Source organism: Dendrobates tinctorius, unplaced genomic scaffold (genome assembly GCF_039654945.1).
Source record: "Dendrobates tinctorius isolate UK_male_01 unplaced genomic scaffold, ASM3965494v1 ptg000046l, whole genome shotgun sequence".
Lineage (NCBI taxonomy): Eukaryota > Metazoa > Chordata > Amphibia > Anura > Dendrobatidae > Dendrobates > Dendrobates tinctorius.
Genome location: NW_027361714.1, coordinates 47,744,344 through 47,816,432, shown reverse-complemented (window position 1 = coordinate 47,816,432; position 72,089 = coordinate 47,744,344). Strand labels below are relative to the sequence as shown.

The window sequence follows — 72,089 nt, the reverse complement described above, 5'->3', positions numbered from 1 at the left end:
GACCGGCTTACTTTTCTGAAAATGAACAAGGCCTGGATCTCGCAGGAATTTGCCAGTCCTCTTCCAGATTAAATAATTGGTTGGCAACAGTATCCAGGTCTCCTGTTGTGTTCATGTTTCTACCACCTGAACTATAATCCCTGGGCTCCAACACCGCCAGTTGCTGCTCAGAAGTGTCGTCTGCACAGTCAACACTTGCTCCTGTGTTATTGGGGTTCAGTAACGTCAGCTGATCCCCTGCTGTGTGTCCGGCAATTTCTCCTGCTCCAACCACACTCACACTACTACAGATATTAAACTTGCTCCAATTAGGCCTCTGGCTACACTCTGTTTCTCCTGTAATCCCTGGGCTCCAACACCGCCAGTTGCTGCTCAGAAGTGCCATCTGCACAGTCAACACATGCTCCAGTGTAATTGGGGTTCAGTAACGTCAGCTGATCCCCTGCTGCGTGTCCGGCAATTTTGCCTGTTCTGTCCACATTCACACTACTACAGATATTAAACTTGCTCCAATTAGGCCTCTGGCAACACTCTGTTTCTACTGTAATCCCTGGGCTCCAACTCCGCCAGCTGCTGCTCAGAAGTGTCTTTGGCACGGGTACTCCCTCCTGCCCAGCCTGGTTCCAGCACGCCAGCTGTTTCCGGGTAGTGTCAACATCACTTTGCCTCCAATAAGTTGTCCTGTTGTGTTGCGGTCGTGTCAGCTGACTCTATGGTGCCTGCAGTTTAGATGCTTCCTATGTGGGCTGCGGGATCTGGCAATGAAGGCTGGTTCCGTAGTGCCAATAGGACAAGCTCCCCCTGTAGGATTGTGGGTTTCGGTAACTCCGGCCGGCTCGTGGCCTTGCAACTTTTTTTTTCATGTGTACCTTCTGCTGCCTATCTGAGTTCCAGAAACATTAGCTGGTTCTTTGGAAGTCAATATTGAATATGTCCCCCTGGGTTCCAGTAACGTCAGCTGGTTCCAGGCAGAGCCTTTGGCTTAGGTGCCTCCTTCTTGGTATCCGAGTTCCACCAACGTCTGCTGGTCCTTGGTAGTGCTTTCTGGCCTGCATAGTAACCGGGTTCCAGTACCATCAGCTGGTCCTCGGTAGTTCCATTGGCTCTTGTACCTTCGGCTACCCATCCAGGTTCCAGTACCGTCAGCTGGTTCTCAGCAGTTCCTCAGCCTTCTTGTACCTTCTGCTACATTTCTAAGTTCAAGCTTTCTGAAATGGTTTTTGGTAATCACTCTGGATCTCCCTGACGACGACCCTGAAGACCACCCCGAAGTAGACGACGACCCCGAAAAGACGACCCTGGAGACGACGACCCTGAAGACCACCCCGAAGAAGACCAAGAAGATGACCCTGAAGAAGATGACCAGGAGGATAAAGAACAAGAAGACAACCACCAAGATACAGAAGAACAAGAGACAGAAGACCAAGAAGCAGAAGAACAAGAAGCTGCAGAAAAAAAAGCAGAAGAACATTAAGCATAAGACTAAAAATCAGAGCAAAAGATATTATCTAAATTATAAGCAGAAGAAGACTAAGCAGTGTATGGGAGTGAGTCCGTTCCTCCTCGTGGTGCCCCTGGAAAATACCTGCTGCTGCAGGAAAAACTGAACGTGGACAAATCCTGTTGTAAATCTTTGGTAACAGGCAGAACGGAAGGTGTAATCTTCAAACTTTTATAGATAACAACTACAGGAATGCCTGCCACAAATAAGAATATGATGAAGAAGAAGAGTATGAAGAAGATGAAGAAGTAGAATATGAAGAAGAATAATAGTTGAATAAGAAGAATATGAAGAATGTAAAAAAAAAGAATAATAGGAAGAAGGTGAAGAAGAAGAAGATGAATAAGGTGAAGAAGAAGTTGATGAAAAATATGCTGCTGCTGAGGATGATGAAGGAGAAAGTGTGGGAGAAGTAAAAATGAAGGTGAAGAGCAAAGTAGTGAAACATAAATATCTGACAAAATATAAAAAAGCTTAACATAGTCAATATCTTTGTAACTCCGAACATCTTTAAAAAAATAATAATTCCTGCTATTCAATTTGATTGGGCTAAACCTCTATGCCTTTTATGTCTCTCCACCTCCCCCAATACATTCTACATTATTCTTAGTTGTTTTCCTTCATGTAGAATTAACCTACAAGGAAAGAAAGGGTTTATTTTCATTCCGATATTTGTGTCCCATTGACTTGCATTAGTTTCCGGTATCGGAATCGGCGATATCCGATATTTTTGGGGTATCGGTCCGATCCAATCCGATCTGATATTTCCCAATATCGGAAGGTATCGCTCAAGACTAACAGGTAGTTGATGCCTGGCTGAGAATGGATCGTGATGGCACTGATGGCAGAAGGATGATGTAGAACACAATGAACAGTTAATAATGAAAGAACTTGGCACTCAAAATAGTGAAAAAAATTGATTGGTAAATTGATTGCAGGTAAAACGGATGACGCACTCCTCATACGGCGCTTCATCTCTTAATAGTGGTCACGTTCAGTATTGCTCATTTTTCAAATTTTTATTTGTAGTGCAATTCTACAAGCGACTTAGGTCGCCATACCGAGGCGCTTTATTTCCTCATGCTCTGAAACACAGCATCCAGGTACAACATGGTTCCCCTCTGTTTTAACCCCCTCATTGCTTTCTTCTAGGCATTTCATACATAAGGATAACCGCTATCAATACAGCTATGTTTGTATGTGGCTTATAAGTTATACTTTCTTTTTTGTTTCCTCCTAGGAGGACCAGCAATCTAATATTATATATAGTACGAGCACTACTATATATTTCACTGGCACGATCTGCACCTAATATTGGAGACCTTCATAGCCTGTGCTTGATAGAAGCTCTCTTTCCTTTCAGTTATCACCTAGGATTAACGACTGGTTACTTTTTTCTTAACACCGATTTATATAAACATGTGAGTCTTTTCTCACAGAAGTTGCTCACAGATCATCCTTAGACCACGTGCACCTACGGATCAATCTCAAGGTCCAAGTCACATGACACGCTGATTCGACAGATGATGTTAGTTTATTTATGTATTTTATCTTCTATGTGCGTCATATGATATCGAATTCTCTTTGATAAGTAATGAAATCCCTATAACACTGAGATTAATTTATATTCTCTTTTACTATGTGTTCTTACAGCAAACCTATAGAGAATCTCTGATGAAGGTCCATATAGGACCGAAAACGTTTAGTAAATATCTTTCTGGATGCCAAATAAACAAAGAATCAATTTTTTTCACTATTTTGAGTGACAAGTTCTTTCATTATTTACTATTTGGGCTGGAAACTCTACTTGTGCACCTCTCACGGACTTATTGATAATTGAGTGCCTTGCTGTTTTATACTACAATGAACAGTTAGGCAGACAGATGGTGTGGCCGCTTTAATCATTGACATCAGCTGTAGATTAATTCCTGATTCATTTAAGCAAACATTAGATTTTTCCACACTTGTCTTGGATAACCTTGTTTACTTGAGTTTGACAAAGCCACCATTTCTGGAGGCTGGACATGACAGTATGCCCAGGCTCGGACTGGCCCATAGGGGAACAGGGGAATCCCCCAGTTGGCCCCTGTGCAGATTTGGGCCCCTAACCCCACATCAGGCCCGGCGTTAGCAGCACGCAGACCAGGCAGCTGCCTAGGGCCCCCGCTACCCCAGGGGCCCCCAGCCAGTGGTGTGCCACTAATAGCGGCACATTACACAGCTGCTGTGGGGCCCATGAGTCAGGGGGGCCCGCCTGCCGCCAGCGCCGACTCCCTCGCCGCTGCATTGAACTAAGTTCAAAGCAATGATGGGGGAGAGAGCGTCAGATAACGCTCCCTCTCCCATCATTCCCCTCTGCCTCTGACACAGCGGGTGCGCGATGACATCACTTCATCGTGCACCCGCTGTGCAGCATCTGCACAGGTGACGGCGGCCGCCATATTGGCGGAGCCTGTGGCGGCAGCATGGAGCGGGAACAGGCGGCTCCGGAGGGGGATATTCTCACCACTCCAATCCCCTTTAGGAGCTTTCCGGGGGTGCATGGACAGTGCCGCCCAAGAGGGAGATGCCGCAACGGCTCAGCCATCTGAAGGATCTGGGGATGAACATGGAGATGTACGGAACCGGCGGCAGTGAGGTGTGTCTGCTGCCCGTGTGTCGCCGTACTTGGCCCCCAGCGTCCCCTCCCCCTGTGACACCAGCCCCGTTTCCCTCATGCTCTGCCTTTGCTCCCTGCTCTCCCGTGCCCCATGTCCTCGTAGGTCCCCAGGTCATTGTGCTCCTCTGCCTTGTCCCTCCTCTACTGGTCCCCCAATTCTCCCCATCTCCCATGCCCTGAGTCCTCCTGCACCCCCATGCATTCCCTGCCCCTTGTCGCTGGGTGACCCGTCTGCCCTGCTCTCAAGTCTCCCCTGCATCCCCTTGTTCCCCCTTCTCTCTTGTCCCCTTGCGACCCTTTCTCACCATGTGTCCCCATCTACCCTGTCCTCGTAATCCCTGTGCTCCCTTCTCCCCTGCTCGCAAGTCTCCCCCCATCTTTCCCTGTCCCCTTACAGCCCTTTCTTCCCATACGTACCTATAGTTGTGGCCAAAAGTATTGACACCCCTGCAATTCTGTCAGATAATACTCAGTTTCTTCCTGAAAATGATTGCAAACACAAATTCTTTGGTATTATTATCTTCATTTAATTTGTCTTAAATGAAAAAACACAAAAGAAAATGAAGCAAAAAGCAAAACATTGATCATTTCACACAAAATTCCAAAAATGGGCCAGACAAAAGTATTGGCACCCTCAGCCTTATACTTGGTTGCACAACCTTTAGCCAAAATAACTGCGACCGACCGCTTCCAGTAACCATCAATGAGTTTCTTACAATGCTCTGCTGGAATTTTAGACCATTTTTCTTTGGCAAACTGCTCCAGGTCCCTGATATTTGAAGGGTGCCTTCTCCAAACTGCCATTTTTAGATCTCTCCACAGGTGTTCTATGGGATTCAGGTCTGGACTCATTGCTGGCCACCTTAGAAGTCTCCAGTGCTTTCTCTCAAACCATTTTCTAGTGCTTTTTGAAGTGTGTTTTGGGTCATTGTCCTGCTGGAAGACCCATGACCTCTGAGGGAGACCCAGCTTTCTCACACTGGGCCCTACATTATGCTGCAAAATTTGTTGGTAGTCTTCGGACTTCATAATGCCATGCACACGGTCAAGGAGTCCAGTGCCAGAGGTAGCAAGGCAACCGCAAAACATAAGGGAACCTCCACCATGTTTGACTGTAGGGACCGTGTTCTTTTCTTTGAATGCCTCTTTTTTTCTCCTGTAAACTCTATGTTGATGCCTTTGCCCAAAAAGCTCTACTTTTGTCTCATCTGACCAGAGAACATTCTTCCAAAACATTTTAGGCTTTTTCAGGTAAGTTTTGGCAAACTCCAGCCTGGCTTTTTTATGTCTCGGAGTAAGAAGTGGGGTCTTCCTGGGTCTCCTACCATACAGTCCCTTTTCATTCAGACGTCAACGGGTAGTACGGGTTGACACTGTTGGTCCCTCGGACTGCAGGGCAGCTTGAACTTGTTTGGATGTTAGTCGATGTTCTTTATCCAACATCCGCACAATCTTTGCGTTGAAATCTCTTGTCAATTTTTCTTTTCCGTCCACATCTAGGGAGGTTAGCCACAGTGCCATGGGCTTTAAACTTCTTGATGACACTGCGCACGGTAGACACAGGAACATTCAGGTCTTTGGAGATGGACTTGTAGCCTTGAGATTGCTCATGCTTCCTCACAATTTGGTTTCTCAAGTCCTCAGACAGTTCTTTGGTTTTCTTTCTTTTCTCCATGCTCAATGTGGTATACACAAGGACACAGGACAGAGGTTGAGTCAACTTTAATCCATGTCAACTGGCTGCAAGTGTGATATAGTTATTGCAAACATCTGTTAGGTGCCACAGGTAAGTTACAGGTGCTGTTAATTACACAAATTAGAGAAGCATCACATGATTTTTCGAACAGTGCCAATACTTTTGTCCACTCTCTTTTTTATGTTTGGTGTGGAATTATATCCAATTTGGCTTTAGGACAATTCTTTTTGTGTTTTTTCATTTAAGACAAACTAAATGAAGATAATAATACCAAAGAATTTGTGTTTGCAGTCATTTTCAGGAAGAAACTGAGTGTTATCTGACAGAATTGTAGGGGTGTCAATACTTTTGGCCACAACTGTATGTACTCTGCCCTCAGAGTCCCCTTGTGTCCTCTTGTGCTGTCTCCCTTGGACCCTAGTCCCCGTGTGTCCCCTTATGCCCTTCTCCCCTTCCTCCTAGTCCCCATGAGTCCCCTAGTGCCTGTCTCCCTTGTTCCCTTGTGCTTGTGTCCCTTGTCCCCGTGTGTCCCCTTGTGTCAGTCTCCCCTTTCTCCTAGTCCCCGTGTGTCCCCTTGTGCCTGTCTCCCTTGTCCCCTTGTGCTTGTGTCACTTGTCTCCGTGTGTCCTCTTGTCAGTCTCCCTTGCCAACTAGTCCCCGTGTGTCCCCTTGTGCCCTTCTACCCTGCCTCCTATCCCCCGTGTGTCCCCTTGTACCTGTCTCCCTTGCTCCCTAGACCCCTGTCACCCTTGTGCCTGTCTCCCCTAGCCCCCTTGTGTCCTTATCCCTGCCCCCCTAGTCACCGTTTGCTTGTGTCTTTCTAAATGCCACTGTGTGGCCCTCTACCTTACAAGGGTCTCTTATTTGCCCCATCACTTGTGCTAATGTAATGTCACTTGGTTGTGAATAATTTTTTTGTCTTATCATTTGTTGAGGTTGTCCCACTAAAGGTATTCTTTGGGAGGTGGACTGCATTATATTCTATGAGGAGCTACATTATATTCTATGGGGAGGTGAGCTGTATTATATTCTTTGGTGGGCTACATTATATTCTATGGGGAGATGGGCTGTATTATATTCTATGGGGGGGCTACATTATATTCTATGGGGGGCTGTATTATATTTATTATATTCTATGGGGTCATTGCATCATACTCTATGAGGGGGCTACATTATACTATATGAGGGGGCTACATTGTATTCTATGGAGGGCTGCATTATATTCTATGGGGGCTAGATTATACTGTATGGGGGGCTTTATTATACTCTATGAGGGGGCTGCATTATATTCTATGGGGTTACATTATATTGAATGGCAGGTCTGCATTATACTCTGAAGGGTCTGCATTATACTCTGTGGGGTGACTGCATTGTACTCTGTGGGGTGGCTGCATTATTATATATATGGGCTGCATTATACTGTCTTGAGGACTACGGGGAATACATTATACTGCATGAAGAACTATGGGGTGCATTATACTATGGGAAATAAATTGTACTACATGGATGACTATGGCGGTGCATTATACTATATGGAGGACTATGGGAAGTGTATAATACTATATAGAGGACTGAGGAGTGTATTTTAATATATGGAGGACAATAGGGAGTGTATTATACTATTGTGACGTGGACCTGTCCTGTGTGAGGCGACCAGCAGGCCGGAAACTAAAACAACAGGATGCAGCACGTGATACTGTCCTGTGTGACACGGCTCACAGGCCGCTAACTAAAACAACAAGACAAGGGGTAGGGAAACAGTTACAACGGTGGGCCCTGCGATAGGGAAAGGGGACGTTGAGACCTCCTGCACTCCCCTGAGTCAGTGTCCCTACCGCTCCTAACGTTCCCTATGCCGGTTCCGCACCGGGAGCCGATCACAAACCTGTCGCCCTAGCACACCCTACACCTATCCCTTGCTAGGGAGCTGGGTGGTGCAGGCACTGGCCCCACCGCTGTACTAATACACACTAAGGAGAAAACACAAACGGGGAAACACAACTTAGCTTTACTCTGTTGCACTTGCTCCTGGCAACAGAGTCCACCACCAGCATGCAGCTCTCCTCCTGAATTGCTGCCACCAAGCTCTGTCAGAGCTAAGGAAATCCCCTATGACTCCTTTCACACTAGGGTCTGTCAGAGCTGCTCTCCAGCTCCTTCATCCACCAAGGATAGTTGAAATGAACACTATCACCAACACTGATTGCAACACCTGTTACTCTTTAATAGCAGAGCCAGCAATCACACCTGAATAATAATCATGTGCACTTAACTAGAAACTAGAGTGCAATGACGCTCACCACCACCGGGGGTAAAACTTAGAACAAACGACACACAGTGCAATAATCCTAATGGCCACCGGGGGCAAAAAACCCTTAAGCACAGCTTAGGAAAAAATAAAAGGTTACCTGTGCTTTATATCAGTCCTGATCCAGCATGGATCATGACAACTATATGGAGGACTATGGGGAGTTTATTATACTATATGGAGGACTATGGGGAGTGTATTATACTATATGGAGGACTATAGAGCACATTTTATTATATGGAGGACTGTGTATTATTATTGTTATACTAAACAAGCAAAATGCTGCATATTCATTGATTGAGTGGATTGTTTAGCAGCCTGAACACAGCGCACATAAATGCAGCAGAAATGCTTCTGTGTGATGTGCAATATGTTAGCATTTGGGCCTCCATTTTAAATTTTTGCCTAGGGCCCCATTTTGCCTAAAACTGGCCCTTACCCCACTGTATGTGCAGTACCTTTCATAATTCACTTGATTCACTCTGTACAGCAAAAAGCAGCATCTCATTCATTAACCAACTGCATAGTTTATTATTATACAGAGATATAGGTAAATTTGTGAACAAGGGTCATGTAATATTTGTATGCAGGTAAAAAGTGCCCCCCCCCAAAGTCAATGTTACTGGTGGACCCTTAGCACCCCAGTCAAACACTGAGTATGCCTATGGGAAGCTCGGCAAGTTCTTGCCTCGGGTCTATTCTGTTGACCCATCAAGTCCATGGGATTGGAGTTCAGGATATCTGCTACAGAAAGTACACAGTGCAGGTATAAATGAATTTGGTTATTTAGGCAGTATAAATGCGCATCAGTTTGCTGCACTGGCAGATAAAGCATCTTGTCAGTCATGTCATGTATATTGTAATTGGTGCTGCTTCTGCTGCCTTAGTTATTTGAAAAATTGTTAGTTTTGCAAATTAAATTTGCACTTATGGCATTAAAGAATTTGGTTTTGATAATATTAAACAATTTAGCCCTTTCTGAAAATGTTAATGTTTTTAACACAAACTATGCATGTGAGGAAGAGGTTGTACTGCATGGAGTGCATAGTGGTCACCAGGTCATACATGCAATCGGGAAACATCTTCTGTTCAAAAGCTTCACTTAGAGAGCACAGATTTTCCTGGTTATATACCAATATTATGCTATTTTTTTAACAATTAGAAAAGGATACTTATGGAAAAAAGAATTGCAGTCAGGGAACTAAAAAAAATTGAACTGATTATTTTCAACAACTTTGCCCTTTCTCAAAATGTTGATCAAAATGTTACTGAGCCAACTCACCCAATATGTAGTCACAAAAAAATGGAATTTTACCCAAAATTAGATAAGTGACATTGTTGTGTCTAACAAGTGGTGCTGAAAAACTTTGATGTTAAAAACATTTTGCATTTTGAGCCCAGACCTTGCAGAGACAACTTTTTAGTGCAATAAATAATTTCAGCTAGGTATCCACCATTGAGCCTGACCACATTATATTCTTGCACAAAAAGCAGTACAATCTAGGTAGTCTGGCATCAATTGTGGGAAAGTTGGACATGTGGGAGAACAATTTCTATAAAATTTCATGACTAAACCCAAGTTTCTTTGGCACACAAAAAGAGAACTGAAAATGGAATGGAGGTAGAGGAAGTAAGTGAAGATTAATGATGAAAGAATTGGTTTTGAAAATGATCGCCAAACATAAAATGGCAATTTCGGATTCGTGATTGGAAACAGGAGCAAAAAGTGCGGGAAAATATTTGCGTTGCCACAAAAGTATTTTCAGCACTTTTGCACGATAATGGTGGTGCATCATGAGTGTGGGGAACGTGTTTGATGAGGAGAGGGGGTTTGCAGAGCTCAAAGGTGCAGCATGCTTTTAAACAGTAGGGTGCAGGAAACACTCACAATGTCCTGACACAACGGCTTGTGTCATTGGCTGCTGAAATCACATGTCCCTCTCCATATCTTGCTTTAGCGCCATTTTAACATAATAACAGCTTAGAAAGGCTGCTACTGATGCTGGCAGTATTAGCAGCTAGATTTTATCTAGTTAGTTAGGCAGTTGTTTCTTACTCAGATAGTTTAGCTAGGAAGTGACCTGGGTGGTTGCTAGTGATGAGCGAGTATACTCGTTGCTCAGGTTTTCCCGAGCATGCTCGGGTGTCCTCAGAGTATTTTGGCATGCTCAGAGATTTAGTTTTCGTCATCTCAGCTGCATGATTTGTGGCTGCTGGACAGGCTGATTACATAGTAACATAGTAACATAGTTATTAAGGTTGAAGGGAGACTTTAAGTCCATCTAGTTCAACCCATATCCTATCCTAACTTGCCCTAACATGTTGATCCAGAGGAAGGCAAAAAAAACCCATGTGGCAACAGTAAGCTTCACATTGGGGAAAAAAATTCCTTCCCGACTCCACATACGGCAATCAGACTAGCTCCCTGGATCAACGCAATATTAAGGAAACTAGTGTATATACCCTGTAATATTATACTTTTCAAGAAAGGCATCCAGTCCCTTCTTAAATTTTAGTAGTGAATCACTCATTACAACATCATATGGCAGAGAGTTCCATAGTCTCACTGCTCTTACAGTAAAGAATCCGCGTCTGTGAGTATGCTTAAACCTTCTTTCCTCCAGACGTAGAGGATGCCCCCTTGTCCCCGTCACAGGTCTAAGAGTAAAAAGATCATTAGAAAGGTCTTTGTATTGTCCCCACATATATTTATACATTGTAATAAGATCACCCCTAAGCCTTCGATTCTCCAAACTAAATAACCCCAAGTGTAATAACCTGTCTTGGTATTGCAGACCCCCTAGTTCCCTAATAACCTTGGTCGCTCTTCTCTGCACCCGCTCCAGTTCAGCTATGTCTTTCTTATACACAGGAGACCAGAACTGTACACAGTATTCTAAGTGTGGTCGCACTAGTGACTTATATAGAGGTAAAATTATGTTCTCCTCATGAGCATCTATGCCTCTTTTAATGCATCCCATTATTTTATTTGCCTTTGCAGCAGCTGCTTGACTCTGGCCACTAAATGTGAGTTTGTCGTCCACCCATACACCCAGGTCTTTTTCAGTGACTGTTTTGCCCAGTGTTTTACAATTAAGCACATAATTATACAACTTGTTCATTCTACCCAAGTGCATGACCTTACATTTTTCCCAATTAAAGCTCATTTGCCATTTATCAGCCCAAGCTTCTAGTCTACATAAATCCTCCTGTAATATAAAATTGTCCTCCTCTGTATTAATTACCCTGCAGAGTTTAGTGTCATCTGCAAATATTGAAATTCTACTCTCTATGCCCCCTACAAGGTCATTAATAAATATGTTAAAAAGAAGCGGGCCCAAAACTGACCCCTGTGGTACCCCACTGCTAACCGTGACCCAGTCCGAGTGTGCTCCATTAATAACCACCCTTTGTTTCCTATCCCTGAGCCAGCTCTTAACCCACCTACACATATTTTCCCCTATCCCCATTGTTCGCATTTTATGTATCAACCTTTTGTGTGGCACCGTATCAAAAGCTTTTGAAAAGTCCATGTACACCACGTCCACTGCATTCCCTTGGTCCAGTCCGGAACTTACCTCTTCATAAAAGCTTATCAGATTAGTCTGACAGGAACATGTGGAGATTCCCTAACAAACAGACATTCTTCACATGTATTCAGCTTGTCCAGCAGCCGCAAATAATACAGCTGAGATGACAAAAACTAAATCTCCTAGCACGCCAAAATACTCGGAGGACACCTGAGCATGCTCGGGTTTTCCCGAGCAACGAGTATACTCGCTCATCACTAGTGGCTGCGAAATTGACCTTCCAGCATTTTTTTTGCCGTTACTGAGGTCCACAGGCAAAGAAAGCAGGCACATGTCATACAAGTGTGTTGTGCACTGCTTTTATTGTGCTCCATGCATGAGTATAGCTTTCTAAATATTTTTATTTTTTCACTAGCTAAATGTGAAACAGCCTGCCATATCCCACCTTGTCATTTAGTGCTGTGGTGACATTGTTCTGTGATTTTAGCTGTTGTGCATGAAGAAATATTTTTCAGGAGCAATTGCTACCGTGATTCACTATGCCATTATCTCAACTTGTTATTTACTGGTGGTGAAATTCCACAGTGGGCATAACTCATGCACATTAAAAAAAAAAAAAAAAAAATGTTGTTGCTAAATGTGATACAGCGCGCCGTGTTCCACGTTGTCATTTTGTGGTGGTGATATGAAGTTGTCTGCAGACTTAACACACATTAAAAAAAATATATAATTTTTTTCTGTTGCAAAATGTGATACAGCCCGCTATATACCATGTTGTCATTTTGTTGGGTTGATATTGAGCTCGCTACAGACTTCACGCACATAACAAAAAAACCCATTCTCTTGCTAAACATGATACAGACCGTCATATTCCACATTGTCATAACCCATGTTGTAATATTGTGGCGGTGAAATTGTTGTGTGTGCAGAGCTGTTGCACATAGAAAAAATAACATTCTTTTGCTTTTACAAATGTGATACAGCAGGCTAAATCCAAATTTGAAATTATTTGGAGCATATCTTCTAGGTTATACAGGCGTCACCCACACTAAAAAAAATTATTCTGTTACTAACGTCGTACAGTAAGGGACATCTCACTTTTAAATTGTTTGTAGCATCTAGGATCAGGCCTCAAAATTTTTCTGTTACTAATGTCATACAGTAGGGGATATCTCACTTTCAAATAGTTTGCAGTTTCTAGTCTGTTATAGAGACCTAATCCACAGGCACCAAAAAAAATTCTTCTGTTACTAACGTTGTACAGTAGAGAACATCTCACTTTCAAATTGTTTGTAGTATCTAGTCTGTCACAGAGGACTAGTTGGATGTCCATCTGCTGGGTTGGGTGTAGTGGAAGACCTGTAGGTCCCTATTATACTATTTATACTGTGGTGAAATTGATGCCACTTTGGTGGTGTCTGCCAATAATTTTTGGAAATGTGAATACTCCTGGTTGGGTATCAATCTGCTGAGTTGGGTGTAGTGGAAGACCTGTTGGTCCCTATTATATTATTTCTACTCTCATGAAATTTATGCCGCTTCGGTAGTGTCAGGCCCTCATTATTTGAAAATTGAAAATTTATGATTGAGACTAGATCTGCTGGGTTGGGTGTAGTGGAATACCTGTTGGTCCCTGTTATATTGTCACAACACAGCAGTCAAGTGATACAGGACCAGGAGCTCCTTTCCTGTCCCTATTTCTAGGGGGTGCCCTAGCTCGCCCTGTTACTCAGGATACTTCCGAAGGTGAAGATGCCAGGGCTTCCACCCTAGCCCTGTTTCCTGAGTTAGCCCTCCATCTGTTCTCTTCCCTGCACCCAGGCGACTACATACACCTGGACATCCTGATGAACACCTGACCACCAAAAATTCCGAGTGAGAAGATCAGAGGTGGCTTTGTCACCAGGATGTCTGGCCACAACCTGAATCACGATGTTCACTATGGACTCTAAGACGAAGATTAACAGGAACAAATAACAGGCAGCAGGGGTCTTCCCCCTGAGCATCAACAACCTCTCTTTCCACATCGGAGTATATAGTCACTATAACCAGCCCTTTTTGAAGAATAGAGAATAGGTACTGGTATTGACAAAAAGTTAAACCTGGTAAAGAACAATGCCCATCTTGCCTGTTGGGGCATTAGGCTTTTCGCTAACTCCAAAAATACCAGATTCTTATGATCCGTGATTAACATAGCTGGATGAACCGCTCCCTCCAAAAAATAACACCCCTCTTCAAAAGGCCATTTGATTGCTAAGAGTTCCCTGTTACTAATGTCATAATTTTTCTCAGCAGGTGACAGTTTTTAAGAAAAATAAGCACATGGTTGCCATTTACTAGAAGACGCACCCTGCGACTATACAGACCCCACTCCCACCTCTGGCACATCAACCTCCACAATAAAAGGCTGAGAGACGTCTGGCTGTATGAGGATCAGCGCAGATGAAAAACACCTCTTCATTGTATCAAATGCCTCCTTGGCAGGACTGGAAAACTTGGAGAAGTCCGTCCCTTTCCTAGTCAGATCCGTAAGAGGTTTGGCTACTACTGAAAAGTTGTTTTTGAACTTACAGTAGTGGTTGGCAAAACCTAAAATCCTTTGTAACACCTTCACATCCTCAGGACGATCCCAATCCTATACTGCTCATATATTCGCCGGATCCATACGAAAACCGGTGGATGACAACACATTCCTAGGAAAGGGATCCCCTCAACCGAGAACATACACTTCTTTGGTTTGATATGTAATTTATTGTCTCTGAGTATATGTAAGACCTGTCTGATATGCACCTACTGTGATTCTTAGTCAGGTGAATAAATTAACATGCCATCCAGATAGATAACCACAAACCTGACTGCAAGGTGACTAAAGAATTCAATTATAAAGTGTTGAAAGATGGCAGGTGCGTTCGTCAACCCAAAAGGCATCACCAGGTTCTCATAGAGTCCCTCAGGTGTATTGAACGCTGTTTTCCACTCATCCTCCTCTTTAATATGAATTGGATTATATTATTATGTTCTCAGTTTTAAGAACCATTTTGCTCCTTTTCTTTTATCTTTACAAAAAAGGACCCCCCAGCAGTGAGGGACGAGGATGGTCTGATATGACCTTTAGCCAGGTTTTCCGCAATGTAGTCCTTCATGGCCTGCCTTTCTGGACTAGAAATGCTATATAGTCTGCTTTTAGGCAGCTTGGCATCTGGTATGAAATTAATGGCGCAATCATATGGACAATGGGAATGGAGTTCTTTGCAACCCTGCTCCTAGAAAACATCCCCAAAATCCGACAGGTACTCCAGCACAGACTGGGTATCCACCCTAGCTAACCGAGTACCCAAGCAGTGTCCTTGACAACACACACTCCATTTTAATACTTCCTGAGCCTGCCGATCAATTAACGGATTGTGCCGAGCGAGCCAAGGAAGTCCGAGTACCACAGGTGAGGGCAGACCCTCTAGCACAGGGGTGGCCAATTAATTTTCCCGAGGGACCACATGAGAGGCTGTGACTGTTGTGGAGGGCCAAACCAATTAATTCTATGCAATATTAATATTGATATAATTATTATATTATTGATAATATATTAGTATTAATTGTATCACTTAATATTTAGCAGAATTAAGTATGGTGACATCCCCCTTTATATTAATTGAACCCGAGTACAGCTCCTTCTTTATATCATATGAGCCCCCCAACAGCTCCTTATATACTGTAAGACCCTCACACAGCCTCCCACATATGCATCATGAGCCCCATACAGCCTCCCCCATATGCGGCATGAGCCCAACACAGGTTTCCCACATATGTGGGAAGAGCCCCACACAGCCTCCCTCATATGTGGCATAAGCCCTACACAGCCTCCCTAATATGCAGCATGAGCCCCACACCGCCTCCCCCTTATGCGGCATGAACCCCACACAACCTCCCCATATGCGGCATCAACCCCACACAGTCTCCCCTTGCTTGGGGGTTCCCCTGAAGGAGCGAGATTACTGTACCCATACGTTGCTCATCTGAACCTGATAAAACAGGGCGTAGCCTGAAGTATAGTTTGCAGGCCTCTCTGAACACAGCAAACTTGTCACGCCCCCAGAGAACCTGTTAGGCAAGGCGATCTTGGGCTCCACTACTGTTAACCTGGTAGACGAGATTCTCGCACCAGATGTATTAGGGTGCTGAAAAACTGCCATACGCAAATCTGCCACATCCAGACTGAGCTGCTGCTGTTGCCCTGTCAGAGCAGTGAATGGATCCATAATGGATCAGAAAATGGTTGCCGTCAGAGCTAATGTCACGATACAGCTGTCCAGTGATCCGGGACCAGGGGCTCCTTCCCTGTCCCTGTTTCTAGGGGGCACCATAGCTTGCCCTATTCCCCATGATACTTCCAAAGGTGAAAATGCCAGGGTCTCCACCCTTGCCCTGTCTCCTGGGTTAGCCCTCCGTCTGTTCTTTTCCCCGCACCCAGGGAAGAGGGGCAATATTGTGCACCACAGTACACCAACCCAACAAACAAGGCTAAACAAACAAAGGTTAACAGAAAACTCCAGGTATACAAAATATTCACTCACATATAACAGAGGAATGCACCGAGGAGTGGAGGTAGGGGAAAAAACAAAAATAGAGGAAGGAAGGGAATTACTACCCCTAAAAACCACGCAACAGTCACAGATAACTCCTTCAACACTCCTTCTCTTATGAACACCTCTCCCTTCTGAAGCCATGCAGCAAATTCTAGCTCTGACAAGGAATTGCAGCAGAGACCAGATTATAAAGGGAACGGGAGTGGCTGACTGAGCTTAGCTGCAAGATCAGTGCTCTCCAACATGGCTAATCAACTCCTGCTCTGCCAGAAGAAATAAACACCATTAAAGTAAAGGAGGAGTGCTTATTCTCAACGCTGGAGTAGGAGCAATCAGACACCATGGTTTTCTAGCTCCTCTCTGTGGTGGAAAACCTGTAACATATACTATTTACTATACTGTGGTGAAATTGATGCCATTTTGGCAGTATCTGCCACTAATTTTTTAAAATGTGAACACTCCTGGTTTGGTGACCATCTGCTGGGTTTAGCGTAGTGGAAAACCTTTTGGTTCCTATTATACTATTTCTACTGTGGTGAAATTGATGCCACTTTGTTGGTGTCTGCCACTAATGTTTGTAAATGTGTAGACTCCTGGTTGGGTCTTCTTTATGTGTGTTGCCTGTAGCAGTAGGCCTCTGAAACTATCAGGCCTCCACTTCATTGGACTCAAATACCCGTGTTTCTACTATCCTTAGATTTTTCTGACAATGGTAGTCTATGAAACTGATATTTGTGCCATCTGAGTGTGGCTCAGCATGAAAGCAGGTTGAGCTGTTGTATGTGGTATCAGGACTCCCAGCACAATCGGCCTACACCGATTCCTCACCCACTTCGTCTTGCTTTGACGTTCAGTTGAAAGCTGTAAATGCTGGCCCAGTCCACGATACCTCATGCATGGTTGATTGCTGCATTGCCATGCTACAATTTGTAATGTGGGTGAATTAAGGCCACTTTCCTTGTGTCTGTCACTCATTTGATGTGTTTTGGCAGTTTTTGGGGCCATTAGAGTGTGTTGCTCATGCGTTTGCTTTTGCCTCCCATTGGCTTGAATGGCATTCGGCTATGTTCGGCGAATATTTGATGAATAAATCGGTAAATATTCGATGAATAAATCGGCAAATATTGCAAATCCGGTGATCATAATCCAAACCGAACATGATGATAGACTGGTGAAAATGAGAAGGCACTACTTGGGAGGCTGACTGGTAACCAGAAAGACAATCACGAGTAGAAGGAGGACAGCTTAAGCTTTGCTTCACACTGTAATATATTGGTTTTTCAGCAACGAGTAAAAGAATTCCTACACACAAGATGCCCACACACAACAAGACTGGCTAGCACAACAAGTAGTTTTTGCTCCAGATGATGTTTTAGCTGTACTATATATTGCTGTGGCCAACAGCCTCCTTTGATATCACCGCCTTGACATTGGTCAGGTTCCCAGGTCTTGTCCACCAGAGAATCTTGATCATCATCATCATCTCTGATTTTGCTTGCCTTGGTGTAAAATTTGGCCTGAGTTCCTCCCATCCTATCCCATTCCCATCTCAAGATTTGCCCTGGATTAGAGGGGCTGCTATCACTGCAAGGGCCCCTACCACAACGGTTTGTAGAGCTAGCAACATAATTTGGCATTAAAATTGTGTTTTCCATCTCCTCTGGCCCCATGCCATGCTAGAACAAAGGCTGACTGTTCATCTCTTCATATAAATTAATTTGAAGAAGTTGTTCTGGTGTACTATGAATTAAATTATTATATGGGGCACTAAGAAGAGTACTGCTATCATGACACACAGCAAGTGACAGTATTAGGGACAAATACAGAAGATGACTCACCCTTGGGGTATCAGCAATAAGAGTTGTTTGTATGGGTTTGGAATCAATGGGCATGGTGCTGGAAATATGAGAAGTCAAATGTGTGTTCTAAACTCTACAGACAGGACTTGATTGAAGAAGTTGTTACGGGTGTCTGGGTCAGATAAAAGATAGGAAAATTGAACAATTCCATCAAAAAGAACTTCAGCTCTGAGTCACAATCTATAACTGTACTGTAACATGTTTTATGTTCTCCTTGACTGGTATTTACCACTATATGGTTACTGTATGGTGATAAAATAGGTGTTGTTTTTTTGTATAGTGATTTATTTTTTCAACATGGTCATCTGCTGAGGTTCCTCTTTACCTGCCATGCTTACCATGCCATCATAGTTGCAGACTTGGTTACCTAGGTTAAAGGACAGCTCTAATGTGTTTCATTCACGAACAGACAGAGACAGAAGAAGACCCCTGTGCAAAAACAATATATGGGGGCCCTTTGCAGTCCAGTAGCTCATTATCATACACATTTCTACCTGGTGAAAGTGGGCCCCTTACCACTTGGGCCGCTGTGAATAATGTTATGACCACCCCTGGTTTCAAAACCAGCTCTCCCCACACTCCAGTACTGAACCATTATCTATGCCTCTGGTTCCCAGCCTTTAAAAGCCAGAAACTGCACAGATAATGCTAGTCCTGCAAGTAAGTGCAGTTTCCAAGATTGGATTAGGAGTACGAGGATCGGAATTTGAGGATGCATGATAAGACCTGTACACCGTTTGCCTCTTAGATACAGAAGTGTGTGGGTTTGTATGGGTGTTATATACTGATGTGAATGTGTGTGTTATATACTGACTTTTGTGTTATATTCTAGTATGTGTATATGTAGCATACAGTGTGAGTGTGTGTGTACAGCATCCACTTTTAAAATTATGAAAAATTATTGTTGTCGACACTCGATAGCCATCGAGCCATGTAAACACACATCGCACACATCGCACACATCGGCCATGTAAACGGGAGAAGTTCTGCCGAAAACATGATATTTATGGAGACAGAGCGATCTATTGTGATTCTTCTAACCCTATCATTCTTCAACAGACTGTGCAAAGACGTCGGTAGGCAATTTCCTAACGACTTGAATACTGTACAGTCGATCAGCACTGGTTTTATAGTTTGAAATCAGCTTGTGTAAATGTACTCTAGATGCTTCTGTATGATGGTGTAATATATTAGCATTTGGGCCCCTTCTTTTAATTTTTGCCTAGGGATACTTTGTCTACAACAGGCCCTGCTAAGGCTAGTTTCACACTTGCTTTTTTTTGCAGCGCGTTTTTCCCGCAAAAAAACGCATTGAAAAAACGCATACAAAAGCATACAACTGCTGCGTTTTTTTCAAGCATTTTTATGAGCATGCATGAAAAAAACGCAGCATTTTTATGCGTTTGTATGCGTTTTTAGTGCGTTTTTACCGCGTTTGCGTTTTTTTCCAACATAAGGGTGGCCCCTCACACTAACCCAAACCATGACTTTACTAACCCTAACCCTGACCCTAACCCTAACCCTAACCCTGACCCTAACCCTAACCCTAACCCTGACCCTAACCCTTAACCAAATCATACTTAACCCTAACCCAAACCCTAAACCCTAACTAACCCTAACCCTAACCCTAACCCTGACCCTAACCCTAACCCTAACCCTGACCCTAACCCTAACCCTAACCCTAACCCTGACCCTAACCCTAACCCTAACCCTGACCCTAACCCTTAACAAAACCATACTTAACCCTAACCCTGACCCTAACCCTAACCCTGACCCTAACCCTAACCCTAACCCTGACCCTAACCCTAACCCTAACCCTAACCCTAACCCTGACCCTAACCCTTAACCAAACCATACTTAACCCTAATCCTGACCCTAACCCTTAACAAAACCATACTTAACCCTAACCCTGACCCTAACCCTAACCCTGACCCTAACCCTAACCCTAACCCTGACCCTAACCCTAACCCTAACCCTAACCCTGACCCTAACCCTTAACCAAACCATACTTAACCCTAATCCTGACCCTAACCCTGACCCTAACCCTTAACAAAACCATACTTAACCCTAACCCTGACCCTAACCCTAACCCTGACCCTAACCCTAACCCTAACCCTGACCCTAACCCTGACCCTAACCCTGACCCTAACCCTTAACCAAACCATACTTAACCCTAATCCTGACCCTAACCCTGACCCTAACCCTTAACCAAACCATACTTAACCCTAACCCTGACCCAAACCCCAACCCTAACCCTGACCCTGACCCTAACCCTAACCCTAAACCCCCTTAACTAACCCTAACTCTAACCCAAACCCCTAAATTCCATGGTTAAAAAAAAAAAACGCTGGTGCAAAAAAACGCATACATAAGCATGCCAATGCGCACATATGCGCACCCATAGGCTATAATGGCCATTTGTAGCGCAAAACGTGCGCATATGTGCGCATGCGCTTTTTTGCAGGGCCAAAAAATGCAACATGCTGCGTCTGGAAAATACCAACGCATACCCCAAAAAAACGCAGCGCATGAAAATCGCATACATGCGCATGGCAGCGCGCAGGTATGCGCACCCATGTTAAATATAGGGGAAAAACTCATGCGCAGGTTAGCGTTTTTTTCCAGCGCTAAAAAACGCAAATGTGAAACCAGCCTAAGAGAGAGTGAATTTACACTTCCCTAAAAGTATATTTAAAAATGATATTTATAAGCAAAAAAACCCTTTTCTTTTCAACTCCAGCAAGCCACTGCTGTTGTCTTTGGTTGGACAAAGCTGTAACATTCATGTCTGAATAAGCTACCACTACCTCTGCATTTGTCACTAAAGGGGCTGTGAATGCTATTGGGTAACAGTACCTTGTTTCAGTTCAGCTTTTGGATATCTGGGACTTGCCTATTCTTACAATTAATTTGTGTTTTGCAGTGGAGAGCTGTTTATTAGTGCATTTACCTCCCTCCTGGGAGCCATGGGCAGGGCTTTTCCCTATCTAAACTACCAGCAGTGGGTCTTAATTGACAATCATAAATTGTAATTGCCTGGTTTATACTCCTGCAGTTCAGTCTCGATTCACCTTGCTAGATTTCTATTATTCACTTTGGACTGTTTTGACTACGCGCCTACCGTATGATTCTATCTCTGAATCTGTCCTCCGGGTACTAATCTTGGTATCCTTCTGACCTCGTCTACATTTTCCGTTTCTGTTCTGAGTTGGTGTTTTCTGGGTTTGAACTAGCTTGACTACCCTCCTATCTGTCAACTCGCTCCACTGGCAAGCAGCCACTTCGAGGAAGTAACCCAAGAGACCCCATGTAAGTCCAAATCTCTTTGAAGAGTTTAACTCTGAGGGCCAGGGATCCTATGGGATCTGCTAAGCAGAGTGGCTTTCGGTGGAAGCCCTGCTAGGCTTTGATGCACAGTGCACTGTTACAATAGCATTTATATTTTAGCATAATGCATGATGTGCCTAGTGTACTTCTTTTTTTGTGATTTTGTGTTTTATTATTTCACTAGATGGAGGCCCAATGCTATTGCATTGGGAGGGCGGTAATGTCACGATGGGGGCAGGCTTTGCGGCATTAAGAATTTCTCCCTCCCATGTGCTAACCCACCTATCCACTCACTCTCTTTCCCCATGTGCTGATTTCTCCCGTCTGTGCTCTCATCTTTGACCTGACTACCCCACGTGCTATCCCCCTTGTCTGCTGTCTCTCTCCTTCCTGTGCTGTGTTCTCCACTCATGTACGGCGTATACAGTGTGTGTATGTGTGTGTAGTGCGTACGGCATATACAGTGTGTGTGTGTGTTTGTGTGTGTGTGTGGTGCAAGGGTTTTCCGCTGGTGGTACCGTGCAAGAGGCTGGTATTCCATATTGAGACACCCATCACTTGGGTGTCCCAATATGGCAGTCGGTGAACTTCCGCTGCTTAGAATTCTGGGATCTGGATGGAAAAAGATGTGAAGACATTACAAGGTAAGTATATATTAGATTCCAGGCATTTGTATTACACATGTGCACAATATATCAGTTTTTTAGAACAGATGACTGTTGTAGACTATTAGACATGCCGGGAGCTTTCCTCAAATACACATAACTTATAGAACAAGAAGTACTACAAACTTGTGATCTAGCTGTTCTTATTAAGGGCCTGTCACACTAAGCGATATCGCTAGCAATATCGCTATAATGTCACTGGTTTTGTGACGTTATAGCAATATTGCTAGCGATATCGCTATGTCTGATATTTACCTCCGACCGGCTCCCCCGCTGATTATCGCTGATAGCGCGAGAACGGCCTGGGCCGTTTCTCGTCGTCAGCTTCCTGCTGGGCTTCCTGTGGCGCCGACAAGCGACGCGTGGACGCGGGCGGGAGGACGTCAGGATCGCCTCGTCTGACAGGTAAGTAGCGACCGCCGATTTCTTCACCAAAGGTATCAAATTAATTTCTACTACAGCGCTATGACAGCCATGTCTTTACTTTACAAAATGGAGCTGATGGATTCTCTTTAAAGAGTAACTGTTGTTGTAATTTTTATTTCATAAATCAATAGTACACATGAAAATAATCATCACCAGTCATTATCACAATTCTCAGTTCGGAGATAAACTCTGCATTCAGTGAAGACAGACTGTCCCATTACTGAGATAAGAGATGGCGGCTGCTACTGATCAGATGGCAGGAGGGAAGAGCTAGAGACAGAGCTCCTCCCTCCTGCCCTTCCTATCTACAGTAACAACTGCCATCGGCATATGTATGATTGGTGGAGAAGGGTTGAACTTGGGGGACCTACAGTAGGTCTTTTTTCAACCTATGTAACTATATATGAATTTGGCCTAACACAAAGACATTAGCTCATTTTGTTGAGCCATAACATAGAAATATCTGTGGTGTAGAGGGAAATGGGAAAATGCCATTCAGTTTGGACTGGATTTGGATTTCACTTATTTTACTTATACTATAACAAGCAGACCAGTAAGTGATACATCGCTGGAATAAGGGCCTCTGTCCCTACGTCATGCTGCTCTCATATTAAATAGCGAAAACATGCTGACAGATTCATTAATACAGAATAATGAATCTTTTTAAATTTCGATTTTGTAAGCTTTGGCAAATTGTTCCTGAAAATATGATTTATAGCAAACTGCAAGTGCTCTAATAGCCCTGAAAGGATGTACATAATACTATAAGGTCTGTTAGGACTGTATCCAACTCATTTCAAGCTCCATAATGCAAACACAACCTTTATTAATGTCAAAGTGACCTATACATGCATGGCTATGGATAATGATTGTTAATCGCACTTCACTTCTATGTTATCACATGCACAATTTGTACATTTTTTCAGTGTTTTATGGCTTTCTCCACCGATTCTATTCCTAATCTGTGAGCTGTTAAATTCTCTTGCTAATCAGACTCAAAACAAAATGGCTGCTGCATTCCCTACCCTTGCTTTTATAGAGATTACCATAATCCCTGCTGATTGATGGGTAATTTATGTGATTTGAAAATTGCAAGATATTGTGGGGAAGATGGAACGGCCATGCACTATGTCATATGAGCCTTTTCTGGCTGATGTAATCTTCTGCAATATGTAAATGGCTTGATACTAAATTTTTGGGAATTTAGGCCCAACAATTTTATTTTAGATTTAAAAGTTTTTTTTTCCTTTTTATTTTCTCCTGTTGACGGATCATACATAGCTTTGAACGAAGAAAGAATCATAAAACAGAACTCCATCCAATCATGTTTTGCAAATATTTAATGTGAAAGAAAGCATATATACTTATATGCTAAAAGAAACTTCAGGCTTTTACAATTTCTATGATCCAAAATATATTACATTTCTGTCCTTGTATATAACTTTTATTGGTTTTGTATATAAGGTTTGGAATCCAACATTCATATTTGTCACCTTTCTGGTCTCGGACCACGTTTAAGAACATATATACTTCAGATTTTACTAATAAATATAGGTTAACACTTTTGATTTATCTTCACGTAATTCAGTACATTTACTAGAACGCCAAGGTACAAACAATAAATAGTATTTCTCCATTTTTACAGTTTAAGAAAGAACACATTTTACAAGGCTTCAATAATTGTAGTGCAGCAATGCATTATAGTTCAGTGCACAATAGTCAATTAAGTGGTTGTAACAATATATTCTTAGAAACACTTTGCAAAATGTATGTGATTTTTTTAATATGGTCATTCCTTCTAATAGAATAAACTGTATGCCTTCAGCATAGTCTTGTGCATAAACAGAGACCTCCATTTTTTATCTGCAAAAAACAAGTGCAATTTATTATGGTTATTCTTATAGAAGAAAGTATGCCATTAAAAATATATATTCCTAGAAACACAGAATGTGGAAATCATGTTACTTTGTCTGGTAAGACTAGTAGTGGAATATGCGCATCAAACTGTATATTGGAGCTAAAAATGTTATCCTAGTGAAGCAAAACACTATTTTGTAAGAGTAAACATACACTCTTCAACATTGAAATTGTAACAAGAAGGAAAACTTATGGAATTATTAAAATCACGGGATCTATAAACATGTTATTGATATGCAAATGATGAACAACATTTTCAAAACATTTCCATGTCTTCACTACTGAGTATAAGTGATTTTCGGAAATACCCCCAGTTACACGCTTTGGCATGCTATCAATGCGGTTAATAATGGTTGTCTAAGGAATGTTCTGCAATGCTAAATGTACTTGGGAAAGGAAATCATCAAGATCCACTGCTAAGACAGCAACATTTGCACATGGCGACCAATGATGTACCAAAGGGAGACAAGTCTGGAGAAGCTAAAGACCATGTAGATTGCAAATAGTAGCATGAACCAAATGCAGCCTGGCGGTGTGGCGTTGAAAAAAAGCTTCTCCTGGGACACTTTGGAAACATGGCTGTATTAGGCTATGTGCACACTATGCGGATTTGTTGCGTTTCTGCTCCAAAACGCAATGGATTACTAAAGCAAGGTTAATCAATGACAATCCTGAAGTGTTGAGCACATGATCCATAAATTTCTGTCCTTATTTGCAGCATTTTATTTTCCGCAGCATGTCAATTCTTTTTGCGGATCTGCAGCATTTTTCACCCATTGATGTCCATTCAGTCAGTCAAATCTGCAGCAAAAATGCAGGTGTATAAAGATTTGCGGATTTGCTGCAGATTTGCTGCCAAAAACGCCTTGGAATTGTCAAAGGAAATGATGTCAGAAGGAGGAAGAGTGTGTGGGCGGAGAATGTGTGAGCAGAGAATATGTGCTTGTCTGTCTCTGTGTGTTTCTGTGTCTGTCTGCGTGCGTGTTGTGTCTGCATGTGTCTGTATGTGTCTGTCTGCGTGTGTCTGTGTGCGTGTGTCTGTATATATCTGTCTGCGTCTGTCTGCGGGTGACTGTGTGTGTGTACCCATGTGACGAACAGCCCAAAGTGATTGTAATTAGGCATCGTCTGATGAGACTACTACTCCCATCCAGCTATGTCTGCTGTCACATATAACAGAGACAGCATAAGCCGATGATGGGAGAATAGTCTCATCATCCGGCGCCTGAGTTCAATTGTAAAAAAAAAATCAAAACAATGACAATCACATACATATTCACATACAATATACATATTCACTGAACCCCTAATCCCCGATGTCCTCGTCTCCTGCAAGCCATCAAAAATAATAAACCAACATATTCTCCCTGTCTGCCGTAGTCCATTTAATACCGAGTGTCCCATGTCGATGTCACCTGGCTGCTGGTGATACACTGACAGGAGGTAATTGCTCCCACAGTGTATCACTGAGCCACCGTTTATCAGTTCTGGTGCTCTCACGTACAGCACCGCTGAGTGAAAAAGTTCTCACACAGTGGTAGTGCCGTAAGTGAGAGCACCGGAGCTGATAAACTCCAGTGAACTCTCACGGCAGTGCAGTGATACACTGTGGGAGCGATTGCCTCCTGTCAGTGTATCGCCAGAGGCCGGGTAGAGCAGTCACATCTCCTGATGTGACTGTTGTACATGTGAGATTGGTGTGGGACACTCGGTATTAAATGGACTACATTGGACAAGATAGTATTATATGTTGGTTTATTATTTTTTGATTGTTTGCAAGACACGAGGGCGTCGGGATTAGGCGTTCAGTAAGTATGGTTCATTTAGATTCAATAAGGGAGTCTGTGTGATTATTTCAAATACAGGACTTTATTCTGGCTGTGTGTTTATTTACCATATAACTATTGGATTAGTAATGGATAGGTGTCTCATAGACACCTCTCCATTACTAACCTGTGGGCTTGATGTCACCTGACAATGCAAAGGTGACATCAACCCCACAAATATGAACCCCACTTGCCACCGCTGCAGGACAAATGGGAAGAGCAAGGCTAAGTGCCAGAATTGGCGCATCTATAAGATGTGCCATTTCTGGGGTGGCTGAGAGCTGATGTTTTTAGCCTGTGGGGGTGCCAATAGACATGGCCCCTTCCCATGAGTTGATATTAATAGCCTGGGAACATTTATGGCTATTGGCTCCTTCCCAGAAATATAACATCAGCCCTCAGCCGTCGGCTTTCCCTCTGCTGGTTATGAAAATTATGCGGAAGCAATTTTTAAAAAAAATATTTTTTGATAAATAGATATTGGGTTTCACGCAGATTTCGGACAGTTGCTGTTTTGTTACAGTATATGTAGGTTAATGTTAATGCTCCTACATAGGCTGGTGTGTGTGTGTCTTTATTTAATGTTTTATGTACAGCTTTATTAATGAGGGTATCTGGCTGACACCTGTTCATTACTAATACTCAGTCTTGGTAGTACATATACATATATATATATATATTATTCACTTATATTTGTTCTGTGTGTGTAAACATTACAAATTTGAACATGGTATGTAATGATATTATGGTCTTCAATGGAGAATGAAAAAGAAGAGGATATCACAAGAAATGACATCACAATTCTAATATATCTCTATTTAGCTGTATGGATTTACAAAACCACATCAAAATCCGCATGAAAAATCGCATCAATAATTCAACAAAAATGCATAAAATCCACATAAAAAATGAGCGGAATTTCCACTGCGCTTTCTGCCAAGAGATGCAAATCCGCAATGTGCGCACATAGCCCATAACTGATGTAAGTTCAAGCTGTTAGTGTACCTGGAATGAAAACTAGAGGGGTCTGGCTACTGTACATTATGCCAACCAACAACACACTTCCATGAGTACTATCAGTTTGATGTTCCCTTGAAGGCCTTTGAGTTAGGGCAGAGACACACTGCCGTATTTCACGTGCGAGAATCACGTTGTAAAACTCGCACTGGCTGTCTGCTCTCCGGACCTGAGCTTGACAGCTGCATTGTAATCCATCACGCTGTCATGCTCAGGTCAGGAGAGGTGCCGGCCAGTCCATGCAGTGCGATGCGATTCTCGCATGAGTTATACGGCCGTCTGACTCTGCCCTTATACTAAATCTCTTCTCACAAAACTATTTATCAATCTGCTCATCTACTCCTGCCCTATAACATGGTGCCAGAATATTGGGCCACATATTCCATGCGAGTCTTGATTAATGGTCCTATGCGTCAAATTAATTGAGGTGTCAGTTGCTTAATAAATTTGGCGCATCTATCAAATTCTGTTGTAATTTACACCTGTGTTGCTATATTTTTGCACATTTATAACAACATTTTTCAACATTTCAAACAGTGTGCAAAATGTTTGATGAATCAGAGCTGAAACTGATGCTTGTTTATCTACACATTGTAGAGCACCCATCAATGGTAAGCAAAGGGGATAGACAACGCAGAACAGGTGAAAATGTAATCCCCTTTGAAGTGCCGCCACATCCTGCAACAGCTAAAAAAGGATATCTTGTGCACCATCTCCATGTTGATAGCTCCAGTAAATTCTTAATATGTCTTTATTCTTTAGTTGGAGGCTACGTCCCTGTGACCTACAATGTACTACAGCAGCATGGACTACTGGTATAGTATGTATGCTATTAGCACCATATAAAAACATTAGACAGATATTTCCTTCACTATTAATTGGCGTCTGAGTTGGGTTTTTTGGCTCTTGACTTTTTCTCAAGTAATGAAGAGTTATGGGAAATTTATGCAAGACATAGTTTTAGAGCAGAAATTCTTTGCATTGATCACTGGATAGTGAGGAGAGTAACAGAACTTTGAGGCTATGTGCCCATGATGCGATTTTTAAGTGTTTTTGCCGCGATTTTCGGCGCGAAAACGCTGCAAAAACGTTTAAAAATCGTGTACAGAACGCACTCCATGCATTCCTATGGCATGCCGCACATGCTGTGCTAATACTGCGCTTTTTTCCGCAGCGGAATCGCATCGCGGAAAAATCGCAGCATGGTCATTCTTTTGTGCGGAATTGCAAAGAATTGCCGCGATTCCGCACCCATAGGAATGCATGAGAATCGCTTACTTCCCGTATGTGCCTATGCCCACCATGCGGGAAGTTAAGCGTCTCATGTGTGGTTGGTACCCAGGGTGTGGAGGAGAGGAGACTGTCCTCCAGGCCCTGGGTACCATCCCCCTGTTAAAAAAAGAATATAAAATAAAAAATCGGGGTATATTTACCTTCCGGCGTCCCGCGCTGCATTCCCGGCCTAAGCGTTCCCAGTAATGCCTTGCGGCAAGGTCCTGTGATGACGTAGTCTCCCGTGACTCTAGCGGTCTCGCGAGATCGCTATAGTAACGCGAGACCAACGTCATCACAGGTCTTGCAAGGCATTACTGGGAACACTGAGGCCCGGGATGGCAGCGCGGGACGCCGAAAGGTAAATATACCCCGATTTTTTATTTTTTTTATCATTTTTAACATTTTATCTTTTACTATTGATGCTGCATAGGCGGCCTCAATAGTAAAAAGCTGGTCACACTTGTCAAACACTATGTTTGACGAGTGTGACCAACCTGTCAATCACTTTCCAAGCGATGCTTCAAATCGCTTGGAAAGTGCTTGAGAAAATCGCGGCAAAATCGCAAACAGAATCGCGGTAAAATCGCTGTGAAATCGCGTGGAAAAAACCGCGCGATTTCTGGGAAGGAGTCCGGTTTTCAGTGTGCGTTTTAACACGCAACGTGGGCACATAACCTTAACTTAACATCAGGAAAAACCTTGTAGTACTCAGAACCATTTATACAGCCAGCAGCCCTCTCTTAACTACTTGAAGAAATGCTGTTTTGTTGTCTTATTATTTGCATTCTTTAGGTATACTGAATAGGTTTCTAGGTTCATGCTAAAATATCCTGAAGGAAATAACAAAATCATCATTCCTTATTTCTGGACATCCTCATACTCACTACTCCACTGACAATGTATATGGCTAGAATAATGGCTCAGTGGTTAGCACTGTTCTGAAATGCTGGCTCCTGGGCTCAAATCTCACCAAGGAGGGGGTTCTGGATCGGCAAGGACTTCAATAGTGCTGATTTCAGTATTTCAAAGTAGATCAAGTCTTTGAGACATTTTAAAATGGGACTAGCCAAGCCCTTAAGGATCTTCCATAATGTTTTTAAAGACTATTTTTTACTGTGTGATATTCAGGTGCTAACGTAGCGTTTACCTTTCCCATGTCCCAAGAGCTCTTTATTATTGCTGAAATCTTTAAGAAAATGAGAAAAACAAAAAGTATGATTCTAAATCAGTGGATTCTTGTTACTGTGAAATAACAGGCTCACATATTATAAGAGAAGACCAACATGCAAAAAAATCATTTCAAGCATTTAAGGGTCTTGAGTATAGATCTGGGTAAAGACTTAAATTTAGCTTGACATGAAGCTAGCATCCTCTTCAAACTTTTAAAATCTGGATTATGACAAACATGCACAGTTATCATTAGCCATCACGGCATTTTTGAAGGATCCATTTGGGTCTTTTGCGCTATTTATTAGAGAGAGTGACCCATGACAGTGCCTCCCAGTGGCAATTAAAGGGAATTTGTCATCAGGTTTTGGCTATGGAATCTGATAGTAGCACTATGAAGAGGTAGCCTGATTCCAGAGATGTGTCACTTACTGGACTGCTTGGTGCAGTTTTGATAGAATTCCTGTTTTGTCTAATATAGATTTAGCAGAGCTAAAATTTCTGGGCTATGAATAACTCTGCCCACGCCTCTGACTGGCAGCTTCTTGTGTACACTGTGAATTGTCAGAGGTGGGGGTGGGGTTACACAGATCAGCCTGATTGGTCCTCTATTGATAATCTCTTGCTGATAAAACACTTTTATTGAAATCAGAGCTCACAACTTAATAAGAGACACATCTCTGGAATCAGGTTCTCAGCACTTACATTATGCTGCTCTCAGACTAAATAGCAAAAACCTGCTGAGAGACTCCCTTTAAGTAGAGGTAGTGGACAGAGCAAGGCCAAGGATCCAAGCAAAGTTCAATTGAAAATTAAAAACAATACATAATATATTCCCTTTCGTTTATAGCAGAGTGTATCTATAGGGGCTAGCCGAAGGTTAAAGCTAAGCATATGCACTGGTGCCTTATAAGAGAAGACCAGTACTATAAATGACCTATTGCATTTAAGAATCTGTTACAGATTTTGAATTGAGCCCAGAAGCATCAGATTACACCTCTGAATTTGTGGCATTATATTGATAATGCTAAAAACACTTAAAAAGGGGTTTTCCACTTTTAGAAAAGTGGTCCCCAAGCTATCAGTTACTAGTAAAAAAAAAACAAATACTGATAGAACTCACTCTCACCGGGTCCAGCGTTGGCTCGCCACTGCTGCGCCTGTCTCTGTGCACTGGCTGCAAAGGTAATTTCACTTCAACAGCGCACAACACTGCTGCTGCCAATCACTGAGCTCAGCGACTCCTTCCATCTACATTGGCAGAGTAAGGCCGGTTTCACATTTGCGCTTCAGGGCGCAGCGACGGCCTGCACACAGCCGCCGCTAAGCCCCGCCCGCTGCCGCGCCTCTGCCGGTAGCTCCGCCTTCAGGCGCATGACGCTGCATGCGTCATGCGTCCCCTATCTTTATCACTTAGGACGCAGGCCGTGCGCAGTATGCGTTTTTGTGGCTCCTGCGTCCTTTTGACGGTGCGCCAACCAGCGCCAAACGCAACCTGTTGCAATTTGGTTGCGCTCGGCGCACCGTCAAAAGGACGCAGGCGCCGCCAAAGCATACTGCGCACGGCCTGCGTCCTCAGTGATAAAGATAGGGGACGCATGACGCATGCAGCGTCATGCGCCCGGAGGCGGAGCTACTGGCGGAGGCGTGGCAGGGGGCAGGGCTTAGCAGCGGCCGTGCGCAGGCCGTCGCTGCGCCCTGAAGCGCAAATGTGAAACCGGCCTAAGTAAGCTAGAATGGCCAATGAGGGTACATACTATCTGAAATACGATCTGGTTTTTGACTAGTATCGGATCACTTGGGGACAACTCTACTAAAAGTGGAAAACCTCTTTAATGAGCCTAGTAGTAAGTTATGCCGTGCATTCTTCTTAAATTAATAGGGCATAAAGATATCCCAATCCTGGGACATAACATCACGGCATGTGCAGAGATGCAATAAAGTAAAGGACACATAAAAGAAAACTAATTGGGGCTCTACTAGATCAGGTAACTTGTTTTTTGGGGGGTTTTTATCTTACATCTCTACTTTTTGATCTGTGTTCAAAGTAAAATTATGCAACTAAAATATGATCAAAACTTTTATCCTCAATACTCAATGAGGAAAGCAATAGACATGAGATGAACCCGAAGATATCTGATATATCATCTTTTAGATAAGGAAAAACATAATTGATTACATTTAATTTAGTGACTAGCTCATGGGATACCCCATTGGTCGGGTGAACACAGAATTGATATAATGAACGTTTCTTATATGCGTGACATTTAGTCATGAATGTAAATCTGTATCCTCTGGTTAAATTTCCGTTTTCACATATTACTTGGAAGATGCATAAACATTGTTTCTATTTTTTTTTCTTAGTAGGAAGACAGTAATAATGCATACATGATAAATACATGATAAATTTATACGGCTGATAAAATGCAAATGTAACGCTCTCTTTTACAGATGGAAGAGGTCTTAAAAGTGTGCGAATGTATATAATGGGAATTTAAGCAAGACATATGTTTAGCGCAGAGATTGATGACCGGATGGTGGGAAGGGCAGCCGATCTTTAAATGTGACACCTGAAAAAACATTATAGTCCTGAATTTCAGAACAATTTATACAGCCATATAAATAAATATGTGTGTGCGTGTGAGTTTAATTGAAAGTGTGTCAACATTTCTGCAGTATGTTTCCCTCATGATTTAAGTTCCATCATTATGATACTTTATCGAACTGTTATAGTTATGGACTAGGAAGTTCTTCATTTTCTATAAGGTAATCCTTTTTCAAAAATCTAGTGCCCCTGACCATCCTCCATACTCCGAGATATGCATCTTTCAACAGATTCCTATTCTCTTCTTCAGAAGTCTTAGTAGGGCCATGTGATTGTAAAACTGCAGCCAACATGCTTTCTTTCTTTTCTTCAGTAGGATTCTCAGTCTCAACCATTGACTTCACTGGTTCTTGTCCCTCAGAGCCATTGTCCTGTAAGATTTCCTCCATAACAAAAGGTGGCGGTTGCCCATCTTGAGCCTCCTTTTCATCTTTCATTGCTTCCTTTTCCAAATCTTCATAGTTGATTTGTCTCCTGGTCTCAAAATATTTGGCCACACAGTAGATGATGGAACCAAATGTGTTGACAACTACACCGGCAATGAAAAGGGAAGTAGGTGCCACGTCGTTGAAGGCAAGCATGCCTACTGTAATGGTGGCAATACTCTTCACCACTCCAACAAAACTTGTCGTGACAGCGGAATTTAGATATGTACAGTGTAATGTGGTAAAATTCATGGCACAACCAATCACGGTACATGCAATGAAAGTGCAAACCATCACTGGGTCTTTCCATCCTGGGAAGGACCAGGCATTGATCATGTCCATACTGACAAAGGAGCATATTATGAGCACAGGAGTTGCAGTAATGGCAATGATGTACTGTGCGGTTAGAGGCCCATGGTCATTATCTGTGCTTGTTTTTTGGATAATTACAAGATAGGCGGCATGGACTAATACAGCCAGAACTCCAGTTATGTATCCTATAGGTTCTCCACTCAGGTCACCAGCCCCTGTTTAAAATATAAGATAAAAAAATACAAGAAATTGAACATAAGCCTTTAAGAAACATCTTATTTAACAATGAATGCAATTAACATAATACAGAGAGAGAATGTATAAGTGGAGGAGAAAGGTTGAACTTGATGGACCTGTATCTTTATCCTTTCTATGTAATCATGTAAGTAAAATAATATAAAAACAGCTATGGAAATGATAAAAATTCAAGTGCTCTCCATTAAAATGTACCTCCAGTTATCAACCTATAGTAAAAAGCTATAATTTAATTCTCTACAATAATGTTTAATAGAGTCGTTCACTTGGAGGCTACATACTTCTCTCATTCATTTCAAAATACAGGGTGAGCCTAAATAAAATGGGAAAGGTTGGTGATATCAACTTCCCGTTCGCGGCACAGGAAAACTTTTCAAGATGGGTGGTGACCATGGTGGCCTTTTTGAATTTGGCCATTTTGGATCCAACTTTATTTTTTACAATGGGAAGAGGGTCATGTGACACATCAAACTTATTGAGAATTTCACAAGAAAAACAATGGTGCGCTAGATTTTAACGTAACTTTATTCTTTCATGAGTTATTTACAAGTTTCTCTTTGTTTACAGCCATTGCCATGTCGCAGAGGTTAACACATGAGGAGCGGACACAAATTGTGTTGATGTCTGGTGAACGCAGTACCCAAGTTATTGCAGATTTCAGTGCAAGAAACCCTATGCAAGAAAACTGTCACCATTCCCATTTTATTTATTTATACACCATTAACCCTTGTGCAGCATTTTATAAGGTTTTTTTAATATATGGAGCATCTTCTTGGGCCACCAATAACCCGTGTGCAGCATTTTATGGGGGGTATTTATCTATGGAGCATCTTGTTGGGCTACCATTAACCCTTGTGCAGCACCACCCTTGGCTTATACTCGAGTCAATAAGTTTTCCCAGTTTTTTGTGGCAAAATAAGGGGGGGGTTGCCTTATACTCGGGTCGGCTTATACTCGAGTATATATGGTACATTGTCCTCATGCATGCTGTACTGTGGTTTTCCACTTCTCCCCTTATATCATACACAGCTGCACCCTATCATGTGAGTTTACTATTTTTTTTCCAATTTCATAGTCCTCATAGCTATTTGAGCCTGACATTTGGATGGGGTGAATTTATTTATTCTAGCAATAGTAAGTTGACTACTTTTTCCATTTATATTGTCCTCACACAAGTGATTTATTAGACCTGCAGAGACAGATATGGCACTAGTAAGTTGACTACTTTTCCAACTACAATTGCTCTGATGCATGCTGTAAGGGTATATCTGCTTCCCCCTTACACTATTTTCATCATTGTTTTCCACCCAACCATTCATAGGTGTACCATTTCATGTGAGTGACTACATTTCCAATTACATTGTCCTCACCTTTGTTAGTATATGTTGTACTATAGCCATTTCCCTTGATGTACATATCTATTGTTAGCTTTATATTAGTCCGTTGGAGTAACAAGTCAATGTGGAAGCAATTATTTGTAAGAGTGGTGGACTATGCTGTCTCATTCCGAGCATGAAGGCACCAATTGCGTTATGTGAATAATGTCATGCGTTTTATAAACAGTTGTGAGAAAAAATGTCTGCTCCCTTCCTGTTTTGCTATTCTTTTGCGTGTTTGTCACACCAAACAAATTTAAATATTACACTAAGATAACACAAGTAAACTCAAAATGCAGTTTTTAAATGAAGGACTTTATTATTAAGGGAAAAAGAAATCCAAATCTAAAGTGCACTGTGTGAAAAAGTGACTGCCTCTCCTTAAAACATAAATTGTTGCTTATTACATCTTTAAGAATCTGAGTTCAAATTCCCTAGACATACCCAGGCCTGATTACTGCTACACCTGTTCTCAATCAAGAAATCACTTCAATAGGACCTGCATGACAAAGTGGTGTAGTCCAAAAGGTCCTCAAAAGCTTAACATCATGCCCCGATCCAAATAAATTCTGGAACAAATGAGAAACAAGGTATTTGAGATCTATCAGTCTGAAAAAGGTGATAAAGCCATTTCTAAAGCTTTTGGACTCCAGCAAACCACAGTGAGAGTCATTATCCACAAATGGTGAAACCATGGAATCATGGTAAACCTTTTCAGAAGTGGCTGACAGACCAAAATTACCCCAAGAGTACAACAACTCATTCTAGAGGTCACAAAAGACCCCACAACATCCAAAGAACTGCAGGCCTCACTTGCCTCTGTTCATGACTCCATCATAACAAAGAGAATCGGCAAAAATGGCTTGGATAGCACAGTTCCAATACGAAAACCACTACTCAGCAATAAGAACATAAAGACTTGTCTCAGTTTTGCCAGAAAATATGTTGCTGGTCCCCAAGACATTTGGGAGAATACTCTGTGGACTGACAAGACAAAAGTTGAAATTTTTGGAAGGTGTATGTTCCATTACATCTTGCATAGACATAACACAACATTTAAGAAAAGGAACATCATACCAACAGTAAAATATGGTAGTGATAGTGTGATGGTCTGGGGATGTTTTGCTGCTTCCGAACCTGGAAGATTTGCTGTGGTAAAAGGAACCATGTATTCTGCTGTCTACCAAAAAATCCTGAAAAAGAATATCCGCCTAACTGTTTGTGACCTCAAGCTGAAGCGCACTTGAGTTATGCAGCAGGACAATTATGCAAAGTCCACGTCTGAATGGCTTAAGAAAAACAAACTTAAGACTTTGAAGTGGCATAGTCAAAGTCCTGACCTTAATCCAATTGGGATGCTGTGGCGCGCCCTTAAAAAGGCGGTTCTTGCCCGGAAACCCTTGAATGTGGCTGAATTACAACTTTTCTGCAAAGATGAGTGGGCCAAAATTCCACCAGAGCGTTGTAAAATACTCATTGCCAGGTATAGCAAACACTTGACTGCAGTTCTTCCTGCTAAGGGTGGCCCAAACAGTTATTAGGTTTAGGGTGTAATCACTATTTTCCCTTAATAATAAAGACCTTCATTCAAAAACTGCATTTTGTGTTTACCTGGGTTATCTTTGTCTAATATTTAAATTTGTCTGGTGATCTGCAACATTTAAGTGTGACAAACATGAAAAAAAATACGAAATCAAGAAGGGGCAAACACTTTTCAAATGACTGTACATAGGTTATGTCATGCGACCTGTGTATTGTGATATAGCCTGTTATATGGTAATGTATAAACTATTGAGAAAGACATATGTTAAGTTTTAGGACATACTGTAGTGACTATAGGGTAAGATAGACTTGGATAAACATCACAAGTGTAATATGTTTGATGTATGCAAATGCAAGGCATAATGTTTGTAAAAGTATATCTGTCAGCTACAGCCGTAGGGGGCAGACTTAAAGTTTGGAATTAGCCCATAGTGAGAGGGGCAAGCCTCAGTAAAAAGGAGTCAAATAGGGAGGTTGATTAACCAAGGTCAAGTTGAAATTGCTGTGGACTGATAGTGGATGTATAGACCTATTGTTCGGGGCAGTGGTATGGCTTAATGTGATCCCTTGCAGACATTCCTGCAATGTCTAGAGCTCAAGGCTCGAAACAGGTACTATGAGTGCCTGGTAGGGAAATCACTGGGGCAGACAGAGAGAGTAAATGTAGGGATAGTCCAGGATGAAAGGCTAGTAATGCTTAAAATGTACTATGTTGAAGAAACTAGAAATCAGAAGTGTTGTGGCTGATACTACGTTTTACAATCTGATTAACTTGAACCGTCCAGTAAACTTATGTGTGTTGAAACAAACAGAGTTATGTGGCGTGGCTCCAGAAGATGGAGATCTTGAGACATAGGGGTCTGCGGCCAACAAAGGAGTGTGATACAAGAAAATATGGTGAACAATGAATCTAATGTCTAATATATTTGATGTGTAAGGCCTGTTTCACACATCCATTTTTTAACTCAGTTGAAATCCGTCAAAATGGCAGAAAACGGATCCGTTGGTGGATTGAAACAAACGGGAGTCACCGGACCGTTATTTTGACGGATCCGGATAAGGCAGAAATTTAAAGGAAACCGTGCCTGGAAAATGAGAGAGAGAGAATTTTTTCAGCCACCAGAACCGAGTTTAGGGTTAAATTTCCAGCTGAGTCAATTCCTCTGGGCATGCGCACTGTAAAATGCGGATCCGGCCGGCCAAAAAAGTTTCATTGTTTGTCCGGGCAAGTCGGTGGACACCAAAATTTTGGTGGATCTGTATAAAAACGGATCCTACGGATGACCATCCGTCAAGATCCGCTGGTAATGCAACTCAATGTGGAAAAAAACGGATCCGTTAGCAAAACGGCTGATTTTGACTGATGGTGACAGACGGATGTGTGAAAGAGGCCTAAGATTAGAAACAATTTCACTGCCATGGGATATAATGTCTACTACCATAGTGGTATACAATGGTACAAGTACAGTATATACCACTATGGTAGTAGACATTATATCCCATGGCAGTGAAATCGTTTCTAATCTTACAACATCGAATATATTAGACATTACATTCATTGTTCACCATATTTTCTTGTTACAAATTGGTGATTTCCTTTATACCATTTTCTGTCAATTAAACATATGAGGATTTTTGATCAGGACTAGCTTGGGATGATATACTCAGGTCCTAAGTTTTTACACTAGTGTTTTCTCCTTGTTGTTATTACTGAAATAATTCTCTTACAATTTGTATTTAAAATGTATATTAAAAATCTTGATATATTTTTATATATTGTATAGTACTCCATTCTTCCTGTGTTCAATATACTGTATTATAGGAGTTTACAATTACTATCTATCCATTCAAACCATATGGGGCTCACAAACTTATTTATAACAATATGCTCCCAGCCTTTTGGCAGAAATGAATTTTCTGCGAGTTTATTATTGTTGAGTGTGATACACCCCACACCTGACAGTGACAGCACATTGGGACTTGGACTCGATTTTTCTGTAGAGTGGTAGGGTATTAAGGAGCAGCAGCTCGTCCAACCGTCCTTACAGTTATATATATTTGTATTTTTACAGTATTTCTTTGCATTATTGACCATTGCACATGTTTATCATATTGTAGGTATTTTACATGCCCATCTATACCTACAATTAGCTGCAGATTTGGGTATATGTTGTTATGATTCTTTTTATGTCATTTTTATATTGCGCGTATGCCTGTCTCTTTCAGCCACCACATATGCACTTGTCTATATATATAATTGCCTTAAATTGTCCATCATCCACTTTCGTCTGGATGTCCTCGAATCCCACAATCCACCGCGCCGCAACGAAAGTACGCCCGCTGCCATATTGGAATACCCAAGTGATGGGTATTCCAATATGGCACCTGCTGGTGGTACCAGGCCCTTCTGCAATACCACCAGCGGGACACCGCTGGGACACCCACGCCGGACCCCCGCGCCACCACCACTGGACCCACCGCCAGACCCCGCCAGGACCCGCCACCAGACCCCCCACCAGGACCCGCCTCCAGGGCCCGCTGCCGGACCCGCTGCCACCTGCCCACCCACCTCCGTGCAGTCACAGCCGTCAGGAAAGACTGCGACTTGCGGCCTGTGCTGGAGATGGGGTGCGGGCGCCCTCTGGTGGCACTGCACCCCATCTCCAGCACAGGCCGCAAACCACCATCTTTCCTGCTGGCTGTGACTGCACGGAGATGGGGGGCCAGAGATATTGTAGTGGCTCTTATTCTGATGTGAGCTTTGAGGCTGTGATGGCTCTGGAGGGTCCCAGCAACATATGATGCAATTGGGGCACTGTGGCTGTGAGGGGGGGCACTGTGGCTGTGACGGGGGTCACTGTGGCTGCCTGTCCACCCACCTCCGTGCAGTCACAGCTGGCAGGAAAGACCGCAGCTTGCAGTCTGTGCTGGAGATGGGGTGTGGGCGCCCTCTGGTGGCGCCGCACCCTATCTCCAGCACAGGCTGCAAAGCACCGTCTTTCCTGTTGGCTGTGACTGCACGGAGGTAGGTGGGTGGGCAGGCAGTGGCGGGACACACACCCCACAAACACACACACTGCTCTCCCGATGCTATTGCATCGGGACCACCTCTAGTATATTTAATAAAGGTTGATGATACTTTCTTCATACTCTGACTCACTGACTCTTGTTTTCGGAGTTCTGGTTGTTTTTTATGTTATCCCGAATAGGTCTGTATTTTGTATCCTTGCATTACGTGTGCATTTATTTCTTTATGTGGTACTGATGGATACATTTACTTTACTGGCCACTAAGGCACATACAGTATTTGTGTTTTCCTTGTTCTTTTGTGCCAAACCCAAAGTATTGCAGACAGGGAGTTCAGAGATATACCAGAAATGGAGGAGGCGTTGAGACAGCCTGGGTGGATGAGGTATGAATCCCAATACACGATTTTACATTAGCGTCTTTCCGTGGGACCGGGACAATATAATACCATGCTGTGTAGGTGGAGTGAGATTAGATTTACCACCTTTGAAAGTACATATTCCATTACAAGAATACAAATGTGTGTCACTAATTCCAGGAAACTCCACTAAATCAATTATGCATTCTTTTTTATCTGCGTTACAAATATATACAGTGCTAAATCTTCGAGGACCCAAAATTAGTCAGAATTTCTCTCTGGGTTCCTGTACATTAGAATCACTTTTATTTAATAATTTATGAAGATTACGTTTACGCATTGCCTTACAACTACACTTCACAGTCTACTATATCAAATTCTTTTGCTACACGATAATTTAATCTTATTGATTATAAGAAAAAGCATTCCTCATCCAATTTGTTGCTGGTTAGATTAACTACTCTCTATTTTGTCCTGTATCTCCAGCGATTAAAGTGAATCTGTCACCAAGAAAACGAGTAGAATGATAAATAGTTTTGTGAGAAAATATTTATCGTTTCATGTAATTTCATTATTTAACCTTCTGCTCTTCCTGGGACTTGCCGAACAGTGGGCGGTCCTATCAGTGACTGACAGATTTCTTTGTGCACACAGAGAAAGCTGTCAGTCACTATTAGGACCGCCCACTTGACCAAAAGTCCCAGAAAGAGCAGATGTTTATATGATAAAAACAGGTTACACTGAATCATTTTCTCGTAAAACAATATATCAATCTGCTCCGCTCCCCCTGCTCTATAACATGGTGCGTGCAGATTGACTGGACTGCATTTTCATGTTGACAGGTTCCCTTTAGCACCCTTTTAGTCCTGTTTCTTTTTCTGACTCAGTTTCCTATTTCTCCTTTGATGTTTTTATCTTTCGCCCTCGTCTCACCTTGTAGTATTGTTTCTGCAGATTATAGAGTTGTTAAAGGATAATCTAAAACACTTGAATGTGAATCAGTAGTCCAATGATCAAGGTTGCAGTATTATTTAGATTTAATCTCTCTGGTTTTTCCACTATGTCAACGAAAAATGTGATTTCTATCACAATCATGATTATCTCTTAGTGATTTGTCTTTGTTGCACTTCCCTTAAGGCTATGTGCACACGTAGATTTAGGTCCTGCGGATCTTTCCGCGCAGATTTGTAAAAATCCGCAGGTAAAATCTCAGGTCAAAAGACCTGCGGTTTACCTGCGGTTTCACACCTCTACAATGGAGAAGTTGTAAAATTGCAGCGGAATCCGCACAAAGAATTGGCATGCTGCGGATTGTAACCCGCAGCAAATCCGCACGGAAAAATCCGCAGCATGTGCACAGCGTTTTTCAGTTTACCATTGAAAACAATGGTACTGTACAACGCACCTAAATCTGTTGCGGACCCGCAGCTCCTGAAACGCTGCGGATCCGCAGCAGAATCCGCAACGTGTGCACACAGCCTTATCTTTGAAGGAGTATCAATTGCTTTTCCAGTTTCTTTGAAAAGTTGTGGAATTACTGGTCTATGAAATGAGTTTTCATTTCTTTCACTTTTTCGTACTTTGTTTCTTTGCTTTTTCGTACTAACTGCTTATGATTTAAAGAGTGAGCTAGATGTGCTTGTTGCCATTCTTGCAATTTTGTATCTTCTTGATACTGCAAGATACCTAAAATGTGGCTAACTCATATGATAGTATAAGGAAATTTCAAATGTGGACAATGTTCATATTGACAAGATAACTCAGGTGAAAAATATCTACTCTTAACCCCTTTCCGTGCCTCTGCGTACAGAGTCCTTCCTTATTATGTATATTGTCAAACTATATTAGATTAAGTGACTGACTTTAACATTATATATAGTGTCTTCATTAAAATATACATAGTCATATACCTCTGTGAGCGGTTTGTATTCATTTTGTGGTTTAATGAATTGGGTCATATTGCACCACTTTTTCTTGCTCGCTTTAGTTTTTCAGATGTGCAGACATGTGTGACATTTTTTTAAGAAGTTCCCTTAATTGTATAGGGTACTAAAAATGTCTGGGCTACATGGTGAAAGTGACCTGTTGTAAACTGCAGCCATAATCATGGTCACTATGTAATACCATTTATTGTATATGGAATGAAACATATTTTACCTTGAGCTTACCAAAAAGATAATGTGAAATGCAAACCACAAAAACAGTAATTCCTTTTTTTCCAACAATAATGACAGCATGTCTTCTACCCTACACCATTCCCTCATTTAGGCTACTTTCACACATCAGTTTTTTGCCGTCAGGCGCGATCCGGCGTCGCGCCGGATCCGTCAAATGTTATGTAAAACCGGATGTGACGGATCCGGTTTCCTGCCGGATCCATCTTGCGCATCCGACCAAAAACCGGATCCGTTGCATCCGTTTTTCGACGGATTTCGACAGATCCGGTTTTTAAAACACCCTACAAACGTGATTGGCTAATGAAAACCTATATATACAGTGTTCCTAAAGCCCATCTTTGACAGGTTGTAGAGGAGAAAGTGCAGGTTGGAGAGAAGAGCAAGTGACTGGCGAAGATGGATGTTGTGATATGAAACATTTTGAAGAATTTGGTGGATTTTACAGAGGAGATGAATCGTTTGAGGGTGATTGTTCTGGAGAAGGAGAGAGCGAGACAGCAGCGCATCATGCATCAGCGACATCGATGCCGTTTGTGGATCCACCTCATCACAGCCAAGAGAATGACGCGTGGGGTGTATTCTACACTCTGCATGGACTTTAGACGAAACCCGGAGAAATTTTTCGCATATGTTCGGATGAAAATGGAGAATTTTGATTACTTGGTGGATTGCATTGCACACCTCATAAGAAAAGCAGACACCTATTGCCGCTTCTCCATTTCACTGACAGGGCGTCTGATGGTGACTCTAAGAAAAGACACATTTATTGGATATGCTCGCATCAAAGCACACTTTAACTGTAATGTTGTTGGTGGTAGTTTGTATCTTCAAGTGTTATAGCTGAGTTTTGGTTTGTAATGCTGTGATTTTGAACTAATTTTTTTTCTTAATTCCCCCCAGATTCCTTGCAACTGGAGAATCCCTTTGGTTACTCCATTTCCAGTACAGACTTGGGATTTCCACCATATCTGGAATTGTGAATTACACATGCCGTGCACTGTGGGACTCTTTAGTTGATGAGTTTGTACCAGAGCCCACAACAGAGAGGTGGATTGAAATTGCTGACAAGTTTCTACAGATATGTCAGTTTCCGAATTGCTTGGGCGCTGTGGACGGGAAACATATCCGCATTGCAAAGCCAGCAGGATAGGGATCGGAATATTTTAATTACAAGAAATATTTTTCCATTGTCCTCATGGCAATCGCTGATGCGGAATACAAATTTATTGCTGTTGATATTGGGGCCTATTCCCACCCCCTAGACCGCTGCCGCAAACATCTGGCCCACCTATGCCTTTTGTCTGTGTAGGGGATGAAGCCTTCCAGCTGTCAGAACACCTTTTGAAACCATACTCTAGCAGAGGATTGACAACAACAAAACACATTTTAAATTACCGCCTCACAAGAGCAAGAAGAATGGTGGAATGCGCCTTTGGTATTCTGACAGCCAAATGGCGTGTCCTATTGACTGCGATCAACCTCAAGACTGAAACTGTGGATGAGGTGATCAAAGCTTGCGTGGTCCTGCACAATTTTGTTATGTGCAAGGAACCCATTTCCATTGAGAACACCTCTGAAGAAACCACCTTGCAAGATTACCAGAACATTACCAATAGAAGTTCTGTGACGGTTTCACGAATGAGGGACAATTTTGCACTATACTTTATGTCACCTCAAGGTAGAATACACTGGCAGGATGACAGAGTTTGATAAATTTCTGCCCTTAACCAAAGTCGTGTACCTTCTGTACCAACAGTATACCTTTGCCAACCAAAGTTGTCTATCTTGTTGTGGTTTGCAAATTTTTACCTTTTGGCCACACTTGTGTACCTGGTTGTGTTTTAGGCAAAGTATTTCACCTTTTAACAAAAGTTGTGTACATTGTTAGGTAATCACCAACAAGATACACAACTTTTGCTAAAAGGTGAAATACTTAGCCTAAAACACAACCAGGTACACAACTGTGGCCAGAAGGTAAAATTTATTTACCTCTTACCCAAAGTTATGTACCTTGTTTAGTATACCAAAAAATGTTCACCTTTTCTCTACCCAGTATTTTAACTTTTGTTAAAACATATTTCGCCGCAGAAATAAATGACAGACAACAAGTGTAAAACAAATATTAAACTTTTATTGAATTTTTTTTTTTTTTTAAAACTATTTGTAAATTTGAAGAAAAACTTTTTGAATACAGCTTTACAACAAGAAAAATTTTAATTTTTATTTTGGGCACAAAATCACAAATTAGTGTAGTGTGGGGTGGAAATACTGCTGGAGGGGCTGCGGGACACTTCGACACTGGGAGTGTTGAGAGAGGACTGGGATGGTGGTGGGGAAGGAACAGTTAGAGGTGAAGGTGTGGAAAAAGCAATAGAATGGGTGGACATGTGGGAGGCAGAACAGGTGGTGGGTGGTGGGTGGTGGAATGGATGGTTGAGCAGGGACTGGAGTAGCAGATGATGTGGTTGAGAAGTGGTACGGGAAAGAGTGTGGTACGGGGCAGGAGTTTGGTACGGGGAAGGTTGCTGGAAGTGGGGAGTTTGCTGATACTGGGGAGGTGGCTGGTACTGGGGAGGTGGCTGGTATGGAATAGGAGAGGGAGGAGGGACAGTAGCTGGAGGTGGTGCAGGTGGAGGAACTACTGTGGTGGGAGGAGGAGGTTGGGAGGTAACCTGCAGTAGAGCACCATGGTACATGCATCTGCTGGCTAGGAGAGAGCGTTTCCATGCGCTCCACTACAGACCTGAAAAACATGTGGTTTGGCGAAGATCTTGCTTCTGAATGCATGGTTTGCAGAAGTGTCTTCAACTCCAGAATGGCGGAGTTGAGCTGCTGAAAGCCTGCGGAGATTTGCTCTGACAAGACTTTAAGACAGTTCTGGAAAGATGCATTCAGATGCAAGATCTCTGGCGCATAGCTCTTTTCATGACCCCTCTGCCGCTGCCGCCCAGTACCCGCAGGTGTACTAGAGGTGGCAGCGGCAGAAGAGTGGGGTAAAGGGAAAGCGATCTCCTTACCAGTGGATTCATGTAATGTAGGCGGCCACGATGCTCCTGTGCTGGTGGATGGGAGAGATGGATCGTATGTGAGGGAAGGGTGAGAAGGTGCAGATGGGCCGGATTGGTCGAAGTGTCCCTCGGTGGCGGTCTCTTCAGGGATCGCCTCAGAAGGGTCCAAGTGTGCAGGCTCCCGAGTGCTGGTCATTGTGCTGTGGAATAAAGAGAAAAAAATACAATTAATATAGTGACGTGGCATGGCCCTGGCTGCAAAAAAAAATAGTCATGTAACAAATTTTTTTTTACATGAGGTGTGTAATATTTACCTTCTGGTGACCATTGTTTCCCGGAGGAACGACAGGGTTCGTGTGTACTTGTACTTGCTCCTGAGTCCTCCAGATCCACTCGGGGCCCGCATCTCTTTGTTGAACTCTTTCTTGAAACGATCCCTCACAGACCGCCACCGCTTCACAATTCTCTCCCCTGAAACGAGAAAGCACAAAGTGGTTAGTATTCAACATCAGTGTTTCCCAAACTCCAGTCCTCATGCCCCCTACGGGTCATGTTTTCAGGCTTTCCATAGTGTTGGTTAAAAGGAAATCCTGAAAACATGACCCGTGGGGACCACGAGGACTGGAGTTCGGGAAACAGTGCTTTACATCAAGCAACCGGAGCAGCATATACTTACGCTCTTGAATCTGGGCCCAAGCATCGAGGTCCTCCCAGCGGTCCAAGAGGAGCGAACAGATTTCCTCCCAGAGCCGTTGGTTCACTATAAGATCAGCATGGCGGCGGTCCCCCATATTCCATAGCGGCTCCCTTTCTCTGACCAGATCGATGAGGAGGTCCACGTCAATCCCACCCTCCTCACCGTCAGAGTCTGGAGCACGCAGTGAAGCCTATTACAGGAAAAGAGAAAAAAAAATAATTATTCTCCACACTTAAGAAATGTAAAGAAAAGGGAAAAAAAAAGCCTAAAAAAATATTATACTTACACGATGGTGACCGCCGCGTCGCTGACGCCAACGACCCTGGGAGGCACTTCAAGGACCTCTTGGCCAAGCACCAGATTGGGAAGACTAGAAATGGAAAAAAAAAGTTATGTGCTTGGATGTAGGCATATGTGTTGTTTTCTGTGTGATGTCTGCACTAAATTGTTTTCTATGTGTTGCGTGTAGTGTGATGTTGTGGTTCTGCGATTGATGCAGGAAACTTACCAAATGCAAGCCCACTCCAGGTATCTGTCCACCCCTTCGTTCTTCTTCTGGGAGATCCTCTTCAGCTTGTGATTCCTGTTTTGAAATAAAAGCCAATGAATAGACATATATTCCAGAGATGATGGATTTTGGAAATAAAAACTTACCGTTAAATGCTGATGGTGCGAGGGAGGGCTCCCAGAAGAAAATGTGGTGTCCTGCTGCTGGCCAGACTCTGCTCCTGTTGCTGGTGCTGGTGCTGCTGGTGCTGCTGCCTCTCTAGGGCGGCTTCTGCTGGTGAATAAAGAGAAACAAAGGGCCAATGAATACATTGATATAACATGGCCCTAGTTTTGAGGAATGGGGGATGTGATAATTACCATCTGTCGTCTGCTGGTGGACTCTTCTCCGCCTGTTCAGCAAGGTCCCTTGGCTCCATTTGGGGTGTTGCTGGTGGTGCAGTACTCTCCTGCCTTCTCCTGCGGCTGGCTCCTCTTTTGGCTGGCATGTTGGCTGTGGGTCCCACTGTCATGGTTTTATATATGTTTGCTGTGGGCAGGGCTACTGAGCATGCTCAGACCAAAAAAATGGATTCGGCAACCGGATCCGGCTTTTGCCAGATCCGGTGCATTGCGGCGCTCATAGACTTTTATAGTGTGAAAACGCCTAAAGTGCCGGATCCGGCGGTTCCTGCTTTTTCGCCGGAGACAAAAAACGTTACAGTTGTCGTTTTTTCCAGACGCCGGATTGAGACATATTGCCGGATCCGGTCAAAACCGGAACAACCGCATGGCCATCCGGCGCGATCCGGCGCTAATACAAGTCAATTGGGGAAAACCGGATCCAGCTTTGCATTTCGCCGGATCCGGTTTTTGAAAAAATAGCCGGATCGCGCCTGATGGCGAAAAACTGATGTGTGAAAGAGGCCCAGTAGCAAGGTCTCTTCCTGGCAAATGGTGCTACGTTATTAGTTACAGCATTTACAGCCATGCATTTGTTAGCACATAAGCCACTGATTTGTAGCTCGTGATTAAGTGTATACACTATACTTTCCTATTTTTTCACTTCTGGATAATTATGTGACTATTCATCCACATTCCTTCTTGGTTTATTCACTATATGAAGTAACATATTGGTACACCTACACATTACACCTCCAGTCTAGTTTTTAATACAATCCATTATATTAGGCATTAAAAATGAGTTGGCTAACCCTTTGAAGATTAAACAGCTTTCATTGTTCTGGTAAGGCTTACTACAAGACTGTGGACATTTTTGCAGCTTAATCCAGAAGGCCATTTGTGAGCCCAGACAGTGACGTAGGACGAGAGGGCCAAGCTCACAATCTCTATGCTCTGTGCAGTGGGGCACAGTCATGCTGGAACAGAATAGGGCTATCCCCAAACTGTTTCCACAAAGTTGGAAGTATGCAAATATCCAAAATGTCTCAGTATGCTGAAGCAGTAGGATTTCCCTTGCGCTGAAACATTAATCCTCCTCCACCAAACTTTGCAATCACGCAAGTAGTTATCTCCTGGCATTTACCAAGTCTAGACTTGTCCTTCAGACTGTCAGCTAGAGCAGTATAATTTGTCACTCCACAAAACACGTTTCCTGCATGCACATTTTGTTCATGTTAATGGATGAGGAGGTTTAGAACTTTGAAGTTATTGAGTCAGCAGAATTTTTGCGACATTTTTGCACTGTGCCCCAGAATTCAGTGACTCCCTCTGTAAGGCCGGAGTCACACTTGCAAGTGCAATTCAAGAAACTTGTGCGAGTCTCTCACTTCAATCAATACCCGACACTGCCGCCAGCATTCGAGACCGGAGTGTGCGGCTGCATGTATTTCTATGCAGCTGAATGCTCGGTCCAAACCGCTGGCAACAGTGCCAGGTATTGACTTGCACAAGTTTCTCACATTGCACTCGCAAGTGTGACCCCGGTCTTACTACGCTGTCTACATGATTTTGTCACTGTGGTTAGTTAATGCTTCCTGTTTTCAACAATACCACTCACAGTTGACTGTGGAATATTTAGGAGGCTGTGACATCAGTGAGGCTGCGCGGAGTCCCCTGGCTGACCTGAGGTGAACTGATGAGTGTGGGGAAAAATGCAGAAACTTTCCCACGCTCATTAGTTCATCTCTGGGCAGCCAGGGAGGCTGCGCAGAGATGAAATAATTCATTCTGGCAATGGTTTACAAGAGGCTGGTCGCATTTGCATCGGTCCCTGTGTAAACCACTTAACCCTTTCTGATGGATTGCAGCGGGGGACGTGACTGAGCAGCGGAGAGGTAAGGATATGGTTGCTTTTTTGTTTTATTTTTGTTACAGGTCGATGACTTTTATTTGGATTAGCAGAGGAATAAATATGGTCAAAAACTAGGTGTCTTTATTTCATTAAAATAATTTTTAATTAATGTCTGTGTGTGTTTTTAACCCTTTATTAGTCTAGGGTTAATAATGGATAAGTGTCCAATTGACACCTCTCCATTATTAATCGGCTTAATGTCACCTTCCAATTGCAAGGTGACATTAATCCATTAATATTAACCCATTAGCCACTGCTACAGGCAATGGGAATAGAGAGGAAAAGTGCCAGAAAAGGCATATCTTATAGATGCGCCTTTTCTGGGGTTTCTGGGGGCAGATTTTCGTAGCCGGGGGGGGCAAAAACAATGGTCTCTCTCAAGGCTATTAAAATCTGCCCTCATTCACCTGCTTTACCTCTCTGGTTGCGATTTTGCCACGGGAGCCCACGCATTTTTTTCCAACTAATTAACCCTTTAATTTAACACCTAGACTTCCCAAATTTTAAGCAAAAATCATAATCTAATTATTAGTCAGGGACATATAAAAAATACATGAAATGAAATGGTTTACTGTATGTAAACCATGTGTCATTTCACGTCCGGTTTTGTATTGATTTTACAGATGCCGGCAATTGAATTAGCGGCTATTCTGCTATGTGGAACTCTATGAAATATAAATATATATATATATGTGTGTCTCAATGACATGTATATATGTATTCTATGTGTATATATCTATTCCTCCGTTTCGTTTTAGCCTGTCATAGGGTTCCATTATATGTCCATTGTGCAAGCCTGCGAGAAAATCTCGGCATACGGATGCCATACGGATTACATACGGATGCTTACATGCGCAAAATACACGACCATACCTTGATTACGGATGACATATGGATCACTATTTAGCGGACATTTCTCCGTATTACGCATGGAAAGTACGGACCGTATTTTTCATCGGTTAGTGTGACCCCAGCCTTATGGTTGACGTGCCAGAACATCAGAACTCCCCATATGTGACTCTATTTTACAAACTAAACCTCTCAATGAATTCATCTCAGGGTGCAGTGATCATATTGACACAACAGATGTGTCACATAATTGTATAGCATTGGGCAGTGAAGAAAAAATAATCACATTTTCACAGCAAAAATATAGTTTTAACTCCAGATTTTACATTTTCCCAAGCAGAAATATGTAAAAATGGCACCAAAATTTGTCACACAATTACTGCTGAATATGGCAATACCCCATATGTGGCTATTCAGTACTGCTTAGCCACACATCGAGACTCGGGAGGGACGAAGAGCTATTTGCCTACTGGAGGGCAGTTTTTCTTAGAATAGTTTGCAGACTCCATATACAGAGCACCTAAGAACTAGAAGAACAGAATACCCCACTCAAGTGACCCCATTTTGAAAATTGTACCCTTTTGGGAATTTATCTACAGGTGTCGTGATGATTTTGACTCCATGAGTGTTTTCTAGAAACAAGCAGCAGTGGATGTTGGTAAGTGAAAATTGTAAATCTGCTATTGTAGTGCTCGTATAATGTAGTGCCCAGTATGTTATGCCCAACTCTTGCTTCTGGAAATATGCACCCATAAATTAGCTACAACGCTACAGAAATGCCAAACTTGTGGATGTTAAATGTGGTTTAGGCACACTGTGGAGCTCAGAAGGGAGGGGGCTTTTGAATTTGGGAGCGCAGAATTCACTGGATTTCTTTTGGGGGCAAGGAACCATAGCACTTTTCCAGAGCCTTTGTTCTGCCAGTAATGTGCAAGCCCCCTATATTTCCATTAACAGATGACGGACCTGAGTGGGGGCTTTCTTTGTGGATCAAGTTGAAGCTTTTATTGGGAACATTTTACATAACGTTTTGGATCACATTTATCCTGCGCTCTACGCTGAGCACTTACATCGGGGTTTCCTATTAAATCTCCGAATGACATGATTCAGATGAAATACATGGTGGAGCTATTCACTATAATGAGGCAGAAAAGTTAGTCTGGACTCAGTCTGGCCTCTGTTCAGTGGTGTCCTTCTTTTCAGAGGAGCACAAAACTATGGCGGACCGAGCTTTTATGCACATTTAACAATATGGGCAGAGCCAGATCAAAGGCCAGATGGTGTCCACAGTCCCTTCATTTGCCTCATTACAGGGAATTTTCTATTGGCGGTTCTGTCCGAATCTTGTATTTCAGAGATTTACACGGAAACCCCAGTGTAAGCGCTCAGCAAACAGCGCAGGAGAAATGTGCGGGACCAGCAGGTGAAGAATTTATTTTATTTAATCTTTACGCTGTTACTCATGCGGTATAAGTGATTAGATAACTGTATTCTTTGGGTCGGTGCTATTACAGCGTTAGCAGATTTATATATTTTCTTATGTTTGGCTGCTGTCACATACTAAAGGCACTTTTTTGCAAAAACAAGTTTTGAGAGAACTATAATTTTTTCATATTTCTGCCAACAGAGTCATGTGAGGGCTTGTTTTTTGGGGGACAAGTTGATGGTCTTTGCTGGTATCATTTTCGAGCACATGACATATTTTGATCACTTTCTATTCCAATTTTTGGGAGGTAGAATGAACAAAACCAAGCAATTCAGGAATTGATTTTTGTAGGAGTTTTTTTTATGCCAATCCGGATGTGGTAAAGTTGATAAAGCAGCTTTATTCTCTTTTTTTATGTTTTGTCCCTGTCTTTTACACAATAAAAACTATTTTATAGAAATAATACCGTATATACTCGCGTATAAGCCAACATTTTCAGCCCATTTTTTGGGGCTGAAAGTCCCCCTCTCGGCTTATACGTGAGTCATATACCAGGGGGTCGGCGGGGGAGGGGGGAAGTGGTGTCAGGTCATACTTACCCCCTCCTGGAGCGGTCTCTGCAGCTCACCTGCTTCTCCCGGTCTCAGGCTCCTTCCTTCAGCAGTCACATGGTACCGCTCATTAAAGTCATGATTATTTATGACTTTAATGGACTGTACCATGTGACCGCTGCAGGAAGGAGCCCGAGACCGGGAGAAGCAGGGGGGCTGCAGAGACCGCGCCAGGAGGGGGTAAGTATAAGCTATATTCACCTGTCCCTGATCCATGGCTGCACACCGCTCTGTCCTCTCCTCCTCTGCGTCCTCTGTGATGTTGAGGTCAGAGGGCATGGTGACATAGTTAGTGCGCGCCGTGCCGTCTGTCTGAATGTCACTGACAGGATGCGGAGGAGGAGAGGACAGAGCAGCGTGCAGCCATGGAGCGGGGATCGGTAAATATCGCCAGTGCCGGGGTCCTGAGCCAGTGGTGACATCAGAACCTGTCACCGCCTGCTCGGCATCGGGCCCCCGGCGACGAGAGGTGAGTATGTCATTTTTTATCTTTATTCGCAGCGGCAGCAGCAATATATGGGGGCATAATTATAGAGCAGCATATGGGAGCAAAATTATGGAGCAGCATATGGGGGCATAATTATGGAGCAGCATATGGGGGCATAATTATGGAGCAGCATATGGGGGCATAATCTATGGAGCAGCATATGGGGGCATAAACTATGGATCAGCATATGGGGGCATAAACTATGAGCAGTGTATGGGGGCATAAACTATGGAGCAGTATATGGGGGCATAATCTATGGAGCAGCATATGGGGTGTAATCTATGGAGCAGCATATGAGGGCGTAATCTATGGAGCAGCATATGGGGGCATAATTATGGAGCAGCATATGGGGGCATAATCATGGAGCAGCATATGGGGGGATAATCATGGAGCAGCATATGGGGGGATAATCTATGGCGCAGCATATGTGGGCATAAACTATGGAGCAGCATATGGGGGCATAATCTATGGAGCCGCATATGGGGGCATAAACTATGGACAGCATATGGGGGCATAATCCATGGAGCAGCATATGGGGGCATAATCTATGGAGCAGCATATGTGGGCATAATCTATGGAGCAGCATATGGGGGCATAATCTATGGAGCAGCATATGGGGTGTAATCTATGGAGCAGCATATGAGGGCGTAATCTATGGAGCAGCATATGGGGGCATAATTATGGAGAAGCATATGGGGGCATAATCTATGGAGCAGCATATGGGGGCATAAACTATGGAGCATCTTACGGGGGGAATATTTTATGGAGCATCTTATGGGGCAGCATATAGGCCATAATCTATGGAGCATTTTATGGGGGCATAATCTATGGATCATTTTATGGGAGCATAATCTATGGAATATCTTATGGGGCCATAAGCTTTATGGGGAAGCATATGGGGCATTATTAACCTTTGTGCAGCATTATATGGGGTGTATTTTGTATGGATCATTATATGGGGCTCCTGATTCAATATGGATAGTCAAAAACATTTAACCTACTGATGTCTCAATTAATTTTACTTTTATTGGTATCTATTTTTATTTTTGAAATTTACCAGTAGCTGCTGCATTTTCCACCCTAGGCTTATATGCGAGTCAATAAGTTTTCCCAGTTTTTCGTGGCAAATTTAGGGGGTCGACTTATACATGGGTCGGCTTATACACGAGTATACACTCACTGGCCACTTTATTAGGTACACCTGTCCAACTGTGTGTTAAGACTTAATTTCTAATCAGCCAATCACATGGCGGCAACTCAGTGCATTTAGGCATGTAGACATGGTCAAGACAATCTCCTGCAGTTCAAACCGAGCATCAGTATGGGGAAGAAAGGTGATTTGAGTGCCTTTGAACGTGGCATGATTGTTGGTGCCAGAAGGGCTGGTCTGAGTATTTCAGAAACTGCTGATCTACTGGGATTTTCACGCACAACCATCTCTAGGGTTTACAGAGAATGGTCCGAAAAAGAAAAAAAATCCAGTGAGCGGCAGTTCTGTGGCCGGAAATGCCTTGTTGATGCCAGAGGTCAGAGGAGAATGGGCAGACTGGTTCGAGCTGATAGAAAGGCAACAGTGACTCAAATTGCCACCCGTTACAACCAAGGTAGGCAGAAGAGCATCTCTGAACGCACAGTGCGTCGAACTTTGAGGCAGATGGGCTACAGCAGCAGAAGACCACACTGGGTACCACTCCTCTCAGCTAAGAACAGGAAACTGAGGCTACAATTTGCACAAGCTCATCGAAATTGGACAGTAGAAGATTGGAAAAACATTGCCTGGTCTGATGAGTCTCGATTTCTGCTGCGACATTCGGATGGTAGGGTAAGAATTTGGCGTATACAACATGAAAGCATGGATCCATCCTGCCTTGTATCAACGGTTCAGGCTGGTGGTGGTGTCATGGTGTGGGGAATTTTTTCTTGGCACTCTTTGGGCCCCTTGGTACCAATTGAGCATCGTTGCAACGCCACAGCCTACCTGAGTATTGTTGCTGACCATGTCCATCCCTTTATGACCACAATGTACCCAACATCTGATGGCTACTTTCAGCAGGATAATGCGCCATGTCATAAAGCTCGAATCATCTCAGATTGGTTTCTTGAACATGACAATGAGTTCACTGTACTCAAATGGCCTCCTCAGTCACCAGATCTCAATCCAATAGAGCATCTTTGGGATGTGGTGGAACGGGAGATTCGCATCAGGGATGTGCAGCCGACAAATCTGCGCCAACTGTGTGATGCCATCATGTCAATATGGTCCAAAATCTCTGAGGAATGCTTCCAGCACCTTGTTGAATCTCTGCCACGAAGAATTGAGGCAGTTCTGAAGGCAAAAGGGGGTCCAACCCGTTACTAGCATGGTGTACCTAATAAAGTGGCCAGTGAGTGTATATGGTAATTATTTTTGCAATGCTTTATTCTTAGAGCTATAACTTTTTTATTTTTCCACTGATGGAGCTGTATTGTGGCTTGTTTTTTGTGGGACAAGATGACGTTTTCAGCTATATCATTTTTATTTATACTTGTCTTTTATTATTGCATTTTGTTCCACTTTTTGTTAGGAGGTATGATGAAAAAGCATATTTCTTTGCCTTATTTTTTATTTATTTTTTTACGATTTTCATTGAAGGAGTTAATTAGTGGGCAGTTCTATATGTCGGATCATTACGGATGCGGTGATACCAGATATGTGTACTGTTTTTTTTCATAATCGCTCAGAGCTGGAGAAACAAGTTAATTAGATCATGCACTGTGCATGATCTACCGTATTTTTCGGATTATAAGACACACTTTTATAATCCCCAAAATTAGGGGGAAAATGGGAGTGCTTCTTATAAACTGAATATTGTTCTTACCGAGGGGTCAATGCTGCCGGCCCGGAGCTGGGGGTGTTGTAGTGGTGGTGCGGTGGTCCTGCAGTGTGTGGTGGTGGTACGGCGGCGAGCAGTAGCCATGCGGCAGCACATGGCGGCTGCCATTCTTATTCCGGAGTCCAGCGTCCGGCTTCTCACTCGGCACAAGCGCAGATGGAGGAAAGCTGAGATCTCCATCTGCGCCTGTCTCTATGCGATGTTTCCAGGAAAATGTCCGCGGATGCAGCGCAGGTGCAGATGGAGATCTCGGCATCAAGATCTCAGGAGATGAGATCTCAGCGCTAAGATCTCCATCTGCACATGCACCGCCCCGGCAGCCATTTTCCCGGGGTCCACCTCATAGTAAACAGTGCGGGGGCTCTGGGCTTTCACAAAATGTCGGCAGCCACCGAACTCTTGCCTCCTCCTCCAGCTGTGACCCTGAGACCCTGCTGCACTGTGGACTGCACCACCAAACATCGGCAGCGTCCCACATCCGAACATCCCTTTCTCCCAGTCTGGTGTCTGCAGCATCACCCCACTCCTGCCTCCGCCAGCAGCGACCCTAGGACCCCACTTCACCGCAGCCATCACCCCCGGTAAGCAATAAGACGCCTGGATTGTAAGAAGCACCACCATTTTATTAAAAAAAAGTTTTTTTTCCTATTTTTCGCCTCAAATGTTGGGATACATCTTATAATCCGGTGCGTCGTATAAACCACAAAACACGGTAACTAACTTTCTAGAGCCTGGTGACTCAGATATCGTCATGATGACATCAGTTCACCATTGCAACGAACGGCCCCTCGAATTGATGTCGTGGGGGCACTGATCGAAGAGCAGCGGGAGCCCCTTCCCATTGCCTGATATCTCAATGCTGAAATTGATATTGATCACAGCACTTAGAGGGCTAAATTGCTGGATCCTTGAAGCAGCGCAGGCACTGCTCCTGGTGGTGAGTGCCAGGTGCTAGCTGTCATGTCAGCCGAATATCCGGCATGCATCGCACGCATACACCTCCTGTGCGCGCAAAATCGCCTGGACGTATCCACATGTCCAAGGTTGTGAAAGGATTAAAGGAATTTATCTAGGGGTGAGGTGAGCATTTTGAACCCACAAATGATTCACGGAATTTTATAACCGTGGACAGCAAAATTGAAAAAGTTTTTTTTGCTAAAATGTTGCTTTAGGCCCAAGTTTCTAATTTTCACATGAGGTACTAGGAGAAACTGAACCCCATAATGTGTTATGCTATTTCTCTTGAATATGTCAAAATTTGGTCAGAAACTACTGTCCAGGCAAACTGGAAAATTCAAAACGGAAGTAGTGCCATTTTGGAGTACAGTTTTTGTGCAAATGGTTTACCATGTCAAATTACCAGAGTCCCTGAGGTGCTTGAACAGCAGAACATCCCCAAAAGTGACCCTATTTTGTAATCTAAGTTGTAGTGAGCTTGTTGACACCACAGGTTTTCCCCGAGTTTTATAACATTGATTCATAAAGAAAAATAATATTTTTAACAATAAAATGTTTTCACAAGGGGAGGTAGCTGAAATGTACCCATAATATATTATGACCTGTCTCCCAAATGTGGCAGTACCCTTTATATAACTGTACATTACAGTTTTGGAGCACGGCAGAAGAAAGGGGGACAATTTGACTTTGAGCATAGATTTTCATGAAATAAATAGTGTGTGGGTACCATTTGCAAGTCCTCTAAGGTGCCAGAACAGAGGAAGCCTACTCAAGTGATGCCATTTTGGAAATTACCCCCCCCTCAATGAATTCATCTTCGGGTATATTGACTATATTCACCATACCATTGTTTTTCAGAAAGAAACATGCAGTTGGAGTTGCACAGTGAAACTTACAAATACGCCAGCATAGTGTCCATACATTGTGCCCCGCATGTATTTCTGAAGAAACGCACTTCGTAAATTGTTAATTGTGCTTTCCTCGCTACAGCAATGCCAAACATGTGGATGTTAACTACAGTTTCTGCATACTGTAGGACTCAGAAGGGAAGGGCATTTGGATTGTGAGTGCAGATTTTGTAGGATATTTTCTTTGGATGGGAGGAAAGCATGATGGTTTTCTAGAGCCTTTTCCTGCCAGTAACATGGAAACCCCTATATTTCCATTGACAGATGATGGACTTGAGGGTTGAGCTGAAGATTTTATTGGTACTATTTCTATTCTATTTTTTAGGAAGACAAAATAAACAAAAAATAGCAACTCATGCGTTGTTTTTATTTTTTTATATTGTTCACTGTGCGGCAAAAGTGATAACACAATTTAAAAAAAAAAATTGTTTATTCATCACCATATTTTGTGAGTGATAATTTTTCTTATTTTTCTGCCAGTGGAGCTCAGTGAGTGCTTGTTTTTTGTGTGACATGATATTTTCAGTGATACCATTTTTCTTTGTCTTTTTGATCTCATTTTGCTCCATATTTTGTACAGCATAATAATGATAAAACAAAGTTTTTGCCTTGAATTTAATAAAAAATGTTATGGTACTCACTGTAGGGGTTAAATAGTGTGAAAGATTTATAGCTCAGGCCATTCCGAATTCAACAATACCAAATGAGTTTACTTTTTTGCTTATTTCAGCTCTTATATTAAAATTGCTATTTATTAGAGGATCATTTTTTTCGGATTTGTATGGTCTTTATTTTATTTTATGTTTTGTTTCTTCATATTTTTACCATTATTTTACTTATTTAACTTTTTTTATTTAGTCCCTGTGTGTGTCTTGAACATTTTATTAGTTTAATTGCTGATCATACACCTTGTAATACTGATGTATTGCAGGTTATGAAATCTATCAATGTTACACTAACAGGAAGTCTATTAGATCCTGTTTAGGATATCTTAGACCCTTCTTATGGCAAAGCCTAACAGGCCATACTTGGCTGAACTGGAGCTCATTCTTTGAACTCTGGCTGCCATGACAGCCATCCACAACCCCTTTGGTGGGGGAAAATGGGGTGAGAGATCCCCCTTCCTCTTATAACCCTTTGGATGCAGTTGCTATTGACTGTGGCATCTAGAGGGTTAAACAGCCAAGTATGGTACTCTGTTGTCAGTTTAACCCAAACTAATGTGGTGACTGTATCAGACAGAGCTCTTTTGCCTTCACGATCATCTGGATATAACAGTACGTACATTTGTGGGAAGACCTCAGTAAATAATAAGTAAGTCCAATGTTGTAGAGGGGTTAACACTCAAATATTATTAAAACTGTGAAGAAAAGGCTCATTAATCATGTGTTTAAGTATGTTAAAAGTTTTAAGAAGTTTCAACAGACGTGAACATTTCTTTGCGTAACCTAAGTCCTAGAATAAGACTAATAATAATATTTGATTAACAGATAAGAATATGTTTGGATCACATACCAAGCTGCTAAGTTTGGGAATAAAACTTTAGGCCTACAGTGAAGCATAATGGTGTCTGTGTCCTTATGTGGGGCTGCATGAGTGCTGCTGGTGTGTGGCAGGGAGCTTTAGTTCATTGATGGTATTATGAATTCACAGATGTACTATCACTCAGTACCCTTGGCAGACGTGCACTTTTTCACCATGACAATGATTCAAAACACACATCTGTTGCATTTCTGAAGAAGAACAGGGTGAAAATGATTCAGTGGCCAGGTATGTCTCCTGATGTTAACAAAATTTAACAAGTTGAGCATCATTCTCCATTGAGCAACAAGGTTCTAATGTGTTGTGTAGTCATTCTTACATTAACTAATTTGAGTAAAATTGAAGAATTTGTAATTAAATTTATATAATTAACCTAACCTTAATGTTACGATTTAAAAAATGTACTATAAAACGCAGTCTTGAGTGAGATATTGATTAAAATGTTACTTATCAAAGGGGGTATACTCCATTGTCATTTATTTTGAGTCCAATATGGGACTGTGAAAAAATTGTAGGCAGGTGTGGGAAAAATGAGAAAGAGTGCTTTCTAAAAATAAGACTGCCGATAGCTTATTTTTTATCAATTAACCAAATGCAAAGTGAATGACCAAAAGAGAAATCTAAATCAAATAATCAATATTTGACTTTAAAACAGTATTAATTCTTCTAGCTTTGGTTTCACAAAGTCATGAATTTTGCAGGATTACAGTGAAATGTAGACATAACCAATTATACCATACAGGTGATAATGATCATCTTCATATGTAGGTTGAAACACAATCACTAACTATGAAATAGCTGTGTTTGAAGTTCAAAACCGGGTAAGTAACAGCTAAACTGTGAAAAACAGGAGAAAAATGGAGTCCAGAACTATGTTAAATGAAGTTAGATTTTTATTGTAACAAGAAGACACATATAAGAGAACGTGACAAGTTCAGTGTGACATTAGATGAGGCATCCTATAAATAAGTGGCCCAGAACCAATAGAAAATAGACCAGCACCTGAACAAACATCCAAGTGGACAGCCAATATGAGGGTAAGTGAATAAGAAAATAGTATATTCATACATTTACACTAACAATGCCTATTTGGATGTCAACGTAGTAGTAGAACCTCAATTTTTAGATATTCATGAATTATTGCACTTTGCCCAAATCTGTAATCTTCTACAGCAGCAGTGTGTGTGGCTGAACGATCATGAAAAGACCCCAGCAATATATATATATATATATATATATATATATATATATGCAGTGTTGCCTGCATAGGCTCGATCACACCGAAGGCAGCCACACAAGAACACTGAAAAATTAAGTAGGTCGGGAAAGTGCCTATTTATACATCAAAGTTGACAATGCATCTTGTTACAATCAAAATCTAACTTCATTTAACATACTTCTGGACTCCATTTTTCTCCTGTTTTTCATTGGTCTAAGGAGTCGCCTCTATGGCAATCACTATTGAGGTTTACCAAAAGTACTTACTGGTGATGGATTGAAAATGTCTTTTTGGAGTAACATTTTTTTCATGTGCATTTTTTCTGTGTTATTCACAGCTACACGCTCCAAGCCTCATATGGATGACAAGGCACAAGAACAGGCTTGGTTAACTCAAATTGATGAGGTTTTCAATGACAAACCCGAAACTTCTGTGGCTGGTGGTAGTAGAGATCTCAGAGAGGCAGGCAGGAAACTTAAATCGCTATTAAACAGGCGTACGAAAACATGGTGGAATCGTGCTTTCCTCCAAAAATATATTGAAAAGGGTTTAATTCCACGTGGACTTAGGGTCCAAGTCTGCCCTTCTTTCCCCATTGAGGATTTGGATATTAAAAACAAATGGGAGGATTTGGCTAGTGAATGTTCAAAGGGTTTTATGCAACTCCTCATCCAGCTGAATGATACTACTATCACTAATTGTGACATTGAAATTGAAGAATTGCAGAATGCAATCAAAAAAGAAATGTCTGGTGATGAATTGACTGCTTTCAATCGAGAGCTTGATATCGAGTTTACAAAATGGGAAAACGAAATATGTGATATGAAAACCAATAAATTCCAGCGAGATATTGATGACCATCAATCAAATTCGGTGTATAGATGGAATCACAAACCTAGATTACAAAGAAATCCCAAAGATCTGTGTCAATTACTTCCTATGCCTCTAGTGAGGGATCAGTCAAATCTAATACAAAGTCTATGGATAGACGATTTGGCAATAATCGTGAAACACAAAGTAATAAATCTAAGTTTCCACCACCCAAAAAAGTGGATAAAAATAAGAGTCAGACACTTCAGGTAATTAATCTATCTACTTATGTTTTAACCCCCTCACAGATAGACGTGTTATCAAGGGGACTAACTTTTTCTCCCACTCACTCATTGATTTATTTAAAGCCATGAAAGATTTATATTTGTTTTCCCCAAAATTGATATTAAAAAAGCTCCATGATTGTAATAAGCAGGATCACCTAATTAATACTTACGGCCCTGTACGCTCTTGAGGAACTTCTGAGAGAACAGAACCCTAATTATCCAGGTATGTTTCCTACATCTATTCGTCCACGATCATCAAAGTTCCCTCCCTTGTCGTTATGTCCGGCTATAGAGATTTTTACTCATCTGGTTGTCGATGACTTCCGAAAAATTTCTAACAAAAGAAGCCAAAACAATCTAACAGCACAACAACGGACTGCTATAGACGAGTTGAAGTCATGTTCGGATATAGTAATAAAGCATGAAGACATCGAGGGGAACATTGTTATATTGCCCCAAGAGATGTACGAAAGGGAAGCAAGCAGACAGCTAAGGGATAAGAAAACTTATCGTAGGCTGGATAAGAGCCCATTAAAACCGTTTTTGGACAGTTTTGAAGATATCCTCTTCAGAGCCTTTGAAAAGGGCATAATTCAAAAACAAATTTTTGAGGGCCTTCTAACAAAATCCCCTAGGATCCCAACGATATATTTTACACCTAAAATTCATAAGGATCCCCTCGATCCGTCGGGATGTCCTATCGTATCGGGCATTGGGGGACTATGTGAGCCCTTCTGCAAGTTCATAGACTATTACTTAAAACTATTGGTCGAGGCCTTGCCCTCATATGCCCGTGACACGATGGACGTCCTGGCTAGGATCGATGGTATGTCTTTAGAGTCTGACATGCTTTTAATTACCGCTGATATTGAATCCTTATATATGTGCATACCTCATCAGGAAGGCATTGATGCTTGCAGATTCTTTCTTATGAACAGCAACTGGGATGGCCCTATTTGTGATTTAGTACTTGAATTATTAGAATATGTCCTTACACACAATTTCTTTTTGTTTAGGGACGTGTTCTATTTACAGCTATGCGGCACTGCCATGGGTGCGGCCTGTGCGCCCTCTTTCGCTGGCCTCTTCCTGGGGTACTGGGAGCGGGAAGTTTTTGCGGGAGAGGGTGGGCAGGTGGTAGACCATGTGCAGTGCTGGCTGAAGTACATAGATGACTTGCTCGTGGTGTGGCAGGGATCACAAAGTCAACTGCAGCAATTCTGTCAGGAGCCCCGCACTGCACTTGCTCACTGAGCCAGTGCGGGTGTCCTGAGTAGAAAAACAGTGCTCAAAGATACCTGTGTAGCAGGGCAGCAGTGGTGACGATGCGTGCTTCAGAGTATCAGGACCTGAAGGACATGACTGCTGGGGGCGTGGCCTATGCGCCACAGAGCTAGGAACTGCAGGGAAACTCCTAGAAAGGTAACTACAGGACAATGTAACCAAGGGGCATAGACAGAGACAGAAACCAGATGAAGCCAGGGTGAAAGCACAAGATAGCAATACAGTACCAAAGGGTTAGACAGAATGGATAGTCAGGACGTAGCAATAGATCAGAAAACCAGAACAGGCAATAGACGGTACAATAGGGACAAACTGTAACGGAGTAACGATAGCCAAGCCAGGAGGTCAGAACCGGAGAAGACAATAGTACCAAAGCGAGAGACAGATTACAGAGTGAGGGAACAGACCGGGTCATACATGGGAAGCAAACAAGCAACGCAGAATACACGCACACCAGGGGTCACACACACCAGAACAACAGTATAGCTGACAGAGAACCCTGGTAAAGAGTGAGTATAAATACCCCTCCCAGATCCAGAAAGAGGCCACGAACACTTAACTCTGTGAGTGCAGGGCAAGAACCCTGTTCAAACCATGACAAATTCATGGAGAATTTAAATCAAAATAGGTTTAATATTAAATTAACATACACCTATAGTAATACTGAGGTGGATTACTTGGACATCAAAATACAACTTGATCAGCAACTCAATGTACGGACTGATGTGTATAGAAAGCCCACCTCGGTAAATTCTCTTCTTCACGCCCAATCCTGTCACCCACAAGCAACTATCAGGGCTATCCCAGTGAGCCAATTTTTAGGCATCCAAAGGATTTGTTCATCAACTGACAGTTTTCAGCAACAAGCGGCAGATCTTCGGGATCGCTTTTCTACACGGGATTATAGTAATCGGCGTATCAAAAAGGGGTATAATAGAGCAAAAAAAGTTAATCGAATATCTCTATTACATCCTACCCCTAAAAATAATAAAAAACAACAGGGAACTGTCAGATTTATCTCAATGTTTAATGGAGAATGGGATAGGATGAGAGACGTTCTAAACAAGCATTGGTACATCTTAAAAATGGAACCCTCATTAACTAAATTTATATCTGAATGCCCCTTAATGACATACCGTAGGAGTCCCAATCTTGGTGATATCCTTGTACATTCCCACTACATACCTGCAATTAAAAAAAACATTCGATTCCCGTGGCCCCCCACCTGGATGCTTTCCTTGTGGAGACTGTGTGGCCTGCAAGAATATTCTGTGTACATCAACTTTTCAATCGGCAGATGGTAAAAGAAATTTTTCCATACAGCAACACATAACTTGCAACACCACACAGGTGATTTACTATGACACCTGTGGATGTGCAAAAATATATGTTGGACTAACGAGCCACCAACTAAAAACACGGACAAGAGAACATGTCCGAGACATTTTTGCGGCCAAAACAGTCTCTTTTTTTGTTTATCATTTTTTATATATTCTTTCTTCATCATATATTTTTTATTTTTTGTATTTTTTCATTATCCATTATCCATTTATTTAATATATTTTTTGATTATATATTTCTTGTTTGTCGTTTGTTTCTTTCCCACATGCAATATTTTGGGCTGACAGGTCACATTTTCTTCTCCCATTTTGGGCTGACAGGCCCCTTCTGTGTGCCTTATTGTTTCCATATCCTTCTCCCCCTGCTCCCGGGAGCTGCGCACACGCTCTCCACAACCTTCTCACTGTCTTGTGTGCTGTGCTGGTGTAAATTAACCAGCACATGTGCACTTGATTATTCTGGGCAGAGACGTCTGCCAGCTCTCTCCTCATCATTTCCGCTTCCTCTCCTGGACACTCTGGCACACATGGCTGCACTGATGAGATATATCGCAGGTATTTAAATGCTGAATTGACCTCATTCTGTACACTTCCCCTGACAAAGCCGTCCGTGTAACGGCGAAACGTGTTGGGTCCTTCCGCCCCTGTGCTCTGTCTCCTTATATATGTAAAGTGTACAGTTATGTATTTGCCCGGTTCATGTATATCTTAGCATATGTGGTGATAGTGCGGGCTCCCCTGCCTTTACCTCCGGAGCTTGTGACCGTGTTGCCGGGGTGATGGCCAGGTGCTGGCCGGCCCCTGGCTACACTGGCGTGTTTTTTGATTCCTGCGTTACCGTGGTGATGGCTCAGGCGCCGGGCTGCCTCCCGGTGACATTAGTGAATCACGTGCTCTGAGCTCCACCTGGATAACGGTCTGTTTCCGGACCGTCTTCCGGGTGCCGCTCTGCTGCACGGCATGCCTTACGGCGTTACCTTGGCGACGGCTGTTCACGGCCGCCGACAAGCACCGCTGGCACATCCTGTGACGCCGCTGACGGTGGAGCCCTCCTCTCCTTTCCACCCCCTTTCCCGCAAGGCGCATGTGCCTATTCTCAGTACTGCATTGGCTCATTTAAGTCAGATGACCAGCCTCATTCGTATATTTAAACTGGCACTTTCACCATTTAAGCCACGCCCCCCACGCACGTTGGGGTCTCTAGACCAGCACATGTGTTACATCACGCCATGATGGGTATGTGTCTACAGTTTACCTGAGCCATTTATTATGCATATTTAAGATTGTTTCACTTTCCTCCACTTTTTTTGCATGGATACCAGCATTTGATATCACACATTGATTTGTCCCTTATTAGTTTATCATCTACATGAACTAAACCTCCTGCGGCAGAACTTTTTTGTGGCTGTTTTTGGCATGATTAAACCTATACAGGCAATTATGTAAATACAGCGCACTGGGGCCATTTTTGCCAACCACTTATACTGCTGCAGTAAGGTATTACTGTCTGGACCTATATCGGACAACATGCAATAACCTATTATTGGAGGATTTATTTTGCTATTTATAGATGCATTGTCAACTTTGATGTATAAATAGGCACTTTCCTGACCTACTTAATTTTTCAGTAGGTTTTTTACATCTGAACGTTGAGATTTCACTTAGTGTTCTTGCCTTCGGTGTGATCGAGTCTATGCAGGCAACATTGCATATATATATATTACTGGGGTCTTTTCATGACCGTTCAGTCACACGCACTGCTGCTGTATAAGATTACAGATTTGGGCAAAGTGCAATAATTCATGCAATATCTAAAAATTGAGGTTCTACTACTACGTTGACATCCAAATAGGCATTGTTAGTGTTAATGTATGAATATACTATTTTCTTATTCACTTACCCTCTTATTGGCTGTCCACTTGGATGTTTATTCAGGTGCTGGTCTATTTTCTATTGGTTCTGGGCCACTTATTTATAGGATGCCTCATCTAATGTCACACTGAACTTGTCATGTTCTCTTATATGTGTCTTCTTGTTACAATAGAAATCTAACTCATTTAACATAGTTCTGGACTCCATTTTTCTCCTGTTTTTCATTGTATGGTCTATGGAGTCGCCTCTATGGCAATCACTATTGAGGTTTACCAAAAGTACTTACTGGTGATGGATTGAAAATGTCTTTTTGGAGTAACATTTTTTTCAACAGCTAAACTGTGCTGCTATAAAGATGAGATTTTGGAAAACAGATTCATTTCACAGGTCCTACACCATTTCTAGACTAAGCACAGTGCTCATGTGGTCGCCGAGTATTTTGGCGTGCTCGGAGATTTAGGTTTTGTCACCTCAGCTGCAAGATTTGCGACTGCTAGACAGCTTGAATACACGTGTGGAATGCCTGTTTGTTAGGGAAGTCCCACATGTATTCAGCCTGTCTACAAGTCGCAAATCATGCAGCTGAGAGGACGAAAAATAAATATCTGAGTACGCCAAAATATTCAGAGATCACCCGAGCATGCTCGGGGAGACCCGAGCAACAATGCTACTCGCCCATCACTAGCAGGTTCTCTGAAAGAATTAGGTAAAAGTTTGATATATTTGGCTGCAATAGAAAGTAATTTGTTTGCTGCAGAGCTGGCTGAAAAGCGGTACAATAATTAGTGTCTGCAGGTAACAGTGAAGCATGGTGGAGGTCTCTTGAAAAGCTTGTGGCTATATTTCAGCAAATAGATTTTGGGATTTGGACAATTTTAAGGGGTCCTCAATGTAGAAAAAGGCAGATACTTACAGAGGGGAAAAGTATTTAGTCAGCCACCAATTGTGCAAGTTCTCCCACTTAAAAAGATGAGAGATGCCTGTAATTGACATCATAGGTAGACCACTGTCACGATCGTGGTTTGTGGAACCACTGTGCCATGGACCGCAGAGAGCCTGGAGGGGTGTGACTAAGCGATCACCTGACTATTCACAAGAGCATGGGTCCCCAACCTGTGGCTCGGGAGCCACATGTGGCTCTCGGGCCCGTGATGTCGCTCGTGACTGGCTGCCAGCTTGGTGCATTAGCATCATATCTAGCAAACAACTATGAAGAGCAGTTTTCCAGATGGTGAATTTTGTGAGTAGCCCAGTACAAAAGAGCAGATCTGAAAGTGCATATTCTGGCTTTGGGGGTTTGGAAATCATTTAAGTATGGTAATGTGGAGACCGGATGTTGTAAAGTGTCAAGAGGAGAAGCTTAAAACTGTAAGTGACAGTGTGGTGGGGTTGGTTGAGGCGAGAATACTGAGTGGGGGTAATGTGGGAACCTCTGGCTCTTGGTAAACTGCCTTTGTGTAATTTCAGTGAAAAAACTTTGGCTGTCATTATACTAGTAGTGGGGTCAATGTGTCTCCCTATTGTGAGATGGGTGAGAGCTGGGAGTGGCTTGTGACTCTATCTTAGACCTAAATGTGGCTCGCGACACTCTCTCAAAGCTTAATGTGGCTCTCAAGGCACAAAGGTTGGGGATCACGGCACTAGAGCCTCTGATGGTGAGGTTAGACTTGGCTCCCGATGAACACCAGGTGCCCCCTCTAGGACAGACCAATGGTCGTGCAACAGCTGGACCCAGAAGGACAGGCTGGATGGAGCAGTAGGCAGAGATTGCATCAGAGTGCAGCTGACCAAGTTCGTATCCGAGTGCAGTAGACAGAGTTTGTGTCAGAGTGCAGGAGACAGAGTTAGCGTCAGAGTGCAGCAGACAGGATTTGCACTAGAGAGTGGCAGGCAGGATTTGCATCAGAGTGCAGCAGGCAGGAATAACATTTAGAGTGCAGCAGGCAGGATTTGCACTTAGAGTGCAGCAGGCAGGATTTGTATCTGAGTGCAGCAAGCAGGATTTGCACTAGTGTATAGCAAACAGGACTTGTACTGGTATGCAACCTTACACAACTTAGACTGAAACAGGAAGGTTGCTCAGGCACCTCCCCAGTGGGGAGTAAGCAGTATATACCTAATGTCCCACAGCTATTGGCTGGGGAGGAAATAGCAAGTGCACACGCTGACCCTTTAAGAGGGCGGGAGTGCAAGCGCGCGTGCCCTAAGAACATGGCAAGAGGACCAGCTGGAAGCATGCAGAGAATGGGGAAGGGAAGCACTGACCGCAGTATGGGTGAGTGGAGAGACACACCGGAGACCCTGCCTGTCAGAGCAGGACTCCGGCGTGGTGCTAACAACCACAACTATGAGAGCCAAAATGAGAGAGCAAATCCAGAAAATCACCTTGTCTGATTTGGCAATATTTATTTTGCAAATTATGGTGGAAAATAAGTATTCGGTCACCTAAAAACATGCAAAATTTCTGGCTCTCACAGACCTGTAACTTGTTCTTTAAGAGGCTCCTCTGTCCTCCACTCATTACCTGTAGTAATGGCACCTGTTTTAACTTGTTATCAGTATAAAAGACACCTGTCCACAACCTCAAACAGTCACACTCCAAACTCCACTATGGTGAAGACCAAAGAGCTGTCGAAGGACGCCAGAAGCAAAATTGTAGCCCTGCACCAGGCTGGGAAGACTAAATCTGCAATAGGCAAGCAGCTTGGTGTGATGAAATCAACTGTGGGAGCAATAATAAGAAAATGGAAGACATACAAGACCATTGATAATCTCCCTCGATCTGGGGCTCCACGCAAGATCTCACCCTGTGTGGTCAAAATGATCACAGGAACGGTGAGCAAAAATCCCAGAACCAAACGAGGGGGAACAAGAGAATGAAATGCATAGAGCTGTGACCACGGTAACAAAGGCTACCATAAGTAATACACCACCCCACCAGGGACTCAGATCCTGCAATACCAGACGTGTTCCCCTGCTTGAGCTAGTACAAGCCCAGGCCCATCTGAAGTTTGCTAGAAAGCATTTAGATTATCCAGAAGAGTATTGAGAGAATGTCATATGGTCTGATGAAACCAAAGTAGAACTGTTTGGTAGAAACAAAACTCGCTGTGTTTGGAGGAGACAGAATGCTGAGTTGCATCCAAAGAACACCATACCTACTGTGAAGCATGGGGGTGGCAACATCATGCTTTGGGGCTGTTTCTCTGCAAAGGGACAAGGACAACTGATCTGTGTACATGAAAGAATGAATGGGGCCATGTATCGTGAGATTTTGAGTGCAAACCTCCTTCCATCAGCAAGGGCATTGAACTTGAAACGTGGATGAGTCTTTCAGCATGACAATGATCCCAAGCACACTGCCAGGACAACGAAGGAGTGGCTTCATAAGAAGCCTATGAAGGTCCTAGAGTCACCTAGCCTGTCTCCAGATCTCAACCCCATAGAAAACCTTTGGAAGGATTTGAAAGTCTGTGTTGCCCAGTGACAGGCCCAAAACATCACTGCTCTAGAGGAGATCTGCATGGAGGAATGGGCCAACATACCACCAACAGTGTGTTCCATCCTTGTGAAGACTTACAGAAAACGTTTGACCTGTGTCATTGCCAACAAAGGATATATAACAGAATATTGAGAGGAGCGTTTGCTAATGACCAAATACTTATTTTCCACCATAATTTGCAAAATAATTCTTGCTAAATCAGACAAGGTGATTTTCTGGATTTGTTTTCTCATTTTGACTGTCATAGTTGTGGTCTACCTATGATTTCAATTACAGGCCTCTCTCCCCTTTTTAAATGGGAGAACTTGCACAATTGGTGGCTGACTAAATAGTTTTTCTCCACTGTATCTATCATGCAGTACCATCAGGGAGGCGTGTGCTTGGCTTCAAATTTATCCTGCCGCAGGACACCAACCCCAAACATACAGCCAATGTCATAAATAACTATCTTTAGTGTAAAGAACAAGGAGTTCTGGAAGTGATGACATGGCCCCCACAGAACACTAATGAATGACAACATCATCAAGTCTGTCTGGGATTACATGAAGAGAGAGGCAAATTGTCAGAAGCCTACATTCACAGATCTGTGGTTAGTTCTCCAAGATGTTTGCCACAACATCCATGCCAAGTTCCATCAAGGACTATGTGTGTGCAAATGTAGATAGAAAAATTGATGCCAAATTGGTAAAGGATGGTTGCACCAATATTAATTCGACTTTAATTTCTCTTTTGTTCATTCACTTAACATTTAGGTAATTGATAAAAATCAACTATTAACACTTCTAATTTTGAAAGCATTCAAACTTTACAGCATTAGTTTCACCCCTGTCTAAAAAGTCACATAAATTAGCTTGGAATGGAAAGAGCATACATTGTTTTAATAGTTTCAGCCATATAAGAAGGAATAAAAGGTACTCGATAATGTTAATTGTATCCCGCAGTATCTCTTAATACTACTTATTTTTAGATATTTGCACAAAACAAGGCTCTGCAGATTTCTTCTTCATGCTTTATAAATTAGCATGATAATACCAAAGAAAATCCAGGGTGTTAAATACAGTACAATCTGACATAATAAATACAACGTTAACCTGAATAAGATCATAGGAAGACAGGTTAATGGGGGATTTTGTGCAAGTTGCGGGGGTGACTACAAAAACATTAGACATGATGACACAAATTCACTTTTTTTCTTCAAGGGCTAATAAAATATATAAAAGTGTGCTAAGTCCAGCATCATTATATTACATAGTATGCCAAATACGATGTTATATCCTAGAGGTCATCCAACTCATTCTTTTATATTGCATGATACATATTCCTATATGCCATGTATAAGGCATAGTAATAAAGGCCATCGCCTACATCTTCAGTGGGACTTCTGCACTATATCGCCTACTGCAGACATAAAGCAGCCTGACTTCACCTTGCTACCTGGAAAAGTGTTCTTACACACTACCTAGGCACTAATATTTGGTGTTTTTTTATTAATTCCTGAATAAATTAGATTTATTTAATTTTCCCAATGTGATTACTTGGGGTACGTGAAGGTTTAATGTTGCCCCCAGTGTGTTAGACAGGTCCGCCTGGGATGAAAGTCTACTTTATACAGGTTTTTATGAGTTTTTTTTTAATTTTTTAAAAAATCCAACCATTTATAAGATAAAGTAATGGTAAGCAAGTAGGGTAAGTGCTGGGACAAGGAAGGAAAAGAGAGGTGACAACATGACAGTCACAGGTCCTATGAGATGAGGGTCCTGAGGAAAGTCTATCTCTCTGGATATCCCGTAAATCATGAAGGGCAGTATCAGGCAGCAGATGTAGGGGAATGGATGGGAGGGCACTTACCTGCCAGAGCAGCCCCACAGGTGGTGATGAAGACTGCAGTGAGCACCCCTACAGAGGGCAGCCCATTCCTCAGCACCAGCACCCCAATCAGTAGGGTCACCAGGGGCAGACAGCGCTTGAACACCACGTACATGGGGAGACTGAGTCCCCGCAGAGACCACAGAGTCAGGCTGGACTGCAGAGTGGAGAGAATGGTCACCCCTGCAAACATCCGAGCCAGCTGGAAGCCATAGGGAGGCACGGAGATCTTCCCACAGCGCCGGAGCACTTCCAGGGTGAGCGCCGCAGCGGAGCTGGTCATGCACTGCACGAGGGTCAGGAAGGAGAAGTGGTACTTGCTTATTAGGAACTTGAGCAGGATGTTCAGGGAGCCCGAGAACACCCCGTGTGCTACAGCCACGGAGATCCCCAGCAGGCGTCCCTTGCACAGCTGCATCCTGAGCACCGAGCACACTTTCCACACACGGGGGAATCCCTGCCGGAGCCTGCGTGCAGCTCAGCCTCTGGACAGCAGCTGGAGCATCACCTCCCTGCTGGAGGAGCCGAAAAGAAGAGGAGGAAAAGTAACACGGATCAATAAGGGACAAAAACTGTGCCTGCCTCCCCTCCCCCACCGGGACCTGGCGCTGACGCATTGGGGCTATGCAGATCCACTGGGTTCATTCATTGGGAGCAGTCTGATGCTCTCCTCAAGGCTCATTTATGGACAGAGGCAGTGAAAAGAAAGGGAAACAAGTAACATTCGTGTGTATAGCTTTATATATTCTTTATAACTATATATATACAGTAGTATATCTTTGTATGTATATATACTTGGTGTGTGTATGTATATATGTCTATATACACACATGCTATTTGTATATATTTGTACGTCTTGCATTTATATATATATATATTGCATATACATTCTATTGTTCAGTGTTCCCTTTATTTTTTTGAGCAGTATATATATACACACATGTATATACATACTATATACGGTATGTATATACATGGTGTATTTATACATAACCAGTTTATATATACATATCTTATTGATATTGGGTCCCAATGACCACTGACTAAATCAATAGGTTTCCTGTAATTGATTGATGGCAGAGGTCACACTGTGGTGAACACAATGGCTGCTGAGTGTCTATCCAATCCAATAAACTATTACCCACCAGAAAGTACTCTCACTAATGTAAGTGGCTATTACCTAACCTGCACATTCGCTTTATTAGTGGCTGCCAGTTCCAACCTGTTTTTATTATGATGTATTATTAAACATCCATTTTTTTATTTTTGCTTAAATTAAATACAGTAAATGCTTTTTATCACAGGCTCCTATAGATTGCAGAGGCAGCACAGAGATTGAGGTACCATGCTGAGGAGGTACCATGCTGAGGAGGTCACCATGCTGAGGAGGTACCATGCTGAGGAGGTACCATGCTGAGGAGGTCACCATGCTGAGGAGGTACCATGCTGAGGAGGTCACCATGCTGAGGAGGTACCATGCTGAGGAGGTACCATGCTGAGGAGGTCACCATGCTGAGGAGGTACCATGCTGAGGAGGTACCATGCTGAGGAGGTCACCATGCTGAGGAGGTCACCATGCTGCAGCAGTTTAGAAAACTTTTCTCCCCCCTTGGAGCAAACAATGAAGCTTCATGAAGTTATCATCACACATCCGCCAATAAACATCAGGGACTGTTATTAGGGACCACAGATAGATGTAGAAAAGGTTTCATTGAGAACTGTAGAACTTGAGCTACTGATTCCCTGTGTTGCACTGGAGGCAGTGCTGCTGGAGAAGACCTGCCAGTGCTGATGGTGAGTGTGAAGCTTTGGGCAGCAGGTCCCCAGTCTGTCCGCCATGGCTGTGCAGCTGGCACTGCTCTCCTATGAGGCGTGCCTGGTGCTGAAGGACAGCTCCCCATTCCCGGCGATGTGTGTC

General features: G+C 42.7%; 1 protein-coding gene across 1 annotated transcript; it reads right to left on the bottom strand.

Annotated features, from left to right (window-relative positions):
* Window positions 1–32,077: 32,077 nt before the first annotated feature.
* Window positions 32,078–70,678, bottom strand: SLC35D3 (solute carrier family 35 member D3). The gene is made up of 2 exons (XM_073576122.1): window positions 70,154–70,678; window positions 32,078–33,313 (listed from the first exon to the last, which is right to left on the bottom strand). The coding sequence occupies exons 1-2, from the start codon at window positions 70,587–70,589 to the stop codon at window positions 32,490–32,492; spliced, it is 1,260 nt and encodes a 419-aa protein (XP_073432223.1). The 5' UTR covers window positions 70,590–70,678; the 3' UTR covers window positions 32,078–32,489.
* Between the last annotated feature and the right edge of the window lie 1,411 nt (window positions 70,679–72,089).

What these genes read in the sequence shown, in the direction of transcription:
- SLC35D3 (XM_073576122.1), bottom strand. Translation starts at nt 70,589, where the DNA reads ATGCAGCTGTGCAAGGGACGCCTGCTGGGGATCTCCGTGGCTGTAGCA. An exon ending in CTGTGGGGCTGCTCTGGCAG is followed by an intron (nt 33,314 to 70,153) that starts GTAAGTGCCCTC and finishes TATTTTAAACAG; the next exon opens with GGGCTGGTGACCTGAGTGGA.